Source organism: Tursiops truncatus, chromosome X (assembly GCF_011762595.2).
Source record: "Tursiops truncatus isolate mTurTru1 chromosome X, mTurTru1.mat.Y, whole genome shotgun sequence".
Taxonomy (NCBI): Eukaryota; Metazoa; Chordata; class Mammalia; order Artiodactyla; family Delphinidae; genus Tursiops; species Tursiops truncatus.
Window position 1 is genome coordinate 127085030 of NC_047055.1, and position 72089 is coordinate 127157118.

The following is a 72089-nucleotide window of genomic DNA, read 5'->3' on the forward strand; positions in this document are numbered from 1 at the left end:
CTCTCCCGTTGCGGAGCACAGGCTCCGGACGCGCAGGCTCAGCGGCCATGGCTCACGGGCCCAGCCGCTCCGCGGCATGTGGGATCCTCCCGGACCGGGGCACGAACCCGCGTCCCCTGCATCGGCAGGCGGACCCTCAACCACTGCGCCACCAGGGAAGCCCGAGCAAGGGTCTGCCTGAGCCCCCTGGAAAGCTCACTCGCTCTCAGAGCCCTGTCCACGGGCAGGGCAGTGGGGCGCTTGTGCACGGGCTGTTTCTGACCCCCCGTTACTGGCCGGCTTGCACTTTTGTCTTCCTGCCCCGTCTCCTCCGCCTCTGGGGGCAAAGAATGTCACCTGCCTTCTCAGGAAACAAAGGATGTTGCAGCCCTCAGCCTCTGTAGCGCCCCCGACGGTGGGGATTCAGGGTGGAGAACAACAGGACCCTGGCCTTAGAGACTTAAGGTGCACATCAGAAGGATGGTTTCCGTGAGCCCAGACTCTTGCATCTCCCCACACACAGAAAAGCGCTATATTCACGCACTTGAGATGTCTGTTTTTCTTTAATTAGCAGTCATCTTTTCATGTTCAGCTATCTGGGATTATTATTATTTTTTTTAATCTCCTGTCTATCCAGGCTCCTCCCGGACCTCTTGGGAACAGTCCTTCAGAGCGATCTGAGAACCTGTGTCCAGGGCTTCCGTCCTCACAAAGTCCACTGAATAAAGCATAATTCTCACCTTTTAGGTTGTGCTTTTTTTTCCCCATCAATACCTCTAAAGGAAAGCTTTGCAGGAGTGTGAGTATGCTCTGCAGGGTCTGGGGAACCCACTCAAATGTCCAAACTAGGGAAATTTCACAGAGCTTGGGCAGCCTGTTAAAACACGCAGTGGAGGATTCAGCAGACGGTGTTGACATAATTGGATTTTCAAAATATGCGAAAGGACAAATTTAGCTCCTTATCACACCGTGCACAGAAATGAGCTCAAAATGCACCAGAGACCCACACAGAAGAGACAAATCGACAAAACTTGCCAAAGAAAACTTAGGAGAGAATCTTTGTCCTCTTAGGTTAGGAAGGAATTTTCTAGATAAGGTAGCAAAAGCCTGATCTGTCGGGGTGGATTAGAGTTTATCAAATTTCAAAGCACTCATTAAGAAAATGAAAAGATATACTGCAGACTGGGAGAAAATATTCGCAAACGAATGCAACTCAATAATAAGACAAATGAAAAAAAGAAAAAAAGAGTGGATATATGTATAGGTACAACTGATTCACTTTGCTGTACACCTGAAACTAACACAACATTATAAATCAACTCTAGTCCAATAAAAATTTTTAAAAAATAAGACAAATGATCTAATAAATGGGCAAAAGATGTCAACAGATATTTTACTAAAGATGACAGGAATGGCCAATACGCACATGAAAAGATGCTCAACATCGTTACTTATTAGACAACTACAAATCAGAACCAGAGTGAGATACCACTTCATGCCCATTTGGATGGTTAGAATAAAAAAAAAAAATGACAAGTGTTGGTGAGAATATGGAGAAATCAGAACCCTCATCCACTGGGTTTTCTTTTTTTTTTTTCCAGGGTGGTTAAAAATATGAGTTTGGAAGCAAGCAGTCTTGGGTGCAAATTTCTTGTTCTGTTTCTTCATCATGATGTCTTTGGGTTCATCGCTGAAACTCAAGTTCAGTTGATGCCACTATAGCATGAGATGTATACAGCTGTCTATTTTCTTTTTATAAACTTTCTTACATTGAGATAATTATAGATTCACGTGCAGTTGTAGGAAATAAAAATAACACCAGAGCTTCTATGTGCCCTTTACCTGTTTCCCCTCAACCATACAGCTCTAGTAATAGAGTAACCATGGTAACCAGAATACGGGCATGGGTGCCATCCATCCTTCTTGCTCAGATGTCCTCAATTCTGCTTGTGAGGACACAGGGAGAAGACGGCCATCTACACGCCCAACAGAGACACCTCAGGAGGAACCAACCCTACCCACGCCTGGATCTCGGACTTCCAGCCTCCAGGACAGGGGGAAATAAATGTCTGTTGTTTGAGGGACCCGGTCTGGGGTGCTTTGTTATGGCAGCTCAAGAAGACCCACCCAAGCGTTCTAAGAGTCCTCTATCAAGCTGTATCATTGTGCCTATGCATGTCCAGTGGTCTCAGCATCATTTGTTGAAAAGACCATCCTTTCTCTAAGGCATTACCTTTGCACTTGGTCAGACCCTTACGGGAAATAGTAGGTGCCCATGCCCAGGGTATTGGAAGATGAAATAATCAGGGACATCAAATGCTTGGTACACATCTGGTCCCCAATACTGGGTGCTTTCTATACTGGTCTTGGCCCACTACTGAAACCTGGAAGGTCTAGAAAAGCTTTTCTGGAGGAGGACACAGTCTTGATGAAGAGCTGAGATCTAGACAGGCTGACAGAGAGTGTGTGTATTAGTTTCCTGGGGTGGTTGTAATAAATGACCACAAACCAGAGGCTTTAAACACTGTAAGTCCATCCTCCCCCATCCTGGAGACCAGACGTCTGAGGTCAAGGTGTCTCAGGGCCGCGCTCCCTCCAGAGGCTCCAGGGGAGGGTCCTTCCCGCCTCTTCCAGCTTCTGGGGGCTCCAGGCGTCCCTGGGCTTGTGGCCGCATCCCTCCCGTCTCTGCCTCTGTCTTCCTGGGGCTTCTCCTCTGTGTCTGTGTCTCTCCTCTTCTGTCTCTTAGAAGGACACCTACCGGAGCAGATTGCTTTGAAAAGGAAGCAGTATAAGGTTTCTTCCCAACTTGTTTTCCTACTGTCTTTTCCCAAACTGCCAAGGTTATATTTTTACAAATCTCTTGTAGAGGTTCCTGGTTCCTTGAACAGTAAATAATCGAAAAATAGTTCTTGGATGACTTAGTAAAGGACTCATTCCAAGAACTTACAGGAAAAGGCAGGGGGTAAAAAAAAGTCCTTGAGAAACTGCTCTAAAAGGGCATGTCTTTCAACATTTCCTACAAAGCACTTGGCCAGAGAAATATTTTTGTGCGTTTTGTTGATACCAAGGAGTGGCCTTCTAGAAAAGTTATTTCGCATAACAAGCAGCAACAAGCCGGCAGAGTTAACTAACCCCACCAGGAAATCCGCGCATGTATCACGCAGACTGGGGGTGTCAAGCCCAAACATGGTGGGGGACCCACCAGAGACCAATGCGTGTGATTTGTTTTTTCTTTCTTCCCCAGCTCTATTATCATTGACATGCAAACATGGTGTAAGTTGAAGGTTGCAACATAATGATTTCATGTATTTATTTACTTTTGAAATTCTGTGATCCATTTATTTATTTTTAGGCCACACTGCATGGCATGTGGGACCCTAGTTCCCTGACCAGGGATCCAACCTGCGCCCCCTGCATTGGAAGCTCAGGGTCTTCACCACTGGACCAGCAGGGAAGTCCTGATTTCATGGGTTGTTTTTTTTGCGGTACGCGGGCCTCTCGCTGTTGTGGCCTCTCCCGTTGCGGAGCACAGGCTCCGGACGCGCAGGCTCAGCGGCCATGGCTCACGGGCCCAGCCGCTCCGCGGCATGTGGGATCTTCCTGGACCGGGGCACGAACCCGCGTCCCCTGCATCGGCAGGCGGACCCTCAACCACTGCGCCACCAGGGAAGCCCTGATTTCATGTTTATAAATCTCGCCAAACGGTCACCACCAAGCATGAGCTCACACCTCCACCAGGTCACATAGTTGCTCTTTCTTTTTGGTGATGAGAACTTTTAAGATCTACTCTCCTAGCGACTTCCGAGTTCGTAATACAGTATCGTCAGCTTTCATCACCGTGCTGTGCACTAGCCCATCCTGTTCCGTGTTCTGAATGTCTGTCCCCATCCCCAAGCCGTGTGAGTGTCTACGTGACATCAAGTCCCATCTTTCTCTCCCCCATTAGCGGTTTGTTCTGGCGACAGTCCAGTGCTAGGTTGTTTTTTTTTTTAACTTTTAAAAAAATTTAATTGGCATATAGTTGATTTACAATGTTGTGTCAGTTTCTGCTGTACAGCAAAGTGAAGCAGTTATATGTATACATATGCCACCTCTTTTTGCGATTTCCTTCCCATTTTTCCCCCTTTTTTAAATCATACAATTTGATTATTATAGTAAACTTGCTGATTCTCTCTGCTCATTACCTTGGTTAACAATCGGTGCTGTCTACAAACTGTCATACAGAGTAAAGTAAGTCAGAGAAAAACAAATATCGTATGCTAACACATATATGTGGAACCTAGAAAAATGGTACAGATGAACCGGTTTGCAGGGCAGAAAGAGAGACACAGACGTAGAGAACAAACGTACGGACACCAAGGGGGGAAAGCGGCGGGGTGGTGTGGTGGTGGTGGGATGAATTGGGCGATTGGGATTGACATGTATACACTGATATGTATAAAACAGATAACGAATAAGAACCTGCTGTATAAAATAAATAAATTTCAAAAAAAAAAAAACCCGAACAACCAAAAATATTAAGACAGTAGTGGTATATGAGACATTACCTTAAGGCACTACGGTAAAAACGGCATGGTACTCTAAAGGGCAGAGAGCTATGAAATCGGGAAGGAGAACTGGTCTACTTTTCCTAATTCAGGTGTGGTGGCTAAAAGAAACCCTATTTTAGTTCAAGCTGTTTGCGTTTCCACACCGACACTCAGCAGCATTAGGATGACTCCTGTGCATTCAGCGCCAGGATTTGACCAAGTGACCTTGAATAACAAAAATACTTGCTGTGTTCCTGTAAATCTACACACCAGGTCAATGCATCTGGAAATGCTTCTTCTTCACCTGCCATTTCATCCTGCCCCAAAATAACTGGATAATATTTCTAGAACAATTAAATGTGTGTTTTTTTAAAAAAAAAACTCCTATGTACCAAAATATTAGTGATAGTGTAGGTCAAATCACATCTCTCAAAGATTCAACTTCTGTTCACTCTGCAGTCCTGACATTACACAGCCCGAATCCTGGCACTGGCATTCTTCAGGAAATAACCTCGTAGTACACCTCTTGGGTGGATATCACTTAGACGTCGTTAAAATGTTCTTACAGGTTCTTGTACGTTCTCATGTATTGATTGAGCACGTGTCAGAGTGCCTGCCATTTGGAGAGAACTCAAAAAACCACGTGATGGGTGGATAGATGGAGGATGGATGGACGGATGGATGAAAGGATGGATAGACGATGGATGGATAGAGGGATGACGGATAGGTGGATGGATGGATGGATGGGTGAAATGGACGCGTCAATGCTAGGAGAGAAGGCAGCATGCCTGGAGAGAACTTATGAGATTTCCGAGGGTAAGAAGTAAACAGTTCTACTCATTTTACTGCTACCATCCATTCTGAAAAAACCCATTTGGTTATTTAAGTTCATGGCAGGACGAAGGCGTCCCATTCCTGTGTTATCCCAATGGCTCAGAACACACCCCAACACACATCCGAAGGAGACCCCACTGCTGTCTTAAAATTTTAATTGCAGTGTGCTAGCCTTTGACTAACGTGAGGACTGACCCTAGGATGCGCAGCAGAAGTCCATTTTAAGCGTACACTTTTAGCCAATGAGCGATCGACCATAGGCACTGGAGAATCCTCTTCTCCAGAGAAGCTGGACCGGACTCAGATGTTCATCTCCTGGAACCCTCCTCTCACGGATGCCAGACTCAGGCTCCCGTTTCTTCTAGTCCAACACTATGGCTCAGAGCACAGACGTTCCTTCCCCAACACAAAGTTATGGGATAACTCTAACGGTTGGTGATCACCCCATGCAACCCACCCAAGGACTATGTCCCTAGGGCTCTTTCCAAGTAGCCCCTGAAGCATCATCTGTGTGAAACCAACCAAGACGACCGATCATTCAGCCCTAGATAAAAAGAAACAAGCCCTCCATAGCTCACACCTCACACACGTGAATGCCACAACGAGCCCCAGAAGTCCACCCAGATCTCAGATGGATTTGAACACAGCCCTCTCAAGCTTCTTCCACACCTGTGTCTAATGAACTGATGACTTTCAATTGCACACGTGTGATAAACCATTCCAACATTTAAAAACTACATTTCCTTCTCTTCAGTACAGCGACTGACATCCGGCTTTAATTATCCTACAGTGGCAACCAGCAATGACCCTGGGAGAAGCTCCAACATACGGCATTCATTTCCGGATGCTTCTGGAGGGGAGGCTTTCTCATGGGATAAAGCGTCTAGTGTCATCAAACGGAGAACTGTCCCGAAAGAACCGAGTTGGCACGGCTTGGAGAGCACAGTGACTCCATACTGTGAAGTGAGGTAGTGTGACCCAGCACAGGGCAGCCTGGTGTCCTGGGCCGCATACAGGTTTGCCTCGAAACAGCCTCGGCCAAATCCAGCTACCGTGAGCGCACGGCCACCAGACACCCCTCAGCGTAAACCCTGGGTTCTTCTACACCAGTAGGTCAACCAGTTTGGAAGCGGTCACCTCTCCCAAGTCAGCTGGAAGCTTCCTTCCAGATATCTCTGACACATCTCCATGGGGCACCTGTCAATGCACTTGCAAGTCCTCTTGGGTATTTTTGCTGAAGAGGAACCACAGCTGTGGTGTTTCTCAGCCATGCTTGGGAAAGTCCACACTGGAGTCACACTCAAGGCATCCGAACGTTTGCTGCGTCTTCACAGGAAGGACTTTTCATTCTGCAAAGTCCCAAGGCACTGAATAAAGGTTCCCAGGGCACTCAATACCTCTCCTCGTGTTACGGGCACTGGGACAGAAACTCTGCAGTGACATCTAACCCTACGTAGGACGGACACGGCAGGACCTGCCCAGGGCAGAATCCTGAGCTCCTTCAAGCAAGACCAGAGACCCAGGGTTGACCAGAAGGTTATTCCTGTTCCCTTTTGCCAACAAGGTGTAAGGAGATGCAACCTCCTGGGGAACCCCCAGGAGGCATGGGTAGCTGGGGTCACACAGGCCTTTGAGCTGGGTTTTGGATGGACCACGTGACTGACATGAGGCACTCAAGCTGGTCAACCATAAAGAGAGGCACATCGTGGAAGCGTCTTTCCCTCGGAAAGGACTCGAGACGTTCATGGAACAGGGCCACCCAACGCCATGGTGCCATCACTGCAGGAAGCGGTCCAGCTTCTCCTGAATCCGGACAAACGCATCCTTCCCCAGGTAGTCGATGCGTCCCTCCTCCCACTTCCTCCGCTCCTCATCGGGACTCAGTGCCTTTTCTTCGATGGAAATCTCGGAGACGGAGATGGCCAGGTCCACCTAGGGAAGACAAGCCCACAGGAGACGGTGTTAGAAAAACCGTCGTCAGAGAGTGAAAGCCGGCCCGGGCATCCACCTGGCTGAGCAATCGGTTCCACGGACAAACCTCACCACGTCTCAGGGAGACGGTGCTGACACTTTGCTTCTGAACAAACCACACGCTGAACTTAATACAACCTTCTCACAAGAAGATGCTTAGTTGGTCTGACTTTTTTGAAATTTTATACTTTATCATTGTACTTGTGTCCACTTGTTCCTAAGACTCGTTTTAATGTCTAGCCCCTAAACCCTTTCACACACGCTTATATGATCATCTTAATCTTTCCACCCACCAAAAAAAGGTTCTGTATCTGCTATAATTAAAATGGATAACCAACAAGGACCTCCTGTAGAGCACAGGGAACTCTGCTCAATATTATATCACAACCTAAATGGGAAAAGAATTTGAAAAAAGAATAGATACCGATCTATGTATAATGGAATCAGTGTGCTGTATACCTGAAACTATCACAACATCGTTAATCAACTCTACTCCAAAATAAAATTAAAAGTTAAAAAAACAAAACAAAACACGTTCTGCATCCCTGAGTGTAACCAAACTACGTGAAATGAAGAAAAGGTTCATATTGTGTAAATACAGCGTATGACATTTTGGACAGCCTGGCAAGACCATTTCAATACTAATTTAAATCTTTTTTTTTCTTGCCATGGCAGGGTTTCCATCTTCTTAAAGGATACGTATGAGGAAAATTATAAATACGCAAATGTGTACACATACACACACACACACACACACACACACACACACACCCCTGACTTTTGGTTGGCACGCAAATAGATCAGCAAAAGGGGGGCTGGGGGGTGGACAGTACTGGACACCAGACAGTTACGCTACTGTTTCTATCCACTAGGCATGCAACACTTTCTCCACTGTTTATCTGCCACGATGCTTTCAAAGAGTTTTTACATATAAGGTTCTGCTTTCTACACTCATCCCCGCACAGTTTATTGAAACATTGCCAACGTGTTGCTCAAAGAAACTGCAAGAGTGAAAACAAGATATTTTCCAGGATAGCTCAGCACGTTTCCCCGCTAAGAGCGCTTGGACTGGGGCTCCGTGAGTTCCCGGGAATGAAAACTTTCTGGAAAGAATGGGACACATTCAACTATATCTCAATTAAGAAATAAATTCAAAAGAAGAGAGACCCCAGAGAGCTCCCTCACCCCTTCCTCCATGTGAGGAACCAGCAACAAGACACCCTCTGTGAGCCAGGAAGTGGGCTCTCACCAGACACCAAGAAATCCATTTCTTATTGTTCATAAGCCACCCAGACTATGGTGTTTCTGTTACCGCAGCCTCAACAGACAAAAACACAATCCAAAAAATCAACACGAATTTTCATCCTACACCCAACACTCAGCTCTACAGCTGTATTTGCTCTAAAAGACCAAAAGGTATTATTAAGATCATGGTTAGAGAGAAATGAAAGCATTTCATCATCATTAAAAGCATCATCGCACAGCCTGAAGTTTGAGACCAGAGCATCTGTAAGACGGAGAGTCACGAAGGAAGCATCTTTCACTTCCTTCTTCAAGAAGAAATCAACGCATGCTCGATTTGGATTGAAAGGTTCCCCCACCACCGCCAAATTTCCCAGCTTTTACGCTCATCTTTTTAGACAGTGTGCATGAACTTCCAAGCTCACTTTGCGGGAAAACACAGCACAGCCCCATAACGTCAATTAACTTCTGCAGAACAGCTTTTGAAGAGAGAACGGGCGTGATTATCAGAGCAGAGGACAGGAAAGAGGGTGGACCGACCACCGCGGGCAAACGCAAGACAAACGGGTCTCAGGCAGCGGGAGAAGCAGGCGGACTCTTCTCTCCACAAGCGAGGCTCGAAATGGGGGTAACGCCAGTGCGTGTACGCAGCCGGCCCCTGAGTTAGCGCACAGCGTCCATCAGGAGAGCTGGACAAGGCAGACAATGAGGACACCACCTCCAAAGCATCCTGGAGACTGGGGTCCCTGGTGACATCCACAGGGGGCTCCCGGCGTGGCTCCAAGGCTTCCTCAGGTGGGCCACCTTCCGCGCTCTCCACGGGCTGCTAGAAACATAACCGTTCCATCGTTAGTCTGCAGGGGGCCTCACAGGACCGCCGTCTTAACCAAAATGACAGAGAACTCTTTTTCCTGGGAAAATAAGACCAAACGAATGGGTTGTGCTAAATAAATAAGTCATTGAGTGTGCTCTGCCACTCTAAACTTCTCCCCAGCTTTCTCCTGCACAAGATGAGATGCTGACACTTGTCATGCGATGTAAAGGTTAACGTTTCAAATCAGGAGACTGGGATTGACACATACACACTGCTATATATAAACTAGATAACTAATAAGGACCTACCGTATAGCACAGGGAACTCTACTCAATACTCTGTAATGACCTATATGGGAAAAGAATCTAAAAAAGAGTGGATCTATGTGTATGTGTAACAGATTTGCTTTGCTGTACAGCTGAAACTAACACAACATTGTAAATCAACTCTAGTAAAAATTTTAAAACAATAACAAAAATACTTTTCAGAGAGGGGCAATTAGTTTAGACCAAATGTCTACGGAAGCACTTGACTAAGATGGTCTGTCAGCGAGATTAAGAGTCTGTCTGGATTTAATCTTCTGAGATGCTTGGGAACAAAAGCCCAGATTCATGCGGGTAAATTTAGCGGGGGGGAAAAAAAAGGGAAAGCCATAATCCTTGAATAGTGACGTGAAACACGGGTGCAAAGTTGTCCCGAAAACTTAACAAAAATTAAGGAAGGCATATAGGCCATTTTGATGTTGTATCTTTTTCTTTTCTGAGTCTTCCTAAAGCAAGATATAAGAGAATGACCAAAGGACCAACACAAAACTCAGTGATGGAGGAGGGAAAAAACATCTGAATAGACAACCAGGTCTCCTATCTGCCTCGAAAATAAAGAGACTCATCACAACACAATGGAAAAACCATTTAGGAAGGTCACGGGATGGTGAAGAAGCCCATGGGGCATCTCCTGTGGTGGTCGATGGACAGGCATGCAGAGACACGGCCACGCTTAAGAAGTAGAAGCAGGGAATTCCCAGGAGGTCCAGTGGTTAAGACCCTGAACTTCCAAGGCAGGGGGCGCAGATTCGATCCCTAGTCAGGGAACTAGGATCCCGTATGCTGTGCGGTACAGAAAAAAAAAAAAAAAAGAATTAGAAAGAAACAGAAGTGAGTTATACCGAGCTGGTTTGGGTCCCTGTGAAGTCTGCGAATTGGGTGGAGGGTGGTGACAACGGGTCACACATCACTCCAGAGGAAGTCTCCATTTCCGGCCAACCTATCATCTAAAAAAAAAGAGAAGAATAAACGCCAAGTTAGGACAACCCTTCGTGCAAATACAAACACCCAATCGATGCTTTTCTGCCTCCAAATACGGCAAATATGGCTCAGAGGAGCTCGCCAATGCCTGTGTCTGCTGCTTCGTCTTGGGCTCCTTGCATCTAAGCAGGACCACGTGATGAATTCTCACCCACAGCATTGAGGAGATGTGACCTGAGTCCGCCCCAGACTGGGTGCTGAGGTGGGGGACACGTTTCCTACCCTCTGTCCCCACAGGTCAGGTGAAGAGCAATGTCCCTTGGCAGACAACCTCTTCCAATTTCAGCCGGAATTCCACAGGAAAACGAAACCCTACGGAAAACCATTTGAGCGACTAGTTTCTCGGCTCTCCCAAGGGTGGTACGTAGCAAAGATCATCCCTGATGCACAGGACACGACTTAATGCATTACAGGCGGTGGGTGGCTTCCTCGTGGGAGCCTAACCCTTTCTTAAGGAGCCGCCGTGGACAAGGGCTTCCTTGGATGGTGATGGAGCAGAGGCCAAGGGGAGGAATCCTGGATCCCCGCAAGACCGCATGGACCACAGCACAGCTTTACCGCCTGGGCTGAGTGTGACACGCACCAGAAATACACTTGTATGTATTTGGGGGGCTATTTCTTACAGTAGCTAGCCCACCCCGATGAATTCAGGGTTGGGGGCCGAGGCCGCGCCCCCAGGCTGCAGCCCATTCAAGTCCAAAGGCTCCAGCGATGTAACTACAGAGAAGAGAACGCGGACACAGCTGCCCATCCTCACGGCAAACACACGGCAGGAATCGTGTCGTGGGCTGGGCTGACCCCGACTGTGGCGGTCAGACAGAGCTTCCTCCATGCGGGGAAGGCAGATTCCCCAGCCACTGCCCCAGAGATTCTGAGTGAGTTGACCTGACGCGGAGGCTGGCAACTCACACTCCCAGCTCCCAAATCTCTGGTACCGGCTTTCCCGTCTCGGAGAAAGCGCAGGTCATCCCTGTATTAAAGGAGGCAGCTGTGTATACGTCCAAAGGCTATTCACAGAGACAATGGTGAGAAAAGCAGGACAGCACGCACGTGCAAATGTCCTGAGGCAGAGGTAAAGGAAGACATCAGGAAACTGAAGTAAGTTGGCAGTAAAAAGTGCACAAAAGTACATTTTTGGTGAAATTCAGTAAAAACATTTTTAATGTAGAAGAGAACACTGTGTTCATAAAGTTGCTCTTTTTAAATTTTGCTTTTTCTATCTCGTCAACTTGAAAGTGCCAATTAAAATACGGGCTCATAAAAAGGAACAAAATCATGCCATCTGCAGCAACATGGATGGACCTAGAGATGATCATACTCAGTGAAGTGAGTCAGACAGAGAAAGACAAATATCGCATGATATCACTTACATGTGGAATCTACAATATGACACTAATGAACTTATCTATAAAACAGAAACAGGCTCACAGATACAGAGAACAGACCGGTGGTTGCCAAGGTTGCGGGGGAGGGAGTGATCAGGAGTTTGGGATTAGCAGATGCAAACTATTATATATAGGATGGATAAATGACAAGGTCCTACTGTAGAGCACAGGGAACTATATGCAATATCTTGTGATAAACCATCATGGAAAAGAATATGAAAAAGAATAGATACATGTATAACAATCACTTCGCCGTACAGCAGAAATTAACACAACACTGGAAATCAACTATAATTCAATAAAATATTAAAAAAAAAATAAAAACAAAAAATATGGGCTCATTCTTCCTGATCTTGATTATGTACGTGAAAGCCAAAAATAAAATTAAGTTCTAATAATTACAGTAGAAAATAAAATAACTTTACCCAAAACATGAAAGGCCAGGATAATAACAGCTCCTTTGTATTAGGTGTTCAACACTGGTCCCTAAATTAAACTCATAAACTTGTTACGCATTATTCCTTTTAATCTCACAACAACCCCATGACGTAGAGAGTCTGATCCCTTCTCTTACTGAGGAAAAGTTGACCTTTCAGACAGAGATACTTGTTAAACATGCCAGACGTAGCAAGTGAGAGAGGGGGGATTTGAATTCACACCTCTCTGACTATCAAGCCCTCCACGAGCCCTATTCAATCCACATCATTAATGCATCCTAAGTCTCCCTGGTGTACAAAACACCAAAACAACCTTTAGGGAAAAAAAAATGACGAATGAGATAATTGCACTATCTACAAATAATAAATACCATAAAAATAAACAATTTCCTCATCCAATCAGGGTTGGGTAGTGGAATTTTCTAGTTTGAATCCTAATACCCATTGAAAAAAAGAAACTGCATAAATTACTTACTGTCTCTGAAACTCAAGTTCTTGAATCATACACAGCACGGACACTCGATGTAACGGACAAACGAAGCAGTTGGCCTGGCAAACGGTTAATTGCCAACAGATGTGAGTAATCTCAGAAAGATTAGTTGAACCGGATTAGGGAAAATGTCAATTTTGCCAGCTTAATTTCTCTCAAGAAAGAACACATAAATAAATTCCACGTGGGCCATCGTGAAACTTTATCCTTACTTGGAAGAGATTTAACTCAGGGTCATTTACTTGATAAGAAAGGATGAACTAATAATACAACTTTTCCACTTGTCTTCTGCAGATGTGTTAGGCTCTTACAAATTTGAACAGGAAAAGAAGTTATGTCAACTCACGCTAACATTTCTGAACAAGACCCCTAGACGTAGATACAAACTTCTGAACAAGACCCCTAGACACAGATGCAAACTACTATATATAAAATAGGTGAACAACAAGGATTTACTGTAGAGCACAGGGAACTATATTCAATATCTTGTAATAAGCTATAATGGAAAAGAATATGAAAAAAAATATATGTACATATATATGTTTAATTGCTGTACACTTGAAACTAACACAACATTGTAAATCAACTATACTTCAATTAAAAAAAGAGGAAAAAAAAACAATGAACGTTAACAACTAAAATATAAACTGAAACAGTAATAGTAAATATTCCCCTTACTCTTCCTAGCCACAAACAGGGACGTCTTTCTTCACATGTGCAGAAAGCCAGGAGAGAATTCCAAGACAAGGATTTGATAATATGATGGTGCAATGCCCGCCTTTCAGCCAATGGCTGGCAGGCTTACGAACACACCTACGTAAAATGTGACTTCTGCATTTATTTTTCTCCTGAGATGATCAGTATTTCACTTATCCATACCCCTAACTAGCTGCTGCAAGCTTGGGTCACCTTGAAAAGAGAGACTCTCAGATTGGAAACAATTCAGAGGATTCTCAGGTCAAAGAAGACACAGCCGCTGAAGGATGGAAAGTAGCTTGAGAAGCCAATGACTCTAAGCCCAGAAAGATGAAAGCAGAAAGAGAGCATCGTAAAGCCAGACTGTGTGGGGAATGGACCGCCAACAGACAGACACAGAATGCTCACATACACAGCCCGAGCAGGTAAGTTTAGGACACATGATGAAGACACACTCCTTTGCATCATGGGCTGTCATCTTGTGAACGTTATGACTGCAAGAGGTGGTGAAAACTAAAAAGTGTAAATATACAAATCTATTCAAGAACCGAAGAGGGATTTTTCCACTTTTATCAATGGGTGAAGCTACTTGTTTCCCAGTAAACCTCCTGCCAAAAGCAACTTAAAATTCTAGACCAAAAAAAAAAAAAATATATATATATATATATATATACATACACACACACACACACACATATTTCTTTTATTTCCCCCCGAGGCAACTGAAAGGCTATAGCCCTGAGGAGCCCATAAACAATGAGGTATCCAAGAGGGACACTCTAAACACAAGCTTTCATTTAGGACTCCACTGAAAAGAGAACCAGCAAAAGACCAACCTTCACAAACACCAAAACCCAATTTTACTCCAACTCAACCTCTAATAGCATGTGGGCAAACCATCTCTATGAAAACTTCCTACTGAGAAAAGAAAAACAACACATAAGAAATGCTCTCTGAGTCTGCCTGCCGATGCAGGGGACACGGGTTCGTGCCCCGGTCTGGGAAGATCCCACATGCCGCAGAGTGACTGGGCCTGTGAGCCATGGCCGCTGAGCCTGCGCATCTGGAGCCTGTGCTCCGCAACGGGAGAGGCCACAACAGTGAGAGGCCCGTGTACAGCAAAAAAAAAAAAAAAAAAAAAAAAAATGCTCTCTGGGTGATCCTGTGATTCAGAGCCTCAGAGGATCCCTGCCATTTTTCCATACACAACGTCTTGCAGTCAATCAGAAATCAACCAGCACGCAGCGAGACAAGACCAAAGGCGTGAAAATCAAGAGAAGACGAAATCAAAGCACAAAACCAGATCCATGTGAGACGCAGATGTATGGTGGACGGCACACAGACTGTAACTGAACGTGGAAAATACTTTAAATGATGGGACAAGTTGGAGAGTTTCAAGGGAGTACTGAAAACCCCCTCGTAAACATTTGGCGTTTATGTGGACTAAAAACACGATAGTTGAAATAAAGTGTGCAGGATGTGGGTTTAACGGCTGATTAGACACAGCCAAAGAGAAGACTGGTTAACTGGAAAACAGGCCAGTAGACGGAAGCACGGGAAGACAGATGGGAGAAGTGTGTCACAGACACATGGGATGCGATGAAATTCCTACTGTAGATGTCATTGGAATCACAGAAGGATAGGGAAGTGGGAAGAGGAGAGAGACACAGACAGAGAAAGAAAGGGCAGAAGGAATACAGTTTCAATAAGTGCTACAAACCCAAATAGGGTAAATTCAAATGATAATAAAAAGTCATTATGATAAAAACCGGAGCCTAAGAGAAAGACGTTAAAAGCAGACCAAAAAGACATATGACCTTCAAATGTATAAACATAAGACTGGGAGATGAATTCTTGGAGAAATAATGGAAGTCAGATGATTTTGAAACGTCTTCCGAGTGTCACTGTAAGGGAATTGCCAAGTAAGAATTCCATCCCCTCGGTGGGAATATAAGTGGGTGTAGCCACTACGGAGAAGAGGATGGAGATTCCTTAAGAAACTAAAAACAGAGTTACCATATGATCCAGCAACTCCACTCCTGGGCATGTATCCAGAAAAGATGAAAACTCTAATTTGAAAAGACACATGCACCCCCATGTTCACAGCAGCACTATTCACAAGACGTGGAAGCAGCCTAACTGTCCACCGACAGATGAATGGATAAAGAAGACGTGTACATATATAAGACGTGGTACATGTATACAATGGAATATTACTCAGCCATAAAAAAGGAATGAAATAACCATTTGCAGCAACATGGATGCAAGTAGAGATTGTCATACTGAGTGAAGTAAGTCAGACAGAGAAAGACAAATACCATACGATATCACTTATATGCAGAATCTTAAAAAACGGTACAAATGAACCTATTTACAAAACAGAAACAGACTCACAGACATAGAAAACAAACGTACAGTTACCAAAGGGGAAGGGGGGGATAAATTAAGAGTTTGGAATTAGCAGACACACATTACTATATATAAAATAGATAAACAAGGACCTACTGTTTAGCACAGGAAGCTATATTCATTATCTTATAATAACCTATAATGGAAATGAATCTGAAAAAGTGTATATATATATATATATATATATATGTATATATATATATGTGTGTGTATATATATATATATATATATATGACTGAATCACTTTGTTGTACACCTGAAACCAACACAACACTGTAAATCAACTATACTTCAATTTTAAAAATATACGTATATACCATTTCCCAAGGGGGGGAGGAACCCAGAGGATTAGCGACTCCAAAAACAGAGCCACCTAGTAACGTGTGAGTATCTGACTGATGGCCAAGGAGACATGACAAAGCAGTGGAGATGTAACAGTTTTGACTGCAAACCATGCTGAGTTCATTACAGATCCACACATAACAGTGATGTATGTGGACCCCAAACTCATTCATCACGTAACATCAATTCCAGATCAATTATATACTTGAATGTAAAAAGAATAAAAAATCCATAAGACGTCAGAGGTGATGAGCTTTATGACCCTGATTTAGAGACAGATTTCCTAAAAGGTAAACAAAACCCACTCCTCATATAGGAAACATTAACAAATTGGTCTAAACTAGGTACTTCTTTTCATCCAAGGATACCATTTAGAAATTAACCATAGCAAAAACAGCCAACAACTTCAAAAAAACAAGGAAAGGCATCCCTAATCTTTCCACTAACTGCATTTCCCAACCCAAGAGGCTATAGGACAGGACACTTGGCTGAGAAGATAACAAACTGCAAAAATATTTATCTAACACACATGCCTTTATATGGGAAATAAATGAGATATTCAACTTTTTTTTTTTTTTTTTTTTGCGGCACGCGGGCCTCTCACTGCTGCGGCCTCTCCCGTTGCGGAGCACAGCCTCCGGACGCGCAGGTTCAGCGGCCATGGCTCACGGGCCCAGCCGCTCCGCGGCATGTGGGATCCTCCCGGACCGGGACACGAACCTGTGTACCCTGCATCGGCAGGCGGACTCTCAACCACTGCGCCACCAGGGAAGCCCAAGATATTCAACTTTTGAAAACGGAGACCTACTCCTCGACACTGCCATGACTATACATACAAAGGCTGCTACTTGGAATAAGGATCCCAGATCCAGACACCCAGCTCTTCCGCAGTTACAGGAATTTATGAAAATCATTTTTTTGGTTTTTTGGACTAGTTCCAAATCCCCAAAATAAAGAACCCAGAGTGAATCATTCAATGGATGGCCGGTAGGTGGCAGCAATGCTGCATAATTAATTGCAAAGATGGCCTGGGAGTGCAAAATAATGAAATATACACACACACACACCACAAAAAAGCACCCCTTCCTTCTAGAAGGGCAATGACCTTCTCATTTTTAGAGACACAAACTAGTTGGCTTACAACAATGCCATCATCAAAAAATGTACAAACAATAAATACTGGCAAGCATGCGGAGAAAAGGGAACCCTCCTGCACTGTTGGTAGGAATGTCAACTGGTGCAGCCAGTGTGGAGAACAGGATGGACGTTCCTCAAAATACTAACAGTATTTACCCATATGACCCAGCAAGCCCACTCCTGGGCATAAACCCAGAGCAAACCATAATTAGAAAAGCTACATGCACCCCTATGTTCACTGCAGCACTGTTTACAGTAGCCAGGACATGGAAGCAACCTAAATGTCCATCAACAGAGGAATGGATAAAGAAGATGTGGCACATATATACAATGGAATATTACTCAGGCATAAAAAAGAACGAAATAGTGCCATTTGCAGAGACATGGATGGACCTAGAGACTGTCATACAGAGTGAAGTAAGTCAGAAAGAGAGAATCAAATATCGTGTAATATCGCTTCTATGTGGAATCTAGAAAGATGATACAGATGAACTTATTTGCAAAGCAGAAACAGAGACACAGATGTAGAGAACAAACTTATGGTTACCGGGGGGTGGGGGGAAGGCAGGGTGGGATGAATTGGGAGATTGGAATGGACATACATATACTACTATATATAAAATAGATCACTAATGAGAACCTACTGTAGAGCACAGGGAACTCTACTCAGTGCTCTGTGGTGACCTAAACGGGAAGGGAGTCCAAAAAAGAGGGGATAAATGGATACGCAGAGTTGATTCACTTAGCTGTACAGCAGAAACTCACGCAACATTGTAAAGCAACGACACACTAAAAGAAATTAGTTTTAAAAACTGGACACAAGAACTGTGCTCTGGTGCTGCTGAACAGGAACAGTGTATCGTACAGTGCTTAGGGCTGCACCCGGCAAAGAATCAACCTTCAGGAAGTGTGAAAAGCAAAACAAAAAACACCAATGCAGACTGATGACGTTCACGGTTCTGGAGGTCAGGCGTCCGCGCTGGGCCTCACTGGGCAGCTGCCCTTGGCAAGGCCGAGCTCCTTCTGGAGGTTCTGGCCCATTTCTTCGCCTCTTCCAGATCATAGAGGCACCTGTGGCTCCCGCACACCTTCAAAGCCAGAAGCTCACATCTCCCCATCGCTCCCCGTCTCACTCCTGCTTCTCTCCCATCTCATCAAGCTTCCTTTCGCCTCCCTCTTAGGAGAACCCTCGTGACAACACTGTGTCCTCCCCGGATAAACCAGGACCACGTCCCCACGTCAAGGTCCTGAACTCAACCCTGCCTGCAAAGACCCCGTTTCCATATGAGGCAGCATTTCCAGCTTCCAGGGATTAGATGCAGCTGTCATTGGCTTTACTGTGACGTGCAATTTTGCCATTTTCTCTAAAGAAACTCAGGAGGCCCTAATACCACAGAGCAAACTGAAGACAGGTTCCTCCCGTCCCCCCAGCCCCTCCCCGGGACCCCGGGGAGTATCCTCTCTGCTTCACCTCGCGGGGGAACCAGCGTCTGTGTCCCCATCGCACCGGTGCGAAGAGCACATACTTACATCTTCCACAGGGCATGCGTCAGGCGAAGCGGGGGTCTCCTCCACCACCACCATGGTGCTCTCAGGCCAAGGCTGGCGGGGCCCCTCCGCCCAACTGGTATAGGGCTCCCCGGAGCGGGGCACAGCATTTGCACACGACCCCTCAGCAGTGGGCGCTGAACTTGAACAAGGCACCCCAGCGCCCCCGAGGTGAGCCTGCAAGAAAAGGTATTCACAGTTAGCAAGGTCCTCCTGACATCTTTGCCAATCTCCCGCTGCCCATCCCCTCCCGTGTGGCCAGTGGTCCCCAGTGCCGACATCCGCGTTCACATTACTGCTCCAGGTGAGAAGGACCCCCAGGCACAGGGTCTCCACATTTTACTCTTAGAACCACCTGACTTGGTCTTATTTTCCTTCCTAGCCAACCCAGTACCTCGCATACTGCTTTGCAGAAAAGAACAGCAACTTCCTATCAAGAATCTGAATAAACTCCTACTCATTCGTGTCGCATGGTCAGAGAAAGCTTTAGTTCTCTTGAAAAGCAGCACCCAGGTGCACCAAACAGAAACCATAGTAAAAACGCTAAAATGTGAACTCGTTTCAAGATCCCAACGCAAGCATCTGCGGACACTGCACTCCGTCGTACCGATACATGCACTAGTCAAAAACTGACCAGGAAATAAAATTTCCTGGGACCTTATTTTAAAAGGTCTTTGGGGCTTCACTGGTGGCGCAGTGGTTGAGAGTCCGCCTGCCGATGCAGGGAACGCGGGTTCGCGCCCCGGTCCGGGAAGATCCCACATGCCGCGGAGCGGCTGGGCCCGCGAGCCATGGCTGCTGAGCCTGCGCGTCCGGAGCCTGTGCCCCGCAACGGGAGAGGCCACAACAGTGAGAGGCCCGCATACCGAAAAAAAATAAATAAATAAAATAAATAAAAAATAAAAGGTCTTTGGCAAGGCAGGTGCCTCCCTGTTAAGTCCACTGCAGAGGGACTTCCCTGGTGGTCCAGTGGGTAAGATTCCACGCGCACAACGAAGGGGGCCCGGCTTCGATCCCTGGTCGGGGAACTAGATCCTGCATGCATGCCACAACTAAGAAGTCCGAGTGCCACAACTAAAGATCCCACAGGCCACAACTAAGACCAGTTGCAGCCAAAAAAAAAAAAAAAAAATTCACTGCAGAAACTCTACTATGGACAGCATGTAGGGTTACAGTTATAAAAAATCAAATGGGGCTTCCCTGGTGGCGCAGTGGTTAAGAATCCGCCTGCCAATGCAGTGAACATGGGTTCGAGCCCTGGTCCGGGAAGATCCCACATGCCGCGGAGCAACCAAGCCCGTGCGCCACAACTACTGAGCCTGCGCTCTACAGCCCGCGAGCCACAACTACTGAAGCCCGTGCGCCTAGAGCCCGTGCTCCGCAGCCAGAGAAGCCACCGCAATGAGAAGCCCGCGCATCGCAACAAAGAGTAGCCCCTGCTCGCCACAACTAGAGAAAGCCCGCACACAGCAATGAAGACTCAACGCAGCCAAAAATAAAAATAAATTAAATTAAAAAAAAAAAGAAACCACCTCCGAATGCTACTTCCATCGAGGAGGGAAAGTGGAAAAGGCCCCCTCCTATGACATTTGTAATCAATCATCTTTAGCCACTTAATCTGTGAGGGGCTCTTTCTCTGATGAAGGCGGCTGATTTAAATAATTATTTTTATCCATCAGCCCTGTTAAATCACAGCAGCAATTCTGCTCATGAAACATTTACGGTTTTACACCAAAAAAAAAAAAAAAAAAATGTTGCCTGCCTCTTTCAGCATTCTCCTGCATTAGATATAGGGTGTAGACGCAGAAGGAAAACTAGCACAAGACCTAAAGTTGGGCTGGCCATTAACTTCCAACTATGGTCTTTCTTTCTTGCGACGAAATGACGTATCTTTCCTTGCCCGAGCCCTTCCTGGGGTGTATCAACATTATTTACTACCTTCTAATTCCGTCCTTTTTTAATGAACATGTCTATAGACATTGAACTTTTTAAAAACCTTATTTCTTTCATTAACGCAGGCCTTGACAGATTTTTTTAAAATATGTAACTTGGTGAGGAATTCCCTGGCGGTCCAGCGGTTAGGACCCTGCACTTTCACTGCTGAGGGGGTGGGTTCAATTCCTGGTCAGGGAACTAAGATCCCGTAAGCCAGAAAAAAAGAATTTGGAATAAAAAGTGACATTTTAAAAATAAATAAATAAAAATATAACTTGATAATTGCTTAAGATATCCTAAATCTGTCTTTCCTAAAACATAAAAAATGAGAAGAGGGACTTCCCTGCGGGCACAGAGGTTAAGAATCCACCTGCTAACGCAGGGGACACGGGTTCGACCCCTGGTCCGGGAAGAGCCCACATGCCACGGAGCAACTAAGCCCGTGCGCCACAACTACTGAGCCTGTGCTCTAGAGCCCGCGAGCCACAACTGCTTAACCCGTACACCTAGAGCCCGTGCACCGCAGCAAGAGAAGCCACCGCAATGAGAAGCTCGTGCACCACAGCGAAGAGTAGCCCCCACTCGCCGCAACTAGAGAAAGCCCGCGTGTAGCAACGAAGACCCAACGCAGCCAAAAATAAATAACTAATTTTTAAAAAAGAATAAAACCACTTATAAAAAAAAATGAGAAGAGACTCCAGAAAAAGAGGGAGGAATGTGTATTTGAAGAAAACCCACAGGTGTGGATCACGGAGAGTTTATCCCCGGTCTGAACTCTTGGATGTCAAGGGTATTGTGTGCTTACTGTGTGTCCTGGAGATGTCTGTTCGTCCTCGTGCAGGATATTTTCATAAAGAGGCAGAATGCTGCGGTGGTAAATCCCCCACCAGAGGTTAAGGAAGGACGTCTGATGCTGGCTGACAGACCCAGAGCCCTCCTCCAAGACGGAGCCCGTCTGGGGATTGTACTTGTAGTTCCAAGGCTTCGTGGACCCCAAAAAGTGGACCACCTTCGCGCTCGAGCCGAATCTGAGGAGGAAACACAAAGCATCCGGACTTCCTCTTGGAAGTGACCACACACAGAGAGCCTGTGACAACCACAGGACTCATCACAGACAGCGGGACGTAAAGACGCATCAACGAGTTATGGACGATCCTGTCATTAACGACCGCCTAGACTTGCGGTAAAAATAACTGCTTCATTAATCCGCGTGTGCAGCCTTTCATTTTCCACAGACCAAGAAACATAATCGTAACTCACTTGGGATGTTCCCCAAAACGGGAAGAAGAAATCAGGAGTCTTTTAGAAAGATGGGCAGTACCGTAGCCCAAATCATCTTATCCTGAAAACGATAAAAACTTTAAAAAGTTGATTTTATAGTAGATAACGCAAGCTGCAGACCAGGAAACTGGCTTCTTGTACAAGATGGTGAAGTTTACCCTCTCGACCTTTTTTTTTTTTCATTATCACCACTCTCACCAACCTCGAAACTTTTTAAACAATTTTTTCTTAATTGCTTTCCTATGACATTTTAATATCGTATTTGCCTCGTATATCGACATTCTGTAGGTACAGCCGTGCTTTTTACATTAAAAAGGATACGATGGCTTGACACCCCACAAACCAGTGTCTGCCTCCTTGGGGGCAGTGCAGCCCCTATTAAAAAAGCACGCTCAAAATCTTCTCAGATTTTCCATTTTCACTTATAACAATGTCCCCCAGAGCAGTGGATCTCACACATTTGGTTCTAGGACCTCTTGACATGCTTACAAATCACAGAGGAACAAAAATGTTTGTTCACGTGGATTCCATCTGTCCATATTCACCGCAACAGAGGTTAAAACTGAGAAATTAGAAAACCCGTGTACCAACTCATTAAAAAAACCGTGGGCCCATGATATGTTAACATAACTTTTATATTTTTTCATAAAGTGTAACTATAACTATACATTACTATATATCTTTTAAATGTGTAAAAAGTGACATCTTTCATATCTCTTCATAAACTATAACTATATATATTTTTTAAATGCGTAAAATGCCACATCTTTCGTATCTTTTCATAAAATATAACTCTCTATATAACTATATTTTTAAAAATTTGTAAAACGAGTGACACTGCCTATTTTACGAGGAGACGGTTGGTTTCTCATATCTGCACCTGCATCCAGTACAATGCTTTTTTATCACATCATGTCATGGCGTTTCTGTAAAACCCCACTGTCCAATTATGAGAAAACAAGAGTGAAAAGATGAAAATGACATGTTAAAATTAATTTTTTAAAAGTCGCTTTGACTTCAAAGACCCTTGAGAGAGGGGCGGGGAACCCCTGGGGGTTCCCTGGGCAACACTTTGGGAACCACTCTCCTTAAGCCTAGCTGCCTTGATGACCTATCATGTAAAGCAATAAATAAGCGAGCAGAAGGATGATCTGGTTTTTTTTTTTTTTCCTTCAAAATGCCAAAAGGTGATATTAGATTCTGAGAGAGGATGGTTGACCAGGTATAGAAGAGTTGGGCTTGGCACGAAACTCACTGTTTGAAAGCAGGGCTGTAGGTGTAGGCCGTGTTGCTACTCAAGTTATAAATGAATGGCAAGTGTTTCTGGATGTCTGCTGTGGACCAGTTGCTGAAGAAACTGTTCAACAAGCCTTGGTCTGCCCCTAGAGAGTTAACAAACAGACAAAGAAGTTAATAAAGAATGGTACAGTGCACCAAGAAAATGCAAGACATGTCTGAAGACATCATGGAAAGACACTGGTATCCCAGCGCACAAATTACATTTCCTCTCTCAACCCACTAAAACATGGTCGTTGTCTCAAAAGTGACGGATAACCCACACCATTCATTTAAAAAGTGCAGAGTCTCGGGACTTCCCGGGTGGTCCAGCGGTAAAGAATCTGCCTTCCAATGCAGGGGATGCAGGTATGATCCCTGTCCGGGAACCAAGATCCCACATGCCATGGGGCAACTAAGCCCACGCGCTACAACTACTGAGCTCGCACACCTCAACGAGAGAGCCCATGTGCTGCAAACTACAGAGCTCATGTGCTCTGGACCCCGCACACCACAATTAGAGACAGGAAAAAAAAAAACACAAACGCCACAACTAGGGAGAAGCCCGCATGCCACAAAGAAGAGCCCACAGCTCAACCAAAGATCCTGCGTGCCACAACTAAGACCCAAAGCCGCCAAACAAAGAAAATAAAATGAAATAAAAATAAAAAGTGCATAGTCTCTCCAGAATTCTCCACCGATGGTGCAAACAATTAATAATAAAATCGCACACTGTCTCCAAAATTCTCCACCCCTCCCCAGGGAATTCTATCTGGTATTGACAATCGCTGTTCCCATCAATTTTGCCAACTTTGTTACCTCGTCCTTACCTAGAAGGAATTTTTCTTTTCTTTTTTCTATCAATGTTTATTATTATGTCTTTATTGAGGTATAGCTGCTGTACAATAGTATGTAAGTCACAGGTGTATAATAGTGATTCACAATCTTTTAGACATTATACTCCATTTATAGTCATTATAAAATCTTGGCTCTGTCCCCAGTGTTGTACAATATGTCCCTGTAGCTTATTTTATACCTAATAGTTTGTACCTCTTAATCCCCTATCCCTATTCTGCCCCCCATCACCACTGATAAACACTCATTTTTTCTCTGTATTTACGAGTCTGCTTCTTTTCTGTTATATTCACTAGTTTGTTGTATTTTTTAGATCCACATATAAGTGATACCATACAGCATACAGCATTTGTCTTTCTCTGTCTGACTTGTTTCATTTAGCATCATGCCCTCCAAGTCCATCCATGTGGCTGCAAATGGCAATATTTCATTCTTTTTCATGGCTGAGTAATATTCCATTGTGTATATGCCACATCTCTTTTACCTACTCATCTGTGGACACTGATGTTGCTTCAATAGCTTGACTACTGTAAATAGTGTTGCTATGAACACCGGGGTGCACGTGTCTTTACAAATTAGCATTTCTGGGTTTTTTTGGATATATGCCCAGAAGTGGAATTGCTAGATCATACGGCAGTTCTCGTTTTAGTTTTTTGAGGCACCTCCATCCTGTTTTCCACAGTGGCTGCACCAATCTACATTCCAATTTTTCAATAGTCTACCATTTTCTTTCCCGTTACAAAAATTCTAGTATTTTTCCCATGTACTAACGCCTGTTCAGGCAAGTGTCTGGTTCCAGTTCATTCTCTCCTTTATTCTATATCGGGGTTGGCCAACGAAGGCTTGCACCCATTTTTGTAAATAAAGTTTTATTGGAACACATCCACGCTCATTTAAGTCCTGTCAATGGCTGATTTCACCCTACAACTACGGGGATAAATATCTGTCACAGAGATGATACGCCCCACGATGCTGAAAACATTAATCACCTGGTCCTTTTTTATTTTATTTTGGCTGCGCCGCGAGGTCTGCGGGATCGTAGTTCCCCAACCAGGGATGGAACCCGTGCCCCCTGAAGTGGAAGTGCGGAGTCCTCACCACTGGACCGCCAGGGAAGTCGCCTATCGGGCCCTTTAAAGAAAGGTTGTCCACACATCCTATGTGACAGGACTGAGGAGTTCTCCCTTCTACCCATCGAAGATATTGTCAACGGTCCTCTCTACTGTGTACTTACTTACTTATGTCTTCATCTCTTCCTGCACTTGTTCTTCAATCCCCAACTTTAACTTGCCGCTCACAGATACGGGGTGGTGGGGACTATAGCTGTCGGTGGGGCAGAGGGATGTGTTCAGGCCCCATTCTCTCCCACAAATGTCCAGCTGCCCTTCACCTACCGTCAAAGCTGCCGTGGTCCGTGGCATGCCGCAGCAAGAGGCCATGCGTCTCCAGGGAAGGTTGGAAGACAAACACCCCGCTATTGAAGCAATCCGGCCATCCGGGATCTGGGGCCGCAGAAAGCTCTCTCCTACTGAACAGCTCATCGATATTGGACAGCACCTGGAGCAACAGAGCGTGGGGGATCCGTACGATCTCACAGGGAAGAACCAATCTGACTCCATATTAGACCTGTTTCTCTTAGTTTAACCTTTGTATTCTACTGCTTTTGCTGCAAGTTAATCACCAAAGGGATGTTGCCCATAAGCTTAAACAATACATAATGGCCCAGCTCCGGGAACCCTGCCTCCGGTGCAATGAGTGTTAAGCTAAAATACCTCTGTTTCGCTCACAGGAAACCCTCATCAGGCCCACCTGTGAATGGCTGCAAGAAGGAAGAAATTGTGACCAGTAGCAGGACTTCAGCCCCTCCCCTTTTAGTATAAAAGCAGCTTGAATTCTAACTCAGGGAAGATGGGTCTTTGGGACACGAGTCCACCATCTTCCCGGTCTGCTGGCTTTCCGAATAAAGTCATTATTCCTTGCTCCAACACCTCGTCTCTCAATTTACTGGCCTGTCTCGTGTGGTGAGCAGTACAAGCTTGGACTCAGTAACAGCGACGCTTCTCTTAACCTCGGGGGCACTAGTGAGAAATGCAACAGGAACTTCACAATGGGCCAGACAACGTTCAGTGATGGGAAACTTATACCCAATTTTTTGACTGACTCTCTTATTTTTTTAATTTTTTTGCAGTACGCGGGCCTCTCACTGTTGCGGCCTCTCCCGTTGTGGAGCACAGGCTCCGTACACACAGGCCCAGCAGCCATGGCTCACGGGCCCAGCCGCTCCGCGGCACGTGGGATCTTCCCAGACCAGGGCACGAAGCCGCATCCCCTGCATCGGCAGGCGGACTCCCATCCACTGAGCCACCAGGGGAGCCCCTGACTCTCTTCTTTTAGACTTATATTCAAAAGAGAAGAGTGTGTGTGTAAGATTGCTCCCTGGCTTACTTCAAGGGTTTGAAGTAACACCATCACTGAAATGCACTTATCACTTCAAGGTTCTTAAGATCCTCCATGGAATGCTCTTAATTGTATATATTCTCTTTCCTCTAGCAAATGTGACCTACAAGACCGGAAATCCATAAACAGAGAGGTCTGCAAGTCAATATCATATAATCCACTGTCTTCGAGAGCTTGACCACCAACAGCAGTTCTCTCCAACACCTACCGGCTTTCTGAACTGTGCTGTTTGGGAAAGAAATTACTCTGATTACGCACTTCTTATTTTCCTCTCCACCCCCGTTTTCCTACAGAGCTGCTTTTGCACAACCAAGACAAGCTCGCATGTATCTCCGACACTCCAACCGCATTTTACATTTCGACTCTCCAATGGCTGTTCACGAATGTGCCCATCCTGGGCTCCCACACCAAAGGCAACTACCCCAAATGACAGTAACTACCCCACAGCTTCAGAAGCCAGGTGTACCAGTCCCTTCAGGACTCTCTAATTTACAATCAAGAAAGAATACTTCTCTAATATTTTACCCTGTGTAGATAAAATAATGTGATTACAAACCCCTCCTCGGGAAGGAACATGCCTTCAAGCATCCCAGTGTACGCAGCAGGGTCCACTGCAGTAGGTGTGTTCTATCTGATGTTGATCGACTAAACGATGTTGGTGATAGTGATGGACGTTACCTGGTGGGGACCCACCGGCACGAGCTAGCAGCTTGCTTAAGGAGGGAGCAGCATGGTCTTTGTCGGGGGCTCCTCAACAGGTGGAGGGTCTGGTCCTTGCCCTCCCTTGTACTCACCAGGGTATCTGCATCCAGGAAGACGCACTTGCTATAATGGATGAGTGTCCAACAGTGAAGCTTGGTGAGGGTGACTCCGAGCTCAGGTCTCTTCAGAAAGGCCAGGTGGATGTAGTCTACACTGTCTATCAGGTTCACCTCGATGACCTCATCAAACACCCTCGAGAGGATCACCCTGGAAAAGACATGCCAAATCCCAGGAGAACAGCCCACCTTCTAACATGAGACATGCTGTCCCTTGCTGCTGCAGTCTTCATACCAGGCTTTATTTTCCCCACGTGGGTCTCGTGGCTTTGCCCACGTTCCATTCACGCTTAAAACTTAGGCAAACGTGAAAAGCAAGACGTATTAAACTGTCTTAACACAGACTGATTCGGGTCATCTCTTAGGAAGGTACTTTCTCTTTCCAAAGTGCACGGGCAGTGAGAAGGGAAGGCTGAGTAGGTAGAAACCAACAGAAGGTCTCCATCAGTTTTTACTTTACATATTCAAAACCTGCATCGCTCGTTGCATACAAGTTTGAGACTCAAATTTTGAAAGAATGTACATTTCATCAAAATGAAATGTGCCTCTGTTCCATTAAAAATTTTTTTGCTTAAATTCTACTTCATCATTGCCTGGAATATCTTTGCGATGACAGAAAATTAAGAAGGTGCTAGAAAAAGGATAGGGGCATGTCAAAAGGATACAGTAAGTCAGTCAGGAGGAGGGCCCAGTAGCCAAAGCTGACGCAATTTGGGCAAGAAAACAAAAACAAACCTAGGGCTTCCCTGGTGGCGCAGTGGTTGAGAGTCCGCCTGCCGATGAAGGGGACACGGGTTCGTGCCCCGGTCCGGGAAGATCCCACATGCCGCGGAGCGGCTGGGCCCGTGAGCCATGGCCACTGAGCCTGCGCGTCCGGAGCCTGTGCTCCGCAACGGGAGAGGCCACAGCAGTGAGAGGCCCGCGTACCGCAAAAACAACAACAACAAAACCTAAAGTATAACATGAATATTCACGGATCCACACTGATATCACAAGTGAATACATAAGTAAATCGGGTAAAAGGGGTAGCTCTTCCTCCCAGAAGAATTCCAAGTAATAAATGTAGAAGGAATGATGGAAAGAGAAAAATCACCATTAGATGAACATCACAGTGGTAAGTGTTGCAGACAAAATTCACGGATGAACCCTAAAAGCAATGAGTAAAGGTTTTGAGGAGAAACAGCATGTTTTCATAGTCTAAAAGTACCTCTCCCAAGATATTTATCAATTACAAAGACAAAAATAATGATTTTACAGTAGAGATACCCCAAAGGAGACCAAGGTTAATGTCACCAGTACCAAGACATCACACACTCCACAATATCACGCACTGAAGAAGGTACTTTCTTCTTTGTAATTCTTTCCTACTTTTCATTGCTTGGTTTCGATTTTTTTCTCTCCCTTGTGTTTTTTGTTTATACCCTTTCTAGTCCTCTGGTGGTTGCCACCCTTAAACCCTCAACGCATCTATTTAACCTTACTATTTCCTATCAAATGTAACAACAGTTATCATCTATAACTTCGCCCCAGACAAGACAGGAATATTAGCGTACGTTCACCTGTCTCCCTCCTCTTTTATCCCCCAACCACCTCCCATGGGGACTGTTAATTCCAGGTTTTCGTAATTATTCACCAATACATTCCCAATTAACTCTCAATATTACTCATTTATTTGTTTTGCACTGCTTCTTACATTCTATTTCTTCTTTCTTGGATTCACATTTCATTGTGCTTGAGTATATCCTCAAGTAATTTTTTCTCAAAGGTCGTTGAGGGGTAAAACGGCTGAGCTTCTGCATGTTTGAAACATCTTGATTTTGCTTTCAAATTGCATTTAGCTGAATACAGACATTTCATTTCAAAATTAGGTAGTCTAAGAGCTTTGAGGCATCAGCTGTCTCAACCAGGCTGAGACCTGAAATGCCTTTAGTACTTTTTCTTCTTTCTTCGTGCTCCGAAATGGGACCTTCTGTATCATCAACACTTGGGTTTCCTTCATTCATTCTGCTCAGTGCTCAGGGAACACCCACAATCTAAAATCCTTCCTCAGAGCTGAAACGTTTCCTTGAATCCCTTCTCTCCACTCCTGTCCTTTCTGAAACTCCCAGTCTTAGACAGATGCTGGAGCTTCTGAGCCTATCTTTTGTATTCTTTAGTACCTTTTCCACTTCTACTCTACATTCGTGCTTTCACGTTGCACAGTATTCAAAGTAACTCTCTGAGAAAATACCACGTCGTCACCAATTTCCTCCTGCTTTTTACCCAGTGATTTATGGCATCCTCAAGATTGTATAAAGAGGGAGGTAGAGGGCCAAGAAATGTCATTCTGCGTTACTACAAGTAGCACCTATGTCCTTATAGGCTTTTGTTCAGCTCTCCATGCCTCCTTAACTTAAATTCCTGGAGGGAGAATTAAGTTTCAAGAATGCACTTTGTGTGAACCTACAAGCACATGCTACTGGGTCCCCTTCCCTGCGGAAAGACTCCCCCAGCCATGGATGCACCACACCGCCTGGAGGGATGGCAGTCTCTTGAACACCGCCCCCTGGTCATTTGGAGTCACAGGTCACTGTTTATGTCCTACTGCCCTGACTGCATCACAGAGCACCGTCCCTCAACCCTACCAACGACCGCAAAATACATAACTGGTTCTACAACAGTGCAACTAGGTCTGCCTCAGTGAGCCTTTCCCAGTCTTTCTGTGACACTGTCTCTGAATCTTTTACAGTTCATCATGAGTAGACTGAAAGACTGAAAAAACGTGCTGACAGCTTTGGACAGCTGAGGAGATAGGAATCTAGCAGAGAACAGACATGTCTGGGTTTTTTTTGGCTTTATCAGTTCTATGTAACTGTTCCACGCACACCATGATTCAGGAGATGATGATGGGACCACAAAGAGGTCCCCCCAAGGATGTGTGGCTACCCCCAGGGTCACCGTTCCCAACGCTGGGTCCACTGCAGCCCTTGGTCTGACTCTGAAGACCCAGCGGCCCGGGCACAGGGAAACGTCCGCTGCACACAAATGTATTTTCTTCTCTTTTCTTTCTCTTTGGGGCCTGCAGGAATCATCTTAGACAAGAAGAAATACACCTCGAGCATCCATTCATCTGAAACACTATTGGGAGAATGGGTGACGGCCAATTTGGTTAAAGACTAATGACAACACTTAATGTCAATGACTAAGGTCTGTGCACGCCCCCCCTCCCAAAACACCGACGTTTAAAAACACATTTGCCAGCCTGACGCGTCCTAAGTATCACTGAGCTGTTTGATGTGACATGACTTCAATGTCCGTGAAGACAGAGTACGTATCCCTTGGTCATGCCGTCTACCCTGGTTGTATCCATCCATCCATCTCTGCTTATCATTTGGAAGAGTTCTTTCCTTATTCTATGGACAACACCCTCTCCTCGTTATAAATTTTGTAAATGGGCTCCCTAATTGGCTTGTTTTACCTTTTACGTTTACACAACTACATCTGACATGCAGCAGTTCTGGTACCCTTTGTTTTGTGTACTTAAAAATGGCAGACACGTGAAGCCATCATCTATGTCAGTATCTGGAGACGTTTTCGTTGTCACAAAGGCGAGGAGGGTTGGCGCGGGGGGCGGTGCTCCTGGCACCTGGTGGGTGGAGACCAGGGATGCTGTTACACACCCCACAGGGCACAGGACGCCCCCCATCCGAGGGTCATCCAGCCCCAGATGTCAATCATGCCAAGATCTCGACTTCTAAGATTTTCCTACACTTTACATTTTACCTTTATCTTCAAAATCTACCTGGAAATCATGTGGGTATGTGTTCAACTTTTATATAAAAGGATCACATCATTGCCTTTCTCTGATACAGTGATGTGATGAATTACAATGATAGAATTTTATACAATGAACTATCCTTGCTTTCTTACAGCAAGCATCATTTCTTTCTTTTTTTGTCTTCTTTATTTTATCGAAGTACAGTTGATTTACAATGTTGTGTTAGTTTCTGCTGTACAGCAGTGACACAGTTATACATACGTATACATTCTTTTTCATATTCTTTTCCATGACGGTTCATCACAGGATACTGAATATAGTTCCCTGTTCTATACAGTAGGACCCTGTTGTTTATCCAGCATCATTTATTTCTTTATTCCAGGCCTAGAGTTGCCTTGTTGATAATCTGTACTGGGGGGCTTTTCTCATCTATATGGAAACACAATCAAATCTGTAAATCAAGTTTCCGTATCAAGATTAGCACAGTGTCTTAAAATAAAGGAACACATTGATTTTTTTTTCCCCCTAGGCTCTCAGATAGTTCTTTTTGCATGGAAATTAATTGATTGTGCCCAGTTTTACAGAACATCCCTTACAATTGCCCAGGCCCAGGTCCTTCCCCCAGATAAGCCTTTGATAACATTCTCCATGTCTCCCACTGTTACTGGTCAGCAGAAGGGCTTCACTTCTTCTGGTGTCATGTGGACCGTCTGAATTTCCCTAGAAGGATCAAGTATTTCCTACTTTCAATTTTATCAGCAAAGTGTTCTATGTAGTATGTAAGTTTAAAATTTAAGTCGCATCCAGCCACTGTGGAAACCAGTGTGGAGGTTCCTTACAAAACTAAAAACAGAGCTACCTTATGATCCAGCAATCCCACTCCTGGGCATATATCCGGAAAAAACTCTAATTCAAAAAGAAACAGGCACCCCCCGCAAGGTTCACAGCAGCACTGCTCACAGCAGTCAAGACATGGAAGTTACCTAAATGTCCGTCGACAGATGAATGGATAAAGAAGATGTGGTACATGTATACAATGGAATATTACTCAGCCATAACAAAGGATGAAAGGATGCCGTTTGCAGCAACATGGATGGACCTAGAGATGGTCACACTAAGTGAAGTACGTCAGAGAAAGACACATAACATACGATAGCACTTATACGTGGAATCTAAAATATGATACAAATGAACTTATTTACAAAACAGAAACAGACTCACAGACATGGAAAACAAACTTATGGTTACCAAAGAAGAAAGGGGGGAGGGATAAATTGGGAATTGGGGATTAAGAGATACACACTACTACATATAAAATAGATAACCAACAAGGACCTACTGTAGAGCACAGGGAACTCTACTCAATATCCTGTAATAACCTATAAGGGAAAACAATGTGAAAAAGAATATATATGTTTGTACATATAACTGAATCACCTTCCTGCACACCTGAAAACAATACAACATTGTAATTCAACTATATTTCAATAAAAACATAAAAAAAAAAATCTTTAACTTAGCTTAGGACAGTTGCTTCTCAAAGTTGCCCTCTCCCCCCCCAAAATAACTGGCATCTGAATTTCCGTAGTTGAGACAAGACACGGTACCCACACAGCGTGTTGTCTACAAGGATTCTGAAGTTGGCCACACCCCTGGCAGAGCCTCCTCCTTTAACAACGACCGGAGGGCAATGTGCAAGTGTCTGAGGCCCCCCAGGACAGCCGGTGGTCCGGGCCCACGAACCATGGCTGGGACCTGCGCCTTCGGGAGGAAGGACCAGGTGTGTGTCTGAGTCTTACCTGAGCAGGTTGGACACCTGAGGGGTGACCAGCACCACCAGCCTCCTGGTGGCCCTGTGGTCCCGCAATGATTGCCCCAGCACCAGGGCCCCCTGGCAGTAGACGTCATTGGTAGCCAGCGTGACAAACGCTTGGTCAGACACTGTGGACGCAGACAAAAACAACAGGGTTATGTTTTCGACAGGTCGCATGGGACGGCGGGGCTGAGGGTCACCTCCGATTCTCTCAAGCTTCACAACACTAACTCAGTAACTGTTCGCTGTTCTAAGATACGCATCAAAGACATTTCACATGCATCCTTTTGTTTCAAAATAAAGCAAAACAATTCTTCTTCAAAACAAGAAAAAGAAAAAAAACCACACACAGGAAAAGAGGAAACCCTAAACACGAGTGAGACAAAGCCAAGAGGAGCATCATTAAAATTCCCTGGTTCAGATTAACAGATACAAACTACTGTATATAAAATAAACATGAGGTCCTACTTGTATGGCACAGGGAACCATATTCATTATCTTGTAATAACCTATCAGGGAAACGAGTCGAAATAATATAGATATACACGTATAACTGAATCACTTTGCTGTACACCTGAAATCGACACAACGTTGTAAATCGTCCAGACTTCAATTTAAAAAAACCTTCCTGGTGCTGCCACACGGCAAATGGGCACAGCTCAGACCCCTTATGTGATTCTGCATTCAAGTCTCAAAAACTCACCCAGAACAGGTGGGTCTTGGGCGAACACAAAGCAACAGGTGGAAACAGAGCTTTGGATTTTCTGAGTCACCGTGAGGACTCCCACCCAGCTCAGAAGAACTGGGCTCTCAGAAGGAATGGCCCAAGCCATTAATTAAATTCCACACAACCCACTTGTTGGAAAGACTTCAACTCGAGGATATATGAGGCCGAGGAGATGGGAGAAGGGAAAATATATTGTCTCATTAACCAAAAGGCCCTCAGTTTCCTAATGTCTCCGCAGCAGAGGCAGGAACTCCGACGGCCAATCCGATTTATGGCGGTTTTGAATCTAAGTGGAAACTCGTGACATTGACTTTAACGGGGACTTTGAAGCAGTGTGAGTCTGGGACCCCCAGGAGCTGGTTGCCAGGATAAAAACAAAGGGATCCAGAAATCCAGGCCTTGGCTCCCCTGCTGTCGACAGAAATTAAAATTCACAGCCCACGGCTGGAACACACAGAGCTCAGTTCTCAAAGACCAGACGGTCTTCCCCTCCAGCCACCGTGCCCTGCCCAGAGCACGGCCCAAAGATACCGTCACGCCAAACAGAACACCAGGACCCAAGCTTCTGGAGCCGGTTTTCCTGCAGCTGGCATCGTACCCTTGACATTCCTTTGGGGTAAACGCCCAAGCGTGCCTGTTCCAACAGCTCCTGTCTACACATTATCCTGTATTAAGAGGGAATGAGAATTCCTGGCATTTCCACTGCGGGCTGAGTATCAACGACAGCAGACCTCACAACTCAAGTCTGCAGCCCAAAAGATATCTGTCTAGCTATCCACCCATCCAGCCATTTTTCTACCCATCTATCATTATCTAACGTCTGTCTATCCAACTGTTTATCATTCACCTATTACCTATTTCTCTATATCTATCACCTATCTCTACCTATAGACAGAGCCACATCATCTGGGAGGTCTCTGGGGACCCAGATGGCTGAGGCATGGGGCAGGTGGGCTACAGTGGGACCAGGCAGCAGCAACGGGCAACTGTCCAGAGCTTCCGATTCTCGGGGAGGAGACAGACAGGGCTGGGTCTGCAGAGTAGGTTTCACGGAACTACTGGACTCTCCCTTTGCTAGGGGGAGGGATTATGCCTTCTGCTAACAGGATGACAAGACAGCCCCAGTGGAGAGAAGACCCCCTTTCTCCAGCGACCCCAAGACTCAACGTCACGTTCTAGGTCAAAGACACATGACTCCAAAGGCCAGCCCCCAGGGGCCGGGGCATGATGGTGCAAAATCATGGCTGGATAAGATCTCCGTCTCAAGTGCAAAGGCAGACCAGTGGACGTCAATGTCACAAAGGCTGAAAACTTCATGGACAAGTCTGCAGATTCCAACACCACCTTACCTCTAAGAAACTCCCATCTGTCAGGTTTGGGCGTGGCATCAAAAAAACACGCCACAATTATCCAAGCCTCCTGCATTGAAAGGCTTTGTTTCCACCAGGCAGGGCGCTGGGGAGGGGACTTTTGGCATGCGTGCAGGGTGGGAAAACAGAAATAGAACGGGTGGCTGTCCTCCAGCCCCAGGTTGGGGGGAAAAAAAATGCCGCAAAACCGAGTTCATCCTGAAGACGGCGGTGGCTGACAGCTTTATAACAGGTCTGGGAGAAATGTTTACTTCTCTTCCTCGCCTTCCTCTACCCCACCCCCCTTACAACCCACCCCCGGACCCTGCCCCGAAATAACATCCCGACTTCCTCCTCTGCCCCTCCTCTTATACTCAATGGTGTTTTTTGTTCCCTGCAAAGTGCTGGACACCCAGCTGGGCTCTTTCTAGCACATTCCGTGGCCGATGTGTCCGAACGACCCTCCTGAATGCTACCATTATATTGACCCCAGCGGGTTGGCAGAAAATGTGTTTTTCACTCTGCAGAGCTCCAAACCGCCGCCTGGAACACACAGACTTTTCTGCTTCTCTGCGAAGAATCTGACAGCACACCGCAGCACACGGCAGGATATCTGCCTTCTCTGCCCCAACAATTCTCCTCTCTAAGGCACAGAGGAGGTACAGAAGCATGGAAACCGCTCCCTGAATTACCAAATCGCTCCTCTGAATAAAAAGTAACCAGATTTTTTTTTTTTCTTCTGAAAAATGCGCTCATGCACGTTCAGGCCCGGACTGGTGCAAGCACGGGACGTCTTCATGATAAAAACAGGACGGGCATCTTTCCCATGGGTGGAGGTTATGTTTCATCACCACATTTCTTGGGAGCTTTTTTTGTTTTTTTGGCCATGTCGCAGCATGTGGGATCTTAGTTCTCCCATCAGGTATGGAACCCGTGACCCCTGCATTGGAAGCACGGAGTCCCAACCACTGGATCCCCAGGGAACTGCTCCATCATCACGTTTCTACGCTTTGGAAGTCTACTGTCCAAATCGGATGTCCACTCCAGACCCAAGAGAAGGCAGACAGGACCAAATTGCAGCCCTGGGGGGCCAGGGCTCGCCGAAGTCCCAGCATCTGGCCACGGTCGGCCTGCTGCCCCGCTGCGGGATTAACCCTGGATCTTTACCGGAATAACCAGTTCTGCCTCCAGTCTGACCTCGAGGGGCGAGGCTGGGGGAGGGGAACCACAGGCTCTGTCTTCCCAGAGCCATAGGGGCACGAACTCCCACGGGTCTCCGCGTCCGTGAGACGCCCACGCGTTTCCACGCTGGCCAACAAACCAGCCCATTTAATCTCCAAGGGCTACTTTTATACAGAAGGAAAATTACCAAATCTCAGCGCCCCCTGACCATACTAAACCTCGCCCACCTCCCAGCTGCTGAGACCCCCATCTCCACCTGCCCCAGGGACACCAAGCTCTCCAGCCCCAGGGGACACTGGGAAGGCGCACCGTGGGAGCTGAGGGGTTGGGGGCGACCTTGCGCGCGCAAAGCGGGGGGTGCCCCCAGCGCGGGCCAATCTGAGCCGCGCCAGGAGAGCACGGAGGCTGAGCACGAGGGGTCTTCCCGACTCACCCGGCATGGTCTGAGGCCCAGCGCGCCGTGGGCACCGGGCGGCCAAGTGCGCCTGGGCGCGGGGGCGGCCTCGAGCCGGGCCTGGCGGAGGCGTCGTCTCCAGGCGACCCGCGCGGAGCTCCGGGCCTGCGGAGACAGCTCGGCATTACAGACAGACCCCCGGGGCTGCAGCACCGCCCTACAGCCCCTCCCCCGGGTCAGCCCCTCCCCACCCCGGTCTCCCCATATTCCCTCTGCGCTCCGGGGCTGCCTCTGCCCACACCCCCGTCGTCCCCCGGCCCCTGCCCGCCCGGGTGTCCCCAGCGACCTCGCCGCGCCCCGGGCAGCCTGTGTCCCAGGCTGGCCCGGCGCCCCTCGCCCCGCAGAATACTCTTCGCCGCGCGACCACCACTGCGCCCCCACCCGCGCCCTTCCTCAGCGCTCGGGCAGCTCGCGCGCCCCCAGGCCCCCCGAGCGCCCAGGCCGCCTCCGCGCCCCTCCCCAGGCCCAGCACCTCCACTGCGCCCCCGAAGCTTCCGCCTGGCGCCGGCGCCTCCCCCGCCCCCCGGCCTTCCGCACCCCTGCGCCCCGCCCCGCTCCTCCCCCGCGCTCGGGCAGCTGCAGCGCCAAGTCCCCGCCGCGCCCAGGCCGCCTCCGCGCCGCCCGGCCCCTGCGCCCCGGCACCTGCGGCGCTCCGGCAGCCTCTGCCCGGGCCGGCGCCCCTGCCCTGCGCCCACCGCGCGTCCCCGGCGCCCCAGCGCCTCGGCCCGGCCTGCTGGGCTGCGCTCCGGAAGCCCGCCCCCGCCCCCGCTCTGCCGCCCCGGGCGCTGGTCCACGCGACCGCCGCAGCCCCGCGCCAGGCCGGCGCCGCCTCGTGCCCGGCCCCTGGCGCCCCGGAAGGAGAGCCGGGAGGGGGCAGCGGCCGCCGGGCATCCTCGCCCCGCCCCGGCCCCCCGACCCCTCCCCGCCCAATCCAGGAGTCTGAGGCGTCTCCGCTCGGACATCTCACCTTTAACCGGACAGCCCCAAAGTAAACGTTTGCAGTGGCCTCCCGGGCCGGGCCCAAGGCCGGCGCGCTGCCCGGGCAGAGGCCACGCTGGAAACGTGATCTTACTGAACGAACGCTCAGTGAGCGAAGGAAAGGGGCATGCAAGCGTCCACCGTGCGTGTACGCAGGAGAGAGTAACTGAAAATCAATGAGTGAGTGATGGAGTGATGGGCACCTCGGCTGCTGAATACGTGCGTCAGGGAGGGAGAGAATTATGAGTGAATGAATGGAGTAGATAAACGAGGGAATACATTTATGAATGAATGCATGCATGAGCGAGTGAATTAACGAATGTGTGAATGCAGGAGTGGACGAATGGAATGAATGAATGCACGTGTGAGTGCATGCCCGCATGAGTGGATGAGTCGCCATCTGAACCCTGTGAGCCACGGCGGGTTGTAGAGAAGGAGAGAGGAGTGGGCCAGATGCTGTCCTCAGGGTGGGTGCAGCCACTGGCTGGGGCCATAGGAGCGCGTAAGCACCAGGGGCCCGAGAAACCAGGCGGTATCTCAGGAATTCTCCCACCTGCTGGACCTTGCCCATCCAGCACGTTGTCATGTCCTGCGGGATCAAGGGTCCAGGGAACACGGATCGACAGAAGGAATGGACATTCCTGAGTAACGGGGCTTCCTGCTCTGAAAATGTCACCTGGGGGGGGGGTGGAAGGCATCCCGGGAGGGGGGTCATCTCTCCACTACACCAACTATAGCCCCAGCAGGCCTCACCCCCCGCCCCGTGTTGCTTCTCCACCATCTGTGCAAACGTCCACATAGTTTTAACAAAGACAAAGGAGTTCTTCCCACGCGGATGTCCTGGTCTCGGGGAACCCGCCCCCTCAGGGTTCCACACTTCACACTTTGGGAACCGGTACAATTTCAGCTCAAGAAGCGACAGAAAAAATCTTAAGAGAGGACATAGCCGATGCTAAACCTCGTCAGCGATCGACGCAGTAAGGCGTGCATGTCACCCAGCGCCCAGCAGACTGGGATCTCTGTCTGGGCTTTTTGCTGGATTTCATGCCCCATGGGGAACAGGGGGCTTGGCAGGCTTAGAAGCCATCGGGGCTCCCTTGACTTGGAATAAGAAGGGGATTCCCCGTGCCATGTGGGGAGACAGATGAGGCAAGAGCCCAGAGCCTCGGGGCATCCGTCCACAGACACAGCACCGTGGATGGATAGCCATCGGCCTCGAGGGACAGATGCCGCAGGTGTTTTCAGCATCCCGTCACAGATGGGCTCAGAGCTATCTCAGAAATCGCGTCCAGGTGACAGAGCTGGGCCAGGCCGGCTGGAAAACGCTAGGGCAGGACCCCACCTCATCACGCTGTCTGCAGAATGCAGATCTCGTATGCGATGAAAGTGTGGCTGATGTCGCTAAGCAGGAAAAGGGCACGGACCCCTCTGCCCGCCCCCGGGCACTATGTGCACGTACTTATTATCGGGGTGCTGCAAGATGTCTGCGGGACTTACTGGGCCTCTAGAAGTCTCCCCGAAATCCCTGCAGCTTCTGAACCATTGGTGGAAGCATCAGGATATGAGCAACAACCAGGGGAAGACTCTTCCTGCAGTCAGTGCTGGTTTGGGTTTGTTTTTTTCCTTAACCATTTTTAAAAATTGAAGTATATTTAATTTACAATGTTGTGTTACTTTCTAGTATACAGCAAAGTGATTCAGTTACATGTATATTCTTTTCAAAATTCTTTTCCATTATAGAAAAGAATCTATTGCTTTTTCATAAAAGATGAATACAAAGAATCTACTTCCATTTATTTTCCATCTTGTTCTAACAAGATACTGAACATAGTTCCTTGGGCTATACAGCAGGTCCTTGTTTATCTGTTCTGTGTACAGTAGTTTGTACCTGTTACTCCCGTACTCCTAATTTATCCCTCCCCCATCCCTTTCCCCTTTGGTAACCCTAAGTCTGTTTTCTACATCTGTGACTGTTTCTGTCTTGTACACGAGTTCATTTGTATCATTTTTGTAGATTCCACGTGTAAGTGACATCAAATGATATTTGTCTTTCTCTGACTTACTTAATATGACAGTGCTGGGTTTCTGTCCCCTGCCAGCCAACCTGAAAGAGGCTCAGGTGCTTCTGACGCAGCCGGACAGTCTCAGGAAGGGTCCGTTCTGAGCCCCGAGGTCTCCTCAGCCCCCAGCGGCCCCCTGGCTTCCAGAGGAAGGGGACGGTTTCCCAGCCTCTGTGCTTGTCTGACTGTTGTCTCCAGTGTTTGCCAAGTGTCCCCACTCACCCGTGCCACAGGGTCATTCCCTTTGGTCCCATTCTGGCCTCTTTCTGCCCCAGGGGTGCAGTGCTCCTGTGTGACACTGGAGATATGGGGAAAAGGACCCGCCAGAGCGTTCCGACAACAAGAGGTCCCCTTTGAAACGTCCCAGACAGCGTCTGCGTCCTTCAGTCCACATTGCGGGGTGGTGAGATTCTAAAATTTTCCCTTTGCCCTGGGTTAGAAGTTACCTGCCAGCAGGATTTCCACCTCAGGACCAGGGACGTTCAGAAGTGGGTGACTCTCGGATGTGGGGTGTCCTGTGCACTGGGGTTGTGGAGCAGCATCCCTGGTACCCACACCCCACAAAGCGACTCCACACATCACCAACTGTGCCCCTGGGGAGAGAGCCATGCAGGGTTTCAAACTACAATCGCAGATAGATCATGATAGACAGATAGATAAATCATAGACAGATAGAGATACAGAGATGACAGATCTAGCAGGTAAATGATAATAGAATTATAATAGATAATAGATAGGTAGATGATAGACCCAAAGATAGATAGATAGCAAAGACCAAAGTCTTCGCTGTCATGGGCGCGTCCTGTGCCCTGTGGGGGGCGGAGCAGCCTCCCTGCGCTCCACCCATCAGATCCCAGCAGTGACAGTAAAAGCGCCCCTGGGCATCGCCAAGTGTCTCTGGGGGAGCACAACTGCCTCTGGGGGAGCACAACTGTCTCTGGTTGCGAACCACAGCCAGAGAGAGAGGGAGAAAGAGAGATGATGGAAGATGGTAGATGACTGACATGTGGATAGATTGACAGGATAGATACACAGATAGATGATAGATAATAGATAGGTTAATTACAGTTATAATATGTAGATAAGAGAGAGAGAGAGAGAGAGAGAGAGAGAGAGAGAGGTTGATTGATAAATAGAAGATAGAATCTCTGATGCTAAGTCAGGGTTTCTCAACCTCAGCACTACTGACATCTGGGGCTGGGTGGCTCTGATGTGAGGCGTCCTGTGCCCTGTGGGGCGTGAAGCAGCGTCCCAGGTCTCCGCCCGCCAGGTGCCAGGAGCACTCCCTCCCCACTTGTGACAGCTTGACAAGTGTGTCTCTGTTTTGACGCCCGCTGAGAGGAGGAGGGGATTTCTTTGGCCCAGAGGGGAAGGGGGGTTAACAAGCAACAGTGCAGGTTGGGGGAGGGGGCGTGGATCACGGCACGTCCTCGCCGGGTTGGGGAGAAAGTGAGCACCTTCAAGGCCAAGTCGAAACCCAGACACTGCGCAGGCGGATTCCTTCAGCCCCATCCCTGAACGCACCATCTCATGATGCTTTCCCGCTGGTGAAGAATCCTAGGAATTCGGAATCCTACCCAAGCCCCAGGAGGACGGGAAATAACGCCAGGCTGTTGATACACTTGGGAGAAGTTAGCAGCGCCTCCCACCCACCCATCCACCCACCCAAGCTGGTCCCCCCCAGGCTGTGTTTCACTCCGAGCTCGCCCCCCGACCCATCTTTTGCTTCCCTGGGTCAGCCCTGGACCGGCAGCGGTATCAGCATCCCCTGAGAAATTCTGGGAAATGCGCGTTCTCAAGTCTCCCGAACATCAGGAAACTGAGTCTCTCATACGTACCCTGTGTTAACAAGCCCCCCCTTCCCCGCCCCATCCACCCTCAAGGTTGACAACCGCGGTTCTGATTGCCGACATTTGGGCTTTGTGGGGAGGGACCGGTGGCAGCCTGAGGGGCTAGAGAGGGTGGGAAGAAGTTGCACCCAGACAGGAGCTGGGGGGAACTGCAGAGATGTTTAAAGAGAAGGCTCAGGACGCCCGAGCAGGCTGCCTCGCCTCCCAGCACCCAGTTCCGTAGACGCGCCCCCAGCCCCTGCCCCCACACTCGCCCACCCGGTCCTTCCAGCTCTGCCTTGGAGGCCGGAAAGCAGGGCAGAGGGCCGTCAGCCACAGGCAGTCCTCCCAGATCCCTGGGCAAAGGTTAGGTCCGTTTTGAAACCCAGAGCAGGCATCCTGCCGTGGGCGCTGCCGGTGCCTCTGGGGGAGGGGGAGGGTCTCCAGGAAGCCAGGAGGGTGGGCACCTGGTGAGCCGTGGGCGCCGTCAGCGGAAGGCGGTCTCTTCTCGGGGTGCCGCACGAAGGAGGTTTGCCCGCGGCGAAGGTGACCCTGCCTTCTCCCCGGGAGCCATTCAGAGAAATTGAGCCTTTCGTTGGTACGTCGGTTGCAACATTGTTGGAAAGTTACAGGGCGCTGCGGCGGACGTAGTTCAAGCCCAGGAGCCAGAGGAAGATGCCAGCCAACTGCGTCACCTGCCACGTTTTTGTGACAAAGATCCTGTGAATTACCTTGAAAGATAAGTGAGAGAAGGAGAGAAAAGATGTCTGCAGTGTGTATACGTCCATATATGTGTGCGTCCCAGCTGCAATGATAGATGCGTTTGTGTTTCTTTTTTAATTTTTTGGCCACGCGGCATGTGGGATCTTAGTTCCCGAGCCAGGGATGGAACCCACGGCCCCTGTATTGGAAGGGCGCAGTCTTAACCACTGGACTGCCAGGGAAGTCCTTATATATCTGTATTTTATCTGTACACATTAACCTAGCAAGATATAAAGGACCACAACCGCAAGAAAACAGGAAGCAAAGCATTTACGTCACATGCTACTGGTAACCACTCAACCGCCATTCATTTTTCTGTTATTTGTTTGTAACAGAACTGGATTGGGATGCATAAATCCAGGATATATGCGTCCCAGTTTCAGCGAGGGGCTGTGTGGCCCATTGTGTGTGAGTGAGGAAGGAGGCGGGGTTAGCGGCTGGCTTCTGGAAAGAGGTCTTCACTCTCAAAAGAGGAAATGGCCTTAATTGGGCCTGCAGATATTAGTGGGTGGGGCTGTGATGGCTGGAGCTACAGAGCCATTTTCTGCCACGAGTGCAACTGGTTAATACCCGGTGAACCATGAGAGAACACCATTAGATCCTCAAATTATCCCCAATGCAGACGCCCTAAACCTCAGTAAGTCCCCTTACAAGATACTGTCTTTAGAGTGTTAGCTATTTTGAGATGGACTTTCTGCTACTTCAGCATAAAAGCATCCTAATTTATATCACATGGCAGAAATCCTCAAGCAGTTTGGTCACTGGATTCCCGACACTCTGAAAGACTAGTGCGAAACCCAAAGAACTTTTGCTTATGTAGGTTTTAAAGAAACATATTTTCTGTATTAGAAGTTAAAACTGAAAATGTTAGATATTTATCTATAAATATGTTTTTTATATTCAAATTTAAAACTGAAATTTGTACATATTTATTTATAAGTATCCATATTTTCTGTATTAGAAATTAAAACTGAAATTTTTTTTGCGGTACGCGGGCCTCTCACTGTTGTGGCCTCTCCCGTTGCGGAGCACAGGCTCCAGACGCGCAGGCCCAGCGGCCATGGCTCACGGGCCCAGCCGCTCCGCGGCATGTGGGATCTTCCCGGACCGGGGCACAAACCCATGTCCCCTGCATCGGCAGGCGGACTCTCAACCACTGCGCCACCAGGGAAGCCCGTAAAACTGAAAATTTTTGATATTTATTCATTTAATAAGTTTAAAGATAACAATAATAAACCCATTCCATTTTGTATAAATAACATATTTTTACAGAAAAATAAATTTATTTTCCCAAACAAAAACTGGGGGAGAGGGAAAGAGTAGCATTAATTTACACACTTGTACATCTCTTTCATATCTCGCTTAATAGAAGATGACTGATTTCTCATATTTACTTCTACATTTGTTCTGTTGCAATAATAGTTTAGGTTGAAATGGGTAAAGAAAAGCTGGCCTCCCCCAGATGGGTAGTTAGAAAAGAGAGGAATAGTTTAATAGGGTTTTCACACAATTGACATTCTTCTTTGATGCCACACCAAAACTTGATAATTAGTAGTTTCTTTAAGGTTCCATGATTTCAGCATGGAATCTGGATACCAATCAATGAATTCTGTACTCTATAAAGTTAGAATCCACAGCTTTATCTTGAACTTCAGACGGATCCTTTATCCACTTAGGATCTTGCAACATCATGCATGGGTCATCTGGAGGTGTTCCAAATGTTGGCACATTTTATTTCATAATATATATTTTAAAACCTCACATTTGTTCATATCTCTATTAATCTCATCACATAAAGGTCTTTAGCTAAAATAACAAGAGGAAACACCTCCTCTGTAATGTGAAGTTTGTGGCCTAAATAAGAAATTCTGAACTTCCCTGGTGGCGCAGTGGTTGAGAATCCGCCTGCCAATGCAGGGGACACGGGTTCGAGCCCTGGCCCGGGAAGATCCCCCATGCCACGGAGCAACGAAGCCCGTGCGTCACAACTACTGAGCCTGTGCTCTAGAGCCTGCGAGCCACAACCACTGAGTCTGCATGCTGCAACTACTGAAGCCCGTGAGCCTAGAGCCCCGGCTCCGCAACAGGAGAAGCCACTGCAGTGAGAAGCCCACGCACCTCAATGAAGAGCAGCCCTCGCTCGCCGCAACCAGAGAAAGCCCACATACCGCAATGAAGACCCAATGCAGCCAAAAATAAAATAAATAATTTTGTTTTAAAAAAAGAAAATTCTGCTATGGACTGAATGTGTGTGTCCCCCAAAATCTACATGTTGAAGCCCTGACCCCCAATGGGATGTGTTAGGAGATGGGCCCCTGGGCAGGTTTGAATGAAGTCATGGGGGTGGGGCCCCCATGATGGCATTAGCGTCCTTAGAAGAAGAAAAAGAGGCACCAGAGCTCTCTCTCCACCATGTGAGGACACAGTAAGAAGGCAGCCGTCTATAAATCTGGAAGAGAGCCTCACCGGGAACTAATCTGCCCACCCGGCGATCTCAGACTCCCAGCCTCCAGAACCGTGAAAAACAAACGTCTGTTGTTGAATCCCCGCAGTCTGTGGTGTTCTATTATGGGAGCCTGAGCTGAGACAGATTCATTCATTCTTCCAAGTGTTGATTGAATAAATAGTTATTGAGCACCTACTGCATGCCAGTCACTGCTCTAGTAGTTACGGACACACCCATGCTTTTATAGATGTACCTCCTGGGGGCAGGGGGGAGGGGAAAAACCGGGCAATAAACAATAAAAAGTTATAGTGCATAAGATGTGGGCAGTGGATACAAGATTAGAGAACAGAAGTTTGGGCAGAGGAGGTGGGTGAGGGAATGCGCAGGGTCGGGGAAAGGGCTGGGACTGCAACGGCCCCATCTCGCTAACTAACGCCCCTTTGGTCTACGGCCGAAGGTGAGCGTCTCAGCTTTTGCCCCCAGTCCTCCACCCCAGGGGCAAAATGTTCCATGTTCGTCAGGTCCAAGTGCTGTTTTTATTTTCAGTTGAGGGGAGTTTGGAACGTCGTCTGTGCTTCCACAGACCATTTATCCATCCCCAGCTATTCATAGAGGAGCAGTTATGTTGGACGCATGCCAGTGTGAGAAGGGGTGGCCACGATGCGGGGGGAGATAGCGGCAAGGCACAGATGTGCACTTCATTCATATTTGGAACTGCGGGGGACATGCCTCCATTAGGAAGATGGGACTCGGGCAGAGGCCAACCCACATCACCGAAGCCCTTTAGTGTCAGGAACCAGAACAGTACGTGGTGGGAAACCAGACGAGCTAATTCTAATCCCTTATGGGTCTGACCTGCAAATAAGGGTTCACAGGATGGGGCTGGCCCATGAACGCCTTGACCCTCTTTCTTTCTTTCCCAGGAAATCTCACGAGCCTTTCACCAACAGGCTCAGACAGAAGCTGTGTTAGAAGACGTTGGATTTCTAAAGAAAGCAGAATAGGCAGGAATAGCCCCACCAAGACTAACATTTACGTTAAAAACACCACAGCAGATGGTGACCTTTTCCATGGGACATCCACTGGGAGTCTCTGATTCCCTAGTGTGCGTGGGCTATAGCAATGTGCCAGGTATTATGATTACCCATTTTTTTTTAACCGTGATTTTTAAAAGTGTTAAGCTAATGTTAAAGCCATGTCACAAATGTACAATGGCTCGACAAGTAATGGAGCACTCTGGGGGAGACTTCTTTCGTCAATCTCCTGAATTCTATAGTCACTACTTTGACCCTGGAGGGTGCACGGTGGGGACTACAATACACTATACCTGCCCCGTCAACCTTGGAACTCGTTATACCTTTACTAACAATTTACTGTCAACGACACCCATGTGTATGTGTAAAATATTTAATGTATCTTAAAAGTCTGGTTTTTTTTCATGTCTTCCTACTAAAATAGAACATATGTATATGTCATTGACGTTACTATTACTCAAACTGGTACTTGGTGTTTCTAATCAGAACATCAGTTATTTTGTTCACTTTCTAGATTGCTACTCCTTGATAGATTTAACATTGGCTTGATGACCTAATAAATCGTTCTCTGTCTGCCAAATTGAAAATGTTTATTTCTTTCAATTGATATATTTTTTAAAATGGTATATAATTAAGGTTTTTGTGTCATTTCTTCTTTGTTTAATAGTCTTTTTCATACTTCTTTCCATGATGGTTTATCACAGGATTTTGAATATAGTTCCCTGTGCTCTGCAGTAGGACCTTGCTGTTTATCCATTCTCTATATATAACAGTTTGCTTCTGCTCATCCCAAACTCCCAATCCTTCCCTCCCCCCTCCCCCCTCCCCCTTGGCAACCACAAGTCTGTTCTCTATGTCTGTGAGTCTCTTTCTGTTTCATAGTTAAGTTCATTTGTGTCATAGAAAATGTTTATTTGTAAAAATAAACAAAATGGAACTCGGTTTAACTGAATTAATTAATATAAAATGACTATGGGCTTTCGCAGTGTCAGAAGACTCTAATTTTATAAGATTCTTGGGGATATATGAATTGGAAGACCACCACTGTTTTGGGAAATTTTCATTAGTAAATTGAGTGAAAACTAATATCCAATACTTCCTCTTTTGTTTACTGAATTTTGAAATTGTTGTGCAGGTTGTTTTAAAAGATTTTTAAGACTATAGACCTAAGAATAATATATTGGAAAAAAATGAAATTTCTGCAGCTCTAAGGCTTAACTCCCTTTAAGTAAAACATATTTCTATTTTTACAGAATACATACACACATCTTCTCCCTTTACAGAAAAGTCATTAGAATCACAAGACAACACATGGAATTCTGCATCTCATTAATTCTTTTCTCCTGGGGTCCAAGGTCCCGTCTGCATGGAAAAGTTATCACATGGAATAAAATCCATGCACCATACAGTATCCCTTCTGCACAGAACAAAGCCCTGAACACTTTCAGGGGGCCGCCCGGGCAAAATGTGAAATGTAATTCTCTCATGGGCCGGAAGACAGCAGCCTCTGATGGGCTCAAAAAGCAATTATCACCTAGACCCAAATCCTCGCAAGACTGCAGAATCTCTCACTTTACCCGTCTGCAGGGTAACTACCCACCCTGTGTTTTGAACCAAGAGACCAAGAGATGGGAAAGGGGCCATTTCTGCATGAGCTCTGAGTAGATGCACTGTCGGTGTGTCAGGTCACCTACACAACAGGCAGAGAACAGATCTCCGGACAACAACCGGACCTGGATTCATGGATGGTCCCTCCACAGAATTCCTAACCACAGGAGTTTGGAGGACCCCAAGAAGCAACAAACACCATTTCCTGGGAATAAAACAGGCAAAGTGCTGAAAAAGTCATTTGCAGAGATAATAATACTTTTAAAGTACTGAGACAGGCTGGGACCCGGGACCCTTTGCTGCAGGGCTTGTGCCCGGACAGAGATCTCTTAGACAGCAACACACAGAGAAAATGTACGGGACTAAAAATAACCGCGTGCATGCGCAGTTGGGACAAATGATGAACAATAAGATACAAAGAGACCAAAAAGCCCACCTGCCACTTCTGAAGAGCCCGGAGCGAAAGCAGAGTCCTGCGCATGCCCCCTGCACACACCACCACCTAAGGGGTGGGCAGCCCACCTAAGCCTCCCCTCCAGCCCGACCCCTGGACCCACCCGTACCCTCAGCCCACTTAAGGAACAAGCTTGCCCCCGCCAGGGAGCGAGCAAACAAGGGAACTTGTTATTTGTTCTCACTCCCCCCCGACCCCGCGCCCCCGCCCCGCGCTGCAGCAGGGGCCCCAATAAAGCCTGGCGTGAATTTCTTGTCTGGCCTCTGATCAATTTCTATTGCTTAAGGAGGCCAAGAACCCTAACTGGTAACAGTACCACCTGCTTTGGGGGCCAAGGTGAAAGCTGCCAGGGTTAGAGATGTGATGGACGCCAAGGGTGTGTCCCCAAAATGTGAAGATTCAAGAAATACATCCTTAACATAGAAGGCGGCTCTCCAAAGAAAAGTTTGCCCCATCAGAATGGTGGGTTTCAGGAACCACAAGGGCTTTCAGTCTGCCTGGTTTCAGCCTCATCGTCATCGTAAGAAACAGGATCAGAAGACAGCTTTGTGGTCTTTCTACCAAAGAGGCAGCTTTCCAGAACTAATGTCCCCTCGTGAGTTTACGAGTGAAAAGAGGAATCATTTTCTCAGAAACGGTGGCTGAACCGTCGGTTTTTTAAGGCTGGTGACTAGCTTCTGATGACTTGCTTTACTATGGTTCTCACTATCTGAGTGGGCTTAATTGGGAAAAAAAAAAAAAAAATTCAAGCCCCCTGTGAACATGGATTAACGTGTCCTGAAAAGGTTGATGGGTTCAGAGCAGGAATTCGAGGAGAGAATTACATGGTTGGTTGCTGTTATTAGAATTTGCGTTCTGAAAAGCTATTGAAAACCAGCAGAACTCATCTGCACCTGCCCCAGGCTCACGGTTTTACAGATGGGGATCCGAAATCTGTCACCTGCGTCACGAGACATTTCAACGTGACACTTGTCAATGAATGAAAAGGAAGATCGGTGGGATTTAAGAATGACTGTCTCAGGTTAACACAGCCAGAAAAGTAACAGAGGGTTTGGATGAATGTGTCCACCTTTGGGGGAGGGTAAATCTGCTTTCGTAAGAAACCAGAGGGTGCAAAGAAAGAGTGAATTCAATAAACAAACAAAATGTTAGAAAACATTTGCTGAAGGTAGAAATGATTCTACTACAGATGATGCCTCCTTGCATTTGAAATGCGTGAGACGTTGGAGACCTTCTCGAACGCGAACCACAAGGAGTTTCGAAGAAACTGATGGATGAGCTCAGATAAAGGAGTCGTCCAAATGTCTGCAAGAAAAAGCCACCAAATCTACACTAAATTATCCGAAAGAAGATAAAAGAACAGATGCACACGCAGATCCTATGAAACGGTCTCAGAAATGAACAAGCTTCGCCGCCGTCGGGAGTAAACATCATTTGAAAGTCAGATTCTATGACGTTGGTAGAAACATATGGTCACTGAGTGAGCTGCACTCCCCCAGATACATATATGTGTGTAGAAAATGAACTATCACAGAATATCAAATTTATAGTGAATGCGCCATGGAAAGAAAGAAGAAAATCTTGCCAAGGCCACTGAAATGATCATCTGTGCGTGCGGAGTGCTGGATGCCTACGGAATCCAAGCAAAAAACGCTTCCGGAAGAAAATGTCAGAAAGAGCTTTTTTTTCCCCCAGCTTCATTGAGATAATAATTGACACGTAGCATTGCGGAAGTTTAAGGTGTACATTGTGATATATACAATATATATACAATAAAGTGTACATTGTGTATACACTGCAATAGGATTTCCACCCCAGCCTTAGCTAACACCTCCATCCTGTCACATAATTACCATTTCTTTTAGTGGTTAGAATACTTAAAGTCTACTCTCTTAAAAACTTTCACGTATAGAATACAGTATTGTTAGCTAGAGTCACCATGCTGGACATTCGATCCCCAGAACTTAAAGTCTTAAAGAGAGGCGTCCCGAGACAGCATTATTCACATACTTTAATTTAAACGACATTGAACACTAACCATATCTTCCTCTTGTCATCGGGGTGACGTTTATTCCGCTGTTCTCCAACTGTATGTTTCTTTATGTGTTCATAATCCATCTTCTTCCACAGGGTACTGAGGACACCATTTCTTCCTTTGGAAGGTGACAGATGCCCCTCTGGTTCTCAAACAACTGCTGGGTCCATCGGAGCTGGTGGCGGGGCAGGGCGGGGGGGGGGGGCGACCATCTCAGCCATAAGCCTCCAAGGCCATGCGCCCAAAGGATGCACAACGGAGTAGAAAGGGCTTTCCTGGATACATGCAAAGCTACGTAGCTTCATGACTTTTTGACCCTTTCACCGCTGTCTCATGGTTATACGTGCAAAATATAGAAAAGAGAACACAACCAACAAGGCCGATTTTTTTTTTCTCTTACATGTATTTTAAATGATGAAAAGTTGCCCATGACAGTTACAGAAAAGGGATGGAGTTACCTTTCAAAATGCTTGACTTCCATTTATGTACATCTGTGTGTAAATCTGTGTGTGTACATACACACACTTTTGAACAAGAGTTAAATTATGTTTAGCGGGCATGTTTAGCGGGCATCCTCACTTATGGGGAAGCTTAACAAGATTTGGGAAGAGTCCTAGGACATTCATAGTAAAATAGGAAATACAGTCTTCAAATGGCTCAAATCTTTGTAAATCCAGGACGGGAAGGCATGCAATTCTGAGCCGTCTCATCAGGATCTTTAGTTTTAAGTTCTTTTCCATTTTGGGGAAGCTCTTTCAAACGCCTTCTGCTTCCAACTTCTCTTTGCAGACCCAGCTCTCAATCCTTAAGGGTGAGCTCAAGGCATAAATATTTGGAATGTTAACGTGTCCTCTTTATGAGAGCCAGACTCTAGCGGGCTGGCTTCCTCTTTGGTTCTAATATTTAAACTCTAAAATTCTATCAGCATTCATCTCAGTTGAATCAAACTCTACTAATCTGCCCAAACCATCCTTTTCCCTCTCCCCTAAAGCATTACTAAAATAGAACCAAACAGCTAGTACGCGTTTTAGATATTTGAGGATAGAAGATCATCTAGTCCAGTAAAAAGAAAAGTATAAACCAAGGAAGGCACTGCCGTCGCGTTAAGAACTGGTACCCACGGAGGATCAAAGACCAAAAATAATACGAAAAGCCACAACATCTGCAAATCTCTATTTCTACCCCACGTTCTCCAAAAAAATGTAGAAACTGGACTATTTCACAGGAAAAAAGCACCCCATGATCACTTCCCCGAGACGGTTTCCACATCAGCGATTTTGCACTTAAATTTCCCAAATCCAGCCTCATCCTCTGCAGGTGACAATACTCTTGGGAGCTGAAATAACGTTCAAATTCTGCCGTTAGTGTCGGGAATCACTCATTCCCGATTCACGGGCGGTGGTGAACAGGTCTGGATTCCTGACATAACTAAGGAACTTACAGCATCAGTCAATCTTCTCACCCCAGCTTGCTGGAAACCCAAACAGCAGTCTGTCTGCATCTTTTAGAAGCCGATGGCATTCCCGCCCAAGACCCCGGTGCTATCCTGCTGCCCCTGTGCTTTGTGACCATGTCGCTGGCCTGAGGTCACACCAGGAGGTAGTTTCGGAGTTCATTCCAGAGCTGGACTCTCTGTCCGGATTCACGATGGAACCAACAGATCAAGCAGTCATTTTACAACCCAAGGTCCAGCTGTCTACCTTATGATGATCGATGTGTCTGAGGAATTAGGCATTCTTGGTTAGGTAGCACGTCTATTGCAAACAGGAGGGAAAACGCTTCAGGGCAGCTGCTTAAGCTGAGAAGGAAAGGAACGTGGCACGGGAGTGATGAGGGTGGTTCTTGTCTGGGTGGAGCCTTTATCTCAAAGCAAAGGGTGGATTTTGAAGGCCTCAGATGTTTTCTGGTTCTGTAAGGAAAGATTGGATGCAAGATGTCATCGCCAGGAAAAAAAGAAAAAAACCTCTACAGATTGCTCTCAAAGCCCTGTTATCTTTTCTGCTGCTTTCTATCTGTTCAGGGTTTAGAACATGTTAAGTGAATCGAGTAATTCTATCTTTTGGGTGACCACTCCTAGTTGTAGAAACCCCTTTGGGGGATGCGGCCGAATTAGTCTTCATAACCTCTAAACGGGGAGTGACTATTACGTCCATCTGACGAAATAAAGGCAAAGTGTGAGGCTCACACGGTCCCCTTGAGCGCATGGACCTCTGTCGCCATGTGAGAGGGCCCCATCCCCATCACTGTCCCTGCAACACGCACAAGCTCCAGGACTGGGCTGCACACAGACGCACAGGTCGTGCGTTGCTCCTAACCCCTGCAGAGCTGGCCAATGTACGTGCCCGCCATCCTTCGGGAGAGAGTGGGCATTCCCTGGCCACATGGTGGGCATCAACACCGGACCACAGAGGGAAGGTCAAGCTGCCATATTTCTTAGACGGTTTACGGGTTTTGCACCCAGCAAGGATCGGTCCTGCACACTGTGGGAGGGGTGCCCGAATGATGTCACAGCATGTCTTGACTCTCTGAGCTCGCTAACTTTCACAGAACCGCAGCCAAGTTCGGTCCCTTCGTGGACCTGGTGAAGTTATCATTAAACGATAATTGAGGAAGCAGACAGAATTTTTTTTTTTGGAGTGTACTTGCTTTATAATATGTTGTATTAGTCTCTGCTGTACAGCAAAGTAAATCAGCTGGACGTGTATTTTATCCAGTCCCGAAAAAGGCAGGAGAGAGCTTCAAGACAGGACACTGCTTTAACCAAAAGGGGCTTTCGCCTCAGATAGACGGGAAGGGTATGAACCAAAAAGAACAAAAGCTGCCCCTGCTGCAGAAATTCAAATAGGGGGAGGCGAGTGGCCGCGAAGTTGTAGCAGGTGCCAAAAAACCCAGGATATGTCGTAATACTTGAATGCAGTGTTTTTTTTTAAAAAAAATCATAATGAAAGCCCAGAAAAGCCCACCGTGAGCATAGTATCGAAACGTGAAATGAACGTGGGCTCCAGTCTTGCCTCTCTTGCCTCTCGCTGCAGTAGAACTTTACTGACATAAACAGGCAGCAAGCCGGCAGGCTGCAGTTTGCCATTTTGTTATTTTTAAAAAAAAAATATGGCACTAAAATAGTATTGATCTTGGTGACTTCGCTCGTTGGGGCTCCCTCCACCCCCTTACGTTTGCGCCTGAGATGATGCCTCACTTTCCTTGCCCATTTTCAGCCCTGAGCTCCCGGGGTCACAAGTGCTTACAGAGTTTGGCCGAAGATGCAAGCGAAATTAATGCACAGTGTCTCTGTAATGATAAGGCATGTTGCCCGGAAAGTAACGTTGTTCTTCATAATCTGTTTCCCCACCCGCCCCGCAAACTTTCCGGGTCCGGGGTTATGTACACCAAGGCTCGCCCCGGCCAGGGGATTGCTCAGTACCACCGACCCACCAGCAGAGGGAGGCCAAGGGTAGGTTTTGGGATTTTGAATTCGCCCAAATCCTTAAAAAAATACTCCTGGAATAGGCGCTTGTTTCATAGCTTCCTTCCTGGAGGTGGAGGCCCCCTGGCAAAACACAGACAGATTCAGACACGGTTGGTCTCAGGACCAAACCTTGGGAGACCCCGAGTTAACATCTGAGCTGCTGTTTCTGCAATAAAGCATTCCCCTCTCCACCCACCCCCCGCCCATCTTCCCTTTAGCGATGTCTTTAGGGTTTTCACGATTCAGCAGACAGGATCTCTGCTCCCAAGGACGGCTACCCACCCGTCCTTGGGCGTGTAACTCTTCAAACCCGGAAGCCTGGACCCAAAGGTGAAGCAGAAAGTCCCAGCACGCCCCCAGCCCTGGCCCCAACCCATTTCCCTGGGGTCTATGCACCTTTCGACAGAAAGGTTTGCAATTTAGCCCTTCTGTGGTTTTCTTTTGGGAGAAGGGTCCAAACACTGCAGACTCCACCCAAATATCTTTGCCGACTCCCTTGTGATTGAAAGTTCACGGAAAACAAAAGCAAGTTACTTATGTAAGGTCTGTGGCAGTGAAACCAAATCTTACAGATGAGAAAACCTTTTCGAAAGCATCTCTCAAGTCCCCCGTGGGTCCGTAATAAAGGCCCAGCTTTAACATCCCTTCATTATGCAAGGGGGTCTACACTGGACTGTATCAGAAATAACACTACCAGCGAAGGACCCCAGAAAGTATTTCTTAATTCAAAATATGTTATCACTTATTGAGTGTGACACTTGAACACAGCTCACACAGGTGCATCGCGGGTGACTGCTTTCAACTCTATCTGCAATATTTTTTTTTTTTTTTTTTTTTTTTTTTTTTTTGCGGTACGTGGGCCTCTCACTGTGTGGCCTCTCCTGTTGCGGAGCACAGGCTCCGGACACACAGGCGCAGCGGCCATGGCTCACGGGCCCAGCCGCTCCGCGGCATGTGGGATCTTCCCGGACCGGGGCACGAACCCGTGTCCCCTGCATCGGCAGGCGGACTCTCAACCACTGCGCCACCAGGGTAGCCCCTATTTGCAATATTTTTAAACACATTGCCTTGTTAAACAAAAGCAGACACAAAACCTTTTACTCACGAAATCAAAGTATGTATTTTGCATGAACTTTTTTGATAGATTGTATTCAAAAGGATTTAGCCTTTCATTACCTAAGTTAAATTAAGTAACGTATATCTGTCAAAGAATTTTATAACATAATATAGCCAATATTCCGTAATACCTGTAAATGGAGTATAACTCTTAAAACTTGTGACACACTATATTGTACACCTGTAACATATAATATTGTACAGCAAATATACTTCAATTAAAAAAATGTATAACAAGAAGAGATCTTAAAAGCCATCATTTAGGTGTGGTTTCAAATCAGCTCTAAAGGCCTATGTTAAAAAAACAAAACAAAACTACTTCAAGGACTTTTTGAAAAGTAATAAATTCTAAATAAAATGAAACATTTTTCATCTTAAGAACAAATTTCCTAGATACAGATGATTCGTGGGAAGATGTGTCAGTGTGTCTATTGGACCTAAGTTGTTTTGGTTGTTATTTATTTATTTTTTTTGCGGTACGCGGGCCTCTCACTGCTGTGGCCCCTCCCGTTGCGGAGCACAGGCTCCGGACGCGCAGGCTCAGCGGCCATGGCTCACGGGCCCAGCCGCTCCGCGGCATGTGGGATCTTCCCGGACCGGGGCACAAACCCGATGCGTCCCCTGCATCGGCAGGCGGACTCTCAACCACTGCGCCACCAGGAAGCCCCCGGTTGTTATTTTATTAAAGTAATTTTGTAAGTGAAATATAGTCGATGTACAATATTATATTCGTTTCATGCATGCAACAGAGCGACTCAACATTTTTATAGATTGTATTCCATTAAAGTTATTATAAAATATTGCCTCTATTCCCTATGCTGTACAACATATCCTTGTTGCTTATTTATTCTATACACAGCAGTTTGTATCTCTTAATCTCTTTGCCCCATCTTGCCCCTCCCCCCTTCCCTCTCCCCACTGGGACCCGCTAGTTTGTTCTCTGTATCTGTGAGTCTGCTTCTGTTTTGTTACATTTATTCATATACTTATCAGGCTTTACACTTAGGGAAGATAAAATTGGGAGGGAAACTTGCCATTCGTCCTGCAACAATTCCACCTCCTGTTGTACTGGAAATAGCGGGCCGTTGCCCCCACCACGGTCACCAGCACCCCGCACAGGATAGGAGACACGATTTTTGCTATCCTGTTGCCTGCGGGAACCCAGAAAAGTAAGATGGTCTGTGAAAAACACAGCCAGCCGGAACTCCGCTGGTTGTAAATAACTCTGCAATCACATCCCCGGCCCTCCCCACCCTCCTATTCACACAAGAAGCCCGAGGAAGTGATTCTGCTTTCAGGAGAGCTTACCAACCAGTCTTACCGTACTGGGGCACCCAACAGTTTTGTGCAGAAGACAGGCTTGATATGTTTTTTCATGTATTTGTGAATTTGGATGAATCTGTAGCTTTGGGGACGTAGAATGTTCACTCATGCAAAAAAATTTTTTTTAACCAAAAAGTGCCTGATAGCCCGACCCTCAAATCACGCTGGGGCTCTGAACACAACCACAGAGCAAACATCAATGCTTTAAGGGAAGCTTAGGTATTCCTGCACAAAATCCAAGGTATGGAAGCTTGATGGGACAAAAATCAACACTTCCCCAGAAGAACAAATCGTTGCTTCCATCTAAAATAACCAGCCATGTCCTACATCAGATCCAGGCAAGTGCCCGGCGTGTCGTAGGGGACAGATGAGTGGCCATGCCGTGGATGTGGCTCCCGTGATGCTTGGAAGAGCGTTACCACGGCGCCCAGGGATCTATCCCTCCCTTGTGCTGCTGTCTCACCCTGTCCCCTGCTGGACCCCGCTCTCCAGGGCTCCCCACCTCCCATGCACACCCTCTACCATGTGACTTGGTGGCATAGGAGGTGGGGGGGGGTCCAGGTCATCATCCTCGGAATTGGGTCTTCAGCCAGTAGAACCGGCAGACATGAAGCTGTGATGCTTCTCTTTATTCTCTGGTACCGTGTCTGGCTGCCTTGTGGCCCAGCCTGGCCTGGCCTCTTGGATGGATGTGGGCTGGTTTTAGCCCAATTGCGACTCACATAATCATAATCAATGGTGGTTGTTTAAAATCACTATGTTTGGGGCTCTTTTGTTACATAGCACCGCTAACTGATACACCTCTTTCCTCTCTGCCATCCCATACAAATCAACCACGTGATATCAATGGTGACTACCAAATGGTCCTCCAGGCTGACCTCTTATCCCCATGTCCACTGTCTCTACAACATCCTCTTTAGTCTGGGAACTAAGTGGGTCTTAACACTGATCTCCCTGACCATCACTGGCCCTCTGATCCATGCGTCTCATAGGTATAAACAGGGGCAGGCTTTTTCCCATGGAGCATGTAGAAAGTGCAGACGTGCCCATGGGGTCGCCTGGCCAGTCACAAGTGTTGCCCCCTGCCCATCACACTCCACACCCTGACCCCATACGCTACAGTTGTTCCCGGGGGTGTACCCAGCCCGACCTAGCACAGCACCTACCTCTCCTGTCCTGGCTGCCTCCCACCCATCCTTTAGACCCGGCCTTGGAGATGGTCCCCTCCAGGAGCATCCTTACCCACCTCCATTCTGCCCCAGGCTAGGATGAGTCCCTCTGTCCTGCCGTGGACCCCGTCAAACCACGTGTCAGACCTGGATTCTTGCCCTGAGATGCACCCCTCCTGCCCCACCTCCTGCCCACAAGGAGAGACGCATCCACGGACCTCCCCAGAAGGTCCCTACACCCAGCAAAGAGCAGCACTGAGACTCCGCATGGGGATGGGGTCTGAAGGTTGGAGAGACACCTCAACAGCTTTCTTCTTCCCAAAGCCTTGGGGTCAGCTGGGCAGATTCACTGTCACCCTCCACCCAAATGCCAGATGACCAAGAGATTGGACCCCATCCTCCCAGGGACACACAACAAAAGCCCACCATCCGGACTCCAGCCCCCATTTCTGGACCTGTGATGGGGCTGGCAGTGCCCTCTGGGGCTCTCCAAGGCTGAATGCCATGACTTCCCCTCTCCTCTCCATGTTGGCCACCGGTCAGTAGTGGTCAATGAAAGGGACGCCATTGGTGGCCCAGTGGCAGGTCCACGAACCCCAGCCCTGCTCTCGGAGCTCCGAGGCATCTTGCAGCCTGAGGACCGTCCTCGCCCTCCTTCTCTGACCCCCACAGGATGGACCCCTCCTTGAAGGACAGACATGTGTGTTCAGGAGCTTCCAGACGAGCATGGGAACAGTAGGTGCTCCCTGAACACCCTCAGGTTGAAATCATTACACGTCTACCCCACTTCATCCCACAGTGATGTGGAGAGCTCGCTCCTGGAAAGGTGGGCTGCCCCGCCCCTGTGTGTTACCTTGTGGGTTGCCGTACGAGGGGGAGCCGTCTCCACCTAGAAGGGGACAAGCACACGGTCATTCATTTATTCGGAAGAGCTGGTCGGGCTGCCTTCTGCTGCCAGCGCCATGAAATTGATAGGGACATGGCCACGAGCAGAGCAGACCAAACCTCTGCTCTCACGGAGCTGGCCTCCCAGCGGGCAGGTGGGGACAGACAGATCTAGGAAGGGGAGATGCAGGCGTTACAGCTAGGGGGGGAGCGGGACCAGTGGAGGTGGAGGGGGCGTGGCTCTCACCGGGCCGGGCCTGGACCCCAACCTGCTACTTCCACCCCTAGCCTCAAGCAAGATTTATAAAGAGGTTGCAGACAGGACACTGTGATTTTCATCAGAAATATACGTATTTGGTTTTCCTCCCTAATCCAAACACAGAGCCCCTTGGAATTTCCTAAATGATAGGAATGATAAAGGGGTCTTTTGTGAAGTGACAAAAGAGATAAAGGTGTCTTTTGTTATTCAGAACCACACCTGAGTTTATGTGAATGAGGTGACTTTTGGAAACAGGGCAACCGACCAGCGATGGGAGGGTGGGGGCTTTCAGCCTCACCCCGTCCTGTGGCCAAGGAGTCCATCAGGCTCACGTGACAGAGCCTCTGCAAAAGCCCGGGAGACGGGGTTTGGAGAGCTTCCGAGTGAGTGAATTTATCTACACGGTGGAAGGCAGGGCACCCCAATTCCAGAAGCTCCTAACTTGGGACCCCCCTCGCCCTGTGTCTCTTCATCTGCCCGTTCATCTGTGTCGTTTATCATATCCTTTATGTGAAATAAAATTCAGGTTTCATGGCAGGGCAAGAAACATTTAAACCTAAGAAATTTTCTCTTCCCTTTGTCCTCCTCTCTCCACCCCTCGCTGTGCATCTGTACCTGCCTTAGGCGTTGGTCGGACCTCCCCCATCGGCAGGAATATCTGCTCTACCGTAAACGGCAGCATTTTCCCAGCGCCAGCAAGACGGCTCCTAACAAGGTAAGCTTCCTTCTCCATCTTGTAAGGGGCCACAGTGACGCTTAGATTGCGTAACCTGTCACTAGTACACGCTGCGAGGTCCAGCCCTCTGTCTCAAAAAACTTACAGAAGTGGGCCTTGACTTCCAAACGGGGCGGAAGAGCTCTCAGACTTTTCTGAGATGCTCTACCTGGGTGATCACCCAATAATCTGGCTCGGATACAATTTTCCATGAGATCGCGCGGCCAATAATAATTAATAATAATAATAATGATAAAAGGGTGTCTCCTGAAACATCTTGGAACAGAGAACAGCTTTGAGAACCCCTTAGGAACATCCTGCTGGACGCTGTCAGTCAAAGAGCACAGCCTTTTGGAGGCGGGGCCGTTAGACCTTTCAAGTCAACCACACAGTGGAGGGTATGTGTGTCCTGATGAAGGGGTTCAGGGGTGAGCCCTCCGTCGCCGTCATGCAACTGATCTTTACAGGACCTACTGTGTGCCATGTCTGGCTTCTGGCTCTGGGGATGCATCAGTGGAGGAAAGGCAAAAATCCCTGCGTGCGTGCGTGCGTGCGTGTGTGCGTGCGTGTGTGTGTGTGTGTGTACTTCTCATTCTAACTCAAGGAAATAAATTAACCACAATTGCATGGCATGGCACATTACAAAGTATAACATGCTCTCCTGCTGCAGCTCAAAGGGCTGCAGAGAAAGGATCACAGTTTAGGATCTAGAGGTCAGGTCTTGGAGACAGACATGCCCCCCACCCCCCAAGCTGAAACCTGCAGGGGAGAAAGGATGCTTGGACCTCTCTGAAGGCTGTCTGGCTGGGCGTAAGCAACGGTGTTTTGCACCCTAGGAATTCAACGTTCGAATAATATCTCAAGAGAATCGGAAATGGGGGAACTCCCCATCGCCCAACCAGCTGGAAATGAGGGTCCCGTAGAGCTGAGCTTTGCCCAGCACCCACCCGTCGGCACACGTGTCTGGCCAAGCCGTGGAATTCTTGCGATTCTCCCACCACCATGAGCCAGCATCCCTTCCCGAGCGGTCCTCCCCCAGGTGCCTGGATTCCCAACACGTCACTCGATCTATGGTGGGAACTCAGGCCACGTGGCCCCAAACGGCTCTTGACAAGGGAAGCAAAACTCAACGGAACACCCAAAACAGGGCAACCAAGGACACAGAGAATCCCCTTCCTCCATAGTGACGTGAGATGTCTTTGGGGCGCGTTGCATTCTTTCAGCCCCAAACAAAACAAAACAAAACGTATCCTCCGTCAACAGAGAGATTGGTAACAGCAGGCGGACTCCTTGTTAAAGAACCTCTGCGTATTTCAAACGCGCCCGAGGACAGAATTCCAAGATGGTCCATTGCATCCCTCCCAATGCTTCCAGAAGGCGTCTCAGTACTCCGGACTCACCTGCACCGTTGTCAGAGCTGCCAGGCTGGGGACGTGGCAGTGGCTTTGGCCTTGGATAGATATCTGTTGGAAAACACCAAGGTGATGTTAGGAAAAGAATGACATCTTCCCGCAACGAACCGTTCACACAATACAGAAGGCCGAAATACAACATGACATTCCGGCTTGTTTATATTTGCTGTTTATCGCCTTCACAGAGCCTCTGGTACTCAACATCTCCAAAGCTTTAAACACCGTGTTGACCTTGGCGCCCAGAACCTCCTCCTTTGGTTCTGAAAGCAAGAAGTTCACGGATTCCTGAAAAGAATCTGGCAGACGCTGCCCCGTGAATGTTCCGATGTTTAGCGTTATCGCAAACGTCACGTTGTTTGCAAAAGCCCGTCATCAATACTAGGACAGAAGCATCTCACGTTTTTGATGACGTGTTACCCTTCCTGCTGTGCGTGTGTACGTTCCCTCACTGGAGTTAATCTTAACTTTTGTCACAAATGCCCTTAATCTGCCCTTCAAACTTCGCCCAAGCTTCCTGCCCCAGAGCCTTGGCACAAAACGCTGTCTCTGCCAGGATCTCCCATTCCACCTGCAGAGCCTTTCTTGCACAGCAGAATGTTCCAGAACACCCTGTATTCAAGGGACTGCTCACCACTGCCTTCAATGACTCACCTTTCTTCTCAAGAGACACACACAGGACCTGGGTGAGCCAGAGGGCAAGCGTGAAATTTAAGGAGAGCGTCTACTCCTGTGTTGCTGTTTCCATACTTAAGTTCTAATCAAGTTCTTTCCCCTCTTCGTTTGCTGTCTGCGTTGCGTTTGCTGCGTCCCTGTTTCTACACGTTTTATCATTTCATTATGAATCGTTCCAAACGGGTCAGGCAGAAAGTATACTCACTGAGTCTCATCAGCGTTCCAAAACCCCTTAATCAAGACGTGTTCCCCAATACACAATAAACCATCAGCAGAACTAGCTTCTAAGGGACAGTCAGGCTGATACCAAAAGCCATATAACTCGTATCAAATATAAATTCGTTATCTGGGGGTACCATTGTAAAGGCATCTCCCCACTGGGTTTTAGCAGAGCTTGAAAACAAAGGCCAGAAAGCAACCTTCCTCTCATTTGGAATGTGTCAGCTGCTGGAACCCTGAGTCACACAGGGACCCCTCCCAAGCATGAGGCTTGCTACCCACGCCCTGGGGTGGGTGAGTCACCCTGGTCCGGGTGACTCATCTTACAGGATGGCCAGCATCCAACATTCTCTGGACCCCGTAGGAGGGAAGCCCATGGGAATAGTTTAACCCGAGATCCCCAAATAGCCTGTAGCAAGAAACGCTCCCCAGGAGGGATTTCCATGGCACCTTGTAGAACAACAGCGCTCCACTGGACAATAGTTTGTTGAAAAGGCTGGGAGGGATTTTTACAGGAAAGGAATCGATGGAGCTGGGATGTTAAAATTGGAGGGGAAAAAAAAAAAACGAAAGGGGATGAAACCGAGCAGGGCCCTGTGGAGCTCCTGGGCACAAAAGCCTTCCTGTGTCCCCCGTTTCTTGATTACAGGAAATAGGCTTCCTTCAGCCCCCACGACCTTCCCTGAGTTCCAACAGGGCAGATTCACAGTTGCCAATCAGGGAAGGGAGGGGATGCAGAGACAAGGGAGGAGCAGTGAAGACACAATAGTGCAGCCTGGGGGCAGGTCCTGGTTTCCCCTCAAGGGATACACGTGACCGTACTGTTTGTCAGATACTGAAAACCCCAACAAATGGACGATGTTAACTACTTGGTAAGACATTCTTCATTCCAAAGAGAAGGCCACAGTTTGATAACCTCTGAGAAGCACAGAAGCCCATCAGGAGAGCACCTGAGCCCAGGTGCCGTCTAGACTGAAGGAGTGCAGGCCCTGCAGGCAGCCTGGTCCTTCTCAGCAGCCCCACCCTTTGACCCATTGCTATAAAACTCCTCACCGAATCCCACCCCAGGTAGGGACACTTTTTTTTTCTTTTTTGCGGTACACGGGCCTCTCACTGTTGTGGCCTCTCCCGTTGCGGAGCACAGGCTCCGGACGCGCAGGCCCAGCGGCCATGGCTCACGGGCCCAGCCGCTCTGCGGCATGTGGGATCCTCCCGGACCGGGGCACGAACCCGCGTCCCCTGCATCGGCAGGCAGACTCTCAACCAGTGCGCCACCAGGGAAGCCCAGGGACACAGTTATGAGGGCAGCAGCCCGCTGTGTCCCCCTTTGCCGGGCAAAGCAACGAAGCTATTCTTTTCTACTTCACCTGAAACTCTGTCTCTGAGATTCAATTTGGCACCGCTGTACAGAAGCCAAGTTTCGGTATCAAGGATGACAAAGTAGTGACGTAAGCGTCCATTAACGAACGCAGTTAGTGGCCTGGGCTGCTTTGCAATTAGGTAACACCTTCGTAGAACCTTACGTCTTACTTTTCATGACATCTCCCTCACCATGGCCATCACCACCGCCGAGGAGATGAATTTCCACCCATCCCAAGGCCACACCAAGCTTCCAGGAAGCTTCCGCAAGCTCTCAACTTGGCCAGTGTCACTGGTCACCTCTGCCTGGTCAGCTTTTAGGTCTTTAGGGTTTTTGAATTGCTGAGGACTTTATGGGCTATTGGCTAATATTACCCCCCTCCCGGCCCCCCCCCCCTTTTTTTTCAAGTGATCTATAGGCGCAGTGTCTGCCAAGCTTTTAAAACAAAGGAGAAACTGAAGATAAATGACCTAAAACGCACAGTGCAAGGGAACTTATTAGGAACCACGGAAACAGCTAGAAGAAGACTCGTCCTCCAGCCTGATTAAAATTGCAGCACAGTAATGCACGACGTCCCCAAATGCTCAGTATTCTCCAAGTGTCTGAGCAACGAGGAAATAAAATGATGCAAACTGCTCCCCCCCCCCCCGCCCCCATAAAAGCTGACTTGGTTCTTACTTCAGAAGCAGTCAGATGAAAACTCATAGTTAAAAGGAAAAAAAAAAAAGAGGCACCTTTCATCAAACTTGCTTTGAAATGAACGAACTTTCTTACTTCCACTGTTGTCGGGATTTCCGGGCTGTGGCTGGTGGGGAGGCGTGGGCTTTGGGTAGATATCTGTGGGGAAGACAACACTGCATGTTTAGAAGAGGAGAATGTCCTTCCGTCAGTAGCAGCCTATAAAATAAGAACTAGATCTTGTATTTGATTCACAGTTGCTGCTCACAGATCACCATCGAGCCGCTAAAAATCATTTAGCCGCTAGAAGGAAAACCTCGGAACGTAGAACTTAAAGAAAAAACTGCATACACACAGTTACAAAAGGAACTGTTTAGCCTTTACATTGTACGCAAAAAAAAAAAAAACAACCAAAAAACCCAAAAAACTGTTCATGCCTTGAAGATTATTTTGTGCGACATTTGCTACGTGATGCCACTTCCCTCCGGTATCTGCCTCCAACTCTTCAGGCAAACATTTACTTTCACTTTGTTTAACAGCATATAACCGACTTAAAAGTGCTTTAAGCCCTGTCTTTTAACAGTCATTAAATCATTTTACATCTACAGTAATTAACGTTACGTTATTCCTACTATTTTATTTTTTTTCCTTTCTTTTCTTTTTTCAAATTTCTGGACCTCTACTTAGTTAATCAAGTTTGCTTTATTCTTCATTCAATCAAATTTATTTTATTCTCCATTTAATCAAGCTGATTCTTCATTTGTCTCTATTTAGTTAATCAAGTTTGTTCTTCATTCAATCAACTTTATCCTTCTTTTCATCAACTTTATTCTCAATTTTTCTCTCCTGGACTAACGTAGGAATTATACACGATCAACCTAAGTGTGCGTGTTTCTGTTGAAATCCTTGTTTTCAGTTCATTTGGGTCTATACCCAGGAGTAGAACTGTTGCGTCATAGGGAAATTCTATACGTAGCTTTCTGAGCAGCTGCCAGACTGTTTTCCGCTGAGGCTGCACCGTTGTCTATCCCCACCAGCAACGCACGAAGGCTCCAATGTCTCCACACCCTCAGCGACACTTGGTATCGCCATATTTTGATTCTAGCAGTCCTAGTAGGAATGATGTCTCACTGTGATTTTGATTTCTAGTTCCCCAAGGACTAGGCTTTGCTTTAAACACCTGCCCCTCTTTCACACACTCCACGTCCCTAGAAACACCTTCCAAAACCTCATCTCGGGCGCAGCCTCATTTCTGTGCAGCCAGGTAGTCCCTCACCTGAGCTCGGCTTCTTGGTGGGCTCTGTGGATAGAGAGGACATACATTCAGTATGCTTCGAGGATTTACGTGCAGCTCCAAGAAAGAATCGTTAATGCCCTAATAAACAATGAGAATTTCAAGGCGCTAACACAGACATGATATGAACACAAATTCCACTCTGTATTCGGGGCGGGGGGAGAACAAAAGCATCTTTAAAACCCACGCCCACCAGTCTCCACGGGAGCTATGCAGAGGTCCCGCTGGGGGAGCAAAGCTTTCCTGGGGTGGTCGGCTAAGCTCCTTAGGAAGTAAGTTTCATCTGAGCCTTGCAGGAGGTGAGGTAGCGAGATTTGGGACGCCAGCAGGAGGACCGACTGAGCAAAGAGCCTCCAGGGCAGGGGGCGCAGAGCTGGTGCCCCACAAACGTGCCTGCGGAGCAGAGGTAGGGCGGCTGAAGGCAGATCTGGAGAGAAGCTTCCCCGGTTCCAGGACGATGCTTCTCTCACTTTCTTGCACGTTTCTTCACGTGACGAAAGTTTGCGGAGTGCCTGTTGTTGCCGGGGGTGTGTAAACGCGGTGGTCCACAGCTTCCCAGGTGGTTTCGGTTCCCTGAGGTCAGCACTCATGGACGGGGCATCAAGTGCAGCGTACCTGTCTGCCAGGCTCAGTGAGTCTGGGGAGTGCAGTGTGGGTGGGCAGACAGGGGCAGGAGGAAGAGGTTGGGAGAAGGTGCTCCGAGGGGTGGCCCCTGACAAGGGTGAGGGAGGTTGGAACTGCCGGGTGCACAGTGGACAGGGTCCTTCCTCTCTGCAGAGAGCCCTCTCTCACTGAGCATCGTGGGTTCAAGGTCCATCCACGCGGTAGCCTGGGTCAGAGCTTCACGCCTTTTCATCGCTGAGTCACATTCCACTGTGTGCCTGGGCCCCAGGCTCTTTCTCCATCCATCCGTCCATGGACACGTGGGTGGCTTCTGCCTTCTGGCGATGATGAGTTACGCCGCTGTAAACACGTATGCGTCTGAGTCTCTCCTTTCAATCCTTCCCTTTCTTCCTAGGAGGGGAATTGCCAGTTCACAGGTTGATGACGTTTTTGAATCGATAAAACGCCTCCGATGATTCTGCACCACAGTCCTCAGCTGCGTGTGCCCTACCCTGGGCGTGCTCCGTCTTTACCCATCCCAGACCCTGTGCCAACCACCCAGGCTGAATGTGGGGCGGTACCTCCCAATGCCCCGCAGTGTGGCTGCAACCACTGGCCCTCCTATAACCCTGAGCTCGCAGCCGGTCCACTCTGGGAAGGACTGAGCCCTTCACCCTTGCAGTCAGACGGGGGAAGCAGCGTGTCAGCTTTGACCTGCATCACTACGCTTGTCTGGTGCTCTGACAAGAATCTCACATCTGCTCTGTCACGGTTACCACTAGCAAAAGCCTCAGTCAGTGGGGAAAACTGCGGAGGGAGCAGGTCTTGCCTCCATTATTTTGTTCTTTCTATTTCTTACATGTCTGCAATTTTTCTGATTACAAAATAATACGTAGTAAAAATTCTAACATATCAGAAATGTAAAAACTTAGATAATGAATATCTTTCAAAATGCCATTCTCTACAGAAGAAATATTGTTAAAATTCTATGATTCCTAAGGTGTGTTTTCATTTTAAAAAGCAGCTCCTTTGAGAGTACAGAAGTGCTGAGTGTCGCTCCCCGGCTCGTAAGTGGAGAAGTGGTGACAGGCCGCTATTGGAGGCCACCCTGTCCCCTGGTTCTCAAGCTTCTTTTTTTTGTGTGTGGTACGCAGGCCTCGCACCGTTGTGGCCTCTCCCGTTGCGGAGCACAGGCTCCGGACGCGCAGGCTCAGTGGCCATGGCTCACGGGCCCAGCCGCTCCGCGGCATGTGGGATCCTCCCGGACCGGGGCACGAACCCGCGTCCCCTGCATCGACAGGCGGACTCTCAACCACTGCGCCACCGGGGAAGCCCTGGTTGTCATCCTTTTAAGTTGAGTGGGTCTGGTGATCACGTCCCTTCTTTACTTCTCGGAAAATCCACCGTAATTGATGTGTGATGAGTGACCGGGGGTTCTCCTGATGACAGGAGAAGCTGATTTTTCTGAGTAGACAAGCACTGATGTGTCTTCCCACTGTGCCTGCAGGTCACAACCTTTCCTTCCTCCCCAAGCCCCCAGGTCTGAACGCTCCTGCCACCCAGCTTGACTGTGGGCCTTAATCCAGACCTTCTTCCTGGGCCCAGGAGATGTACAGTCAGCCTTTCTGCTGGCAAGAAGGTCCAGCTGACCTCAAGGGTAGTGGCCACACACAGGTGGGGTGTAGGGGGGGTCTTCCAAGCCATAGATGCCCCGCAAGTAGAGGTGAACCACATTTAAGAGAAGGAAAACCCTCCAGGGTATGCGCGGACCCCTGGCTTGGGGAGCCCAGACCTACCAAGACATAAGACCGAGCCCCACAGCTAAGGCCGGATGTGAAGGTCCATCTCCCGGGGCTTGTGTCTTAGGTGAAAAACAGAGCTCTCACTGCCTGGAATTCGGAATCCCCGCCACCCCCAGCCCCGAGGCAGCACAGAGCTGACACAGGCTGAGAAGCACAGCATCTCCTAGAGGAAGATGGGCACTTACCGGGGTCATCGAGAGCGTCGGCCAAATCAAAGTCACCTTGACCTGTGGGGAGACAGGGCGCTAGGTCACACCGCGACGGGACCGTCGGGGCCCCCTGACACCTGTCTCCACCCCCTTGGCCCCACCTGCCCAGACATCCCCCCTGGTGCAAAGGTCAAGCCCAGCACCCACCGTGAGGTCAGCGGAAGACCAAAGTCCCCCTCTCTCTCTCCACATCCCCTGTGGTGTGTTTGTCAAGCCAACATCTTGGCTCTCCTGGCAGGCTGCGCCCCTCACCAAAGACGCCTCCGAAGGAAGATGACGGCACCCCGTCTTTTTTATTTTATTATTATTGAAGTATAGTTAAGCTACAATATAGTGTTAGTTTCTGCTGTATGCGAAAGTGATTCAGTTATACATATATATATGTTTTCAGATTCTTTTCCCTTACAGGTTATTACAAGATATTGAATGCAGTTCCCTGTGCTGTACAGTTAGGTCCTTGCTAATTATCTATTTTATATACAATAGTTGACATCGGCTAATTCCAAACTCCTAATTTATTCTCCCCCTCCCCCACCGCTTTCCCCTTTGGTAACCATACGTTTGTTTGCTATGTCTGTGAGTCTGTTTCTGTTGTGTAAATAAGTTCATTTGTATTATTTTTTACATTCCACGTATAAGTGATACCGTATGGTATTTGTCTTTCTCTGTCTGACTTATTTCACTTAGTATGATCATTTCTAGATCCATCCATGTTGCTGCCAATGGCATCCCCATCTTTTTTTTTAATTAAAAATAATGTTTTTAGGGGCTTCCCTGGTGGCGCAGTGGTTGAGAGTCCGCCTGCCGATGCAGGGGACACGGGTTCGTGCCCCGGTCCGGGGGGATCCCACATGCCGCAGAGCGGCTGGGCCCGTGAGCCATGGCCGCTGGGCCTGCGTGTCCAGAGCCTGTGCTCTGCAACGGGAGAGGCCACAACAGTGAGAGGCCCACGTACCGCAAAAAAAAAAGGAAAAAAAAATTTTTTTTTTATTATTTTTTTTGGCTGTGCCGGGTCTTTGTTTTTGCGTGCGGACTTTTCTCTAGCTGCAGCGAGCGGGGGCTACTCTTTGCTGCGGTGCGTGGGCTTCTCATTGCAGTGGCTTCTCTTGTTGCGGAGCATGGGCTCTAGGCACGCGGGCTCAGTAGTTGTGGCACGTGGGCTCAGTAGTTGTGGCTCGCGGGCTCTGGAGCGCAGGCTCAGTAGTTGTGGCGCACGGGCTTAGTTGCTCCGCGGCATGTGGGACCTTCCCAGACCAGGGCTCGAACCCGTGTCCCCTGCATTGGCAGGCAGATTCTTAACCACTGCACCACCAGGGAAGTTCCTGGTATCCCCGTCTTAAACAGGAGGGAGATGCTCCTAGAATCTCAGCTGCCTCGAGCAAAACACACAGACGTCTTGGAAAGCCAAAGAACCCGTGTATTCTGCAAACATTTACGAACAGCGACTCTGATCGAGGCACACCGTCACCCAATGGGGACGGGACCTTCCATGACACTAGCCCTGCTTCCTGGTTCTTTAGGGGAGAGGGACCCGTGAATATCCCTAAAGGTGGGGACAGGGTGTAGCGGGGACCACAAGGCTGCGGGGGCAATTGCACGTCTTGTGTGAGCCGACCTGGAGGTCTGCCTGGAGGAGGTGACACGTGAGCTGTGTGGAAGATAGTGGTTTACGCACCGGGAGACACTCTGGCCCCAGTTTACACCTCAGGGGATGCCTTCAGGAAATGCGGTACAGTGGCGGCTCTGTGGCTGGAACTGTGGATATCTTCCTTTATGGCTAAGACAGAATTCATCTTGGACTGAGGCCCAGAATCGCGCTGCCCTCGCCTCTCCATGACACCCCCGCAAGCATTTCCCAAACATTTCAACCCCGGCTCCCTCTCAGTGTTCAGGGGCCCAGATATTTTGTTGGCGTGCGAGTTTCAGACTTGCTAAAAATACTATGAGGAAGTCTAGGGTCTGGAGAGAAGCGGAGGCTGGATTTCAGTTTTCTTACAAGCTCAACTCGGAGAAACTTGGGTGGATAACAAGTGAGTCGGGGGGACTGGCACCGACTGCTCACGGGTACGGGGCTCCTTATGGGGGTGATAAGAACATTCTGGCATTCGATGGTGGTGATGGTCGCACAACATTGTGAACATGCTGAACAAAAATGTCTGCACTATTCACTTTCAAAGCGTTCACAGGGTGACTCTGATGCATGTGAATTTTATCTCAAAAAAACACACAAAACCTTTTTAACGAGCTGAGTGTTCCTTTCCTGCCAGTTTAAGGGCTTCTTCCCACACACATCCCACCCATCACTTTCGCCGCCTCTAAAACTAAGGAAGCCCAATCAGAAAACCTCTGAGCTTCTGACCAACTTGTATCTCATCTTTGGCTGATAAAAAACAGCTTTTGAAAAGAGCTCTGTTGAGACAGAATCCACAGATTATACAATTCAAAATAATCGAAACTGGACGGCAGAGGAGCTGAGGTCAGAGGGCATCCGCCGGCAGCCTCACGGTCCGGACTGGAGGCCGGGGCTCAGTGCGTTTAGAGGCCAAACCCCGGAGAGCCGTCTCTAACACAGGGAGGTCCCGCATCTGTCCTCAGCGCCCCTCTCTTTGGCCAGGGTCTGTGTCCCTCCAGCTTCTGCCAGGTCCTCTTTTGGGGACAAGCTGGCCACCCTCTGCTCTGGGTCATTGTGCAGGGGCCGGGTGACAGGAAACAGTGTCAGCCTTGGGGACTCTGAAGACACATCCCTTCCAGGGCTGCCAGTGGGGCTGTGGCTGACCCTCCCTCCAGTTTGAAAGGACAGATACCGGTGCAGGGCCCCCAGTGCCCCTCAGCTACAAGGGCAGCTCCGGAATTTGCATTCTCATCGCCAGTTGGCAGTTTACAGGTAACTCTCACCAGGCTCTTCCCAGGAGTTCCAGGCGTCCCGTGAAGAAGCGCCTACACAGTGTCCTCCAACCTGAGATGATCAAAGCCTCTGTTATCTGTCTCCTCCCGGCTTCTCCCAAATCCATCGCACAACCAACGGGGCTGGGCGGGAGCTGGCTGTTTTCCAAAAGGGCCTTGGGTCGTCTCTGGGGACGTGGTAGCCTTGCTGCTGGCCTTCTCACGGCCGGAAGCCAGGGAGCGCCGTCTGGGGCTCTGAGAACAGCCAAGTCCCTCCGCCCTGCCCTAACCCCATTCTGTGTCCCCTTCTCTTTCAGCAGCCTCCTTCCGTGTGGAGATGCTTCTGACGAGGAGAGGTCGTGGAGGAAGCTGTCCCTAGCTGTGGCGCTACGGGGAGGCCCGTGGGCATGACTCATGCACAGAGCCGGCGACCGCACCCAGTATGAGGCGCTCCCCTACCCTGGGCTTGGCGACGATCCAGTCCCGCAGGCCAGAGGTTTAGCCCCAGAGGGGCTGCAGCCCAGACCCTCCCCACGTGCTTCAAATCGTAGCCCCACCGGGTGCAGCCCTGCCAGGGACCTCACTCAGGTGGACGCTGCTGATTCAGAGGTTCAACCTCGGTGGAGCCGGGGGGCAGGGGGCATGCAGCTCCCCAGGGCAACTACTTCCACTAGCTTTTTTTTTTCAATCGGAGCCTAAGACGGGGCCGGGAACATAAGACGTGTTTCTGATCTGCTTAGTTTAGCTGGCTCGGCCGTTGCTAATCGATCCCACATGTTCTGGGCTCTGTAAACCCCGAGGGGAAAGGAGCCCCGTGGGGTCTGCGATCATAAGGCTGGTCACCCATTGCTGACGTCCTGGAGATGGGCGTTGAAAAGGACTCATGCTGCCGGGCGGGAGGTCTTAGCGCCAAGAACCCCTACCCTCCAAAAACAAAGCTAGTTAGGAGGGATTTTGAGACGAAATCACCTGAGTGGCACTTGGAGGAATTCTCTCCCTATCTCTAGTAACCCATCCCCTCCCTCCCCAGTCAAATTCTACCCCATCAAGATTCTAAGATGCTTTGTATCAGAGTTTGCTTCCCTGAACTTCTCAGACCCACAAGCCTACAGGACAAAGGGAATTTTTGCAAAGGGCAGAGCTGTTGGAATAATCATGACACGGCGCTGAGGAGGACACCACGCACTAGAAAAAACCCACCACGCCTCCACAGCGGAGGCGACCATGATAGAGGCACATGTCCCAGTTCCCACTAACTAACCCCTGAATTATTCCCTCTGAAGGAGAAAACCAGCCCCAGGCTAGCTCTGAGAAGAGGGGGGAAAACTGATTACTATCTAAAGCCCTGTCACCAATGACAGCCGCTAGCAGCAGCATTTATAGGTGCTGAATTTAATTACCTTTGAGTGGGTCCATCAGGGGACAAGAATCCCACCCCCCACAGGCAGGCAGGATCTTAGATTTTATTATTCCGGCCAGTGTCGGGAACGGCTGCCCTTCAAGACAATTGCTTTCCATTCCTTTACATAGGAATTTACCGGCTTCATCTGAAGCCTGGGTTAATTGAAGCCAGTCCTTCCGGAACCAGCGGTCACAGGTTAAGCCACTTTGCACGCCATAAATGGGTAGGACGTTCTTGTCCTTGAGGGATTTCACCCAGCTGAAGCAGGACTCCCAGGGAACAAAGCCCGACTTCCTTCAGGCAAATTTAAGGTGCCCCTTTTGACTCTGGCTCCATTGTCTTTAAAAATACTATATGCTTCAGGGGACTTCCCTGGTGGTCCAGTGGTAAAGAATC

At 48.0% G+C, this 72089-nt stretch overlaps 1 protein-coding gene and 1 long non-coding RNA gene across 13 annotated transcripts; one reads left to right on the plus strand and one right to left on the minus strand.

Annotated features, from left to right (window-relative positions):
• Positions 1–5480: 5480 nt before the first annotated feature.
• LOC101315787 (glycogenin-2) lies at positions 5481–40682 on the minus strand. 12 transcript variants are annotated; one of them, XM_033849795.1, is made up of 11 exons: positions 40505–40682; positions 37000–37125; positions 33295–33436; positions 27715–27889; positions 25858–26020; positions 23589–23715; positions 21858–22080; positions 19100–19294; positions 10535–10639; positions 9274–9378; positions 5481–7274 (listed from the first exon to the last, which is right to left on the minus strand). In XM_033849795.1, the coding sequence occupies exons 1-11, from the start codon at positions 40665–40667 to the stop codon at positions 7119–7121; spliced, it is 1680 nt and encodes a 559-aa protein (XP_033705686.1). In that variant the 5' UTR covers positions 40668–40682; the 3' UTR covers positions 5481–7118. The 12 variants fall into 12 exon arrangements, 11 of the variants coding, with proteins under 11 accessions (XP_033705686.1, XP_033705685.1, XP_033705690.1 ...); XM_033849794.1 differs by having other exon boundaries at positions 9274–9381; XM_033849799.2 differs by lacking the exon at positions 40505–40682 and adding an exon at positions 37663–37968 and having other exon boundaries at positions 9274–9381.
• On the plus strand, positions 35531–36108 carry LOC117310348 (uncharacterized). Its single transcript, XR_004524520.2, has 2 exons — positions 35531–35637; positions 35787–36108. It is a non-coding gene; the product is annotated as an uncharacterized lncRNA (long non-coding RNA).
• Positions 40683–72089: the final 31407 nt, after the last annotated feature.

Excerpts from the sequence above, each read along its gene's own strand:
- LOC101315787 (XM_033849794.1), bottom strand. The coding sequence starts at position 40,667 with ATGGCTCTCTCCCCAGGGGCACAGTTGGTGATGTGTGGAGTCGCTTTG. Across the intron at positions 33,437-36,999 it reads TGGGCCTCAGACCATGCCGG|TGTCTGACCAAGCGTTTGTC; the intron begins GTGAGTCGGGAA and ends CTGCGTCCACAG. Across the intron at positions 22,081-23,588 it reads TACAGCCCTGCTTTCAAACA|ATTCGGCTCGAGCGCGAAGG; the intron begins GTGAGTTTCGTG and ends TTTCCTCCTCAG.